We start from the raw sequence: 72089 nt of genomic DNA, 5'->3' as shown, positions 1-72089 counted from the left end.
ACCGTTGTAATTTATCATCAACATACGAAAACATCTAGCTGTAATTAATAAAACTATTCGTTCAATGTCTCTACAATGTACGTTCAGCAATACAATTTCATATTTCATAACTACACAATATTTTTAAAAAGCATGAGTAAACATTAATATAAATGTGCAAATACACACACAGTCACACACATTTATATATATATATATATATATATATATATATATATATATATATATATATATATATATATATATATATATATATATATATATTGGTGTATGTATAACTATGTATATATATATATATATATATATATACCAATATATATATATATATATATATTGGTGTATGTATAACTATGTATATATATATATATATATATATATATATATATATATATATATATATATATATATATATATATATATTTGTGTATGTATAACTATACATATTTAATATTGAAATTACTTAAAGAATGTGATGATATAGTGACTGTATCTTGTTTGTATCAGATTGTCTCTCTCTCTGCCAGTCTAATTTCAAATCCCTCCGGCCCTACAGTGAGACCAAAGACACCTGTCAGTGTTGGTAGATGGGGTGGGTCAGCTGGGAGCAGGCGGAACCTGGTGAGGATGAGACAACCATGAAAGTCAAACAATTATCATCAGCGAAGTCGAGCTGTGTTAACAACTTTAACTTGGGTGATGGAACAGAAATATAGTGAAAGTCTTAGCTATGTGTTCAATTACACAACTCACAATATAAATGCATACACACATGCAAACAAAGTAACACACGCACACACACACCTAAATTATTATTTTTTGTTAAAAAATATGAATGTATGTATTTATAGATTTCATGATATTTTGATGATAATTAAAAAGAATTTCTCACCCCTTCCCAGCTCTCAATCAACCATAAAAAAAACAATTAATGTATTAGTTAAATTTTTTAGGTTTTAGGAATTCAATATTTTGTGTATTAACTATAATTGACGACACTATTGAGCAGTGAAAACTGACTAACACAAAATACCATCATTCAGCAACTACCTTTGATGGTTTAATTTGCATATAAATCAAAAAAAATTAAAAGCGTTAGTAGCTTCAATAGTAGATATTAAAATCTTCTAACCTTTGAAACAAAGCAGACAGAAAGAGAAACAACTCCGTCTTAGCTAGCGACTCTCCCAAACAAACCCGACGACCTATAGAAAAGGGCATTAGTTCTTCACGGGAGATGACGTCACCGTGGTCATCAAGAAATCTCTCGGGTCTAAAGTTCCCCGGGTCTCCCCAGACTTGCTGGTCGTTGTGTACAAAATCCAAGTTGGGCAGGACTTGTGTCCCTTTAGGGATGGTGTAACCGCCAACGGTCGTGTCTTGTGAACATTCGTGAATCAGAGCTAGTGGAAATATAGTCGTTATTCTTTGGACTTCCATAGTAAATGCGTTTAAGTATTTTAGATTCGGCTTGTCATAAATTGTAGGTGATCGATTAGTTCCAACACTGTCAACTATTTCCTGATATATTTTCTCCTGTGTTTCTGGGTAATGTAAAGCGTACAGCATGGCCCACATTATCGTTGTACTAGTAGTCTCAGTCCCAGCTGCTAACAAATCTTCAACTAAGACGCCAAGTTTCTCTTCGTCTAAAAGCGTGTGACTACGACCTTCCTGTTTTGTTTTTATCTCATTCACAAAACAAAGGATAAAGTTATCGTCACAATCTGGGTCGTGTTCTTCCAGGCATTTGTTTACAAGTTCACGAGTGTAGAGTTTAATATTTGTGACAATACGTGCAACGTATTTTGTGTTCAATGGGTCAAAAGGAATGTACTTCAGAAAAGGGAAAATGTTGAGCAGTGATGTTGAGGATAGCGTAGAGGCTAGCGTTTCATTGAGATGTAAGAGTTGGTTGAATGTGGGGTCGGACATCTTGAATTTTTTCCCGAAGATAATTGAACAGATGACGTTAGCGACGCAAGCGTTGGTTAAATTCCTGACATTTGTTGCTCTACCGTTCAGGTGAGATAGCTCCTGCAGGTAAACTTCAACCACATCAGATATTTTGTCCGCAAGTATATTTTTACCCATTCCTAAATATCTCATAATTGTCATCGATGCTGTTCGTATTTCTTTCCATAGCGGTCCGGACGAAAGAGCAATTCCATTTGTTCGTTCAGGAAATTGTGAAGAAAAGAAATCTATGGTTGATCTGTTAGAAAAGTTGTCTCCCTGCTTAACAAGCGCCTCATGGATCAGCTCGTATTTGTTCAACACTACAAACGGTGCTGTCCCCATCTTTAAGCTGAAAGCCCCTCCTAATGTCCGTGCCCATTGTCTGAAGTTTTTTCTTGGATCTTTCTCCATCAAATAGAGATGACCAATCAGAGGCAGGGACAGACCAGGAGAAGGCGGGTAGTTTGGTGGTGCTGGCTTGTGGTTGTACCACCACACCAGAGATATGAGGACAACCACAAGCCACGCCCATGTGGGTAATGTGGAGAGTAGCTCTTCTAGCATAGTTATTATTGAGTTCTGTAACACAAACAAAAAGATTAATTATATTAACAGGAAAGCAAACCATACACCTGTCATAATCTGGATTTAAGAACGCAATGATTTAGTTGTTTATATATATAGACCGACAGACAGACGGACAGACAGACAGACGGACGGACGGACAGACGGACGGACGGACAGACGGACAGACGGACAGACGGACAGACGGACAGACGGACAGACGGACAGACGGACAGACGGACAGACGGACAGACGGACAGACAGACAGACAGACAGACAGACAGACAGACAGACAGACAGACAGACAGACAGACAGACAGACAGACAGACAGACAGACAGACAGACAGACATATATTGTATATTGTATATTATATATATATATATATATATATATATATATATATATATATATATATATATATATATATATATATATATATATATATATATATATATATATATATATATATATATATATATATATATATATCGAAGCCTGGTTCAATTCAGTAGATCGTTCCTGAGTCCACCCATCTCAGGAAAGAAATTGGATTAATATGCCGAGGTCACATAAACAGGCTGAACTCAGTTTTACTGGCGGCTTGCTCCATAGACTATCAGGTTTAAAAACGGAACTTTTACACTTTACTTCGTATTCACACCCCATGCGTATTGTCTCAACGACAAAAACGTTGAGTTTCTCTCCAACAGTGTTGATGAGAATAAGACCCTTCCATTCGTTCTCAAATGAGACTGTCGTAGAGAATTAATAAAAAACTCTTAACTCCGAAGACTCTATATTTTATGGTTAAAAAAAAGAAACGAAACGAGAAATGTAGCTGAAGATTCCAGCCATTTTGTTTTGACGAGAGCTAGTCCAGATCTAGATCTCTAGATCCTCTAGATCTAGATCTACTTGATCAACGATTTACACTGATGTATAACCTACGTAAATCTGCAAGATCTAGATTTAAATTTAGATCTAGAATCTAGAAATCTACATTATTGACTAGAGAGAAAAGTTAAAAGTATGCCTAGTGCCTCGTAAGTAAATGATAGATCTAGATAATAGATATCTAGCTAGATTTCTAGATCTAGATCTAGATCTAGATCTAGATTCTAGAATCTAGATCTAGTAATTTTTCAGTAGCACTAGAGATCTAGATCTAATAGATTCTAGATCTAGAATAGAAAGATAATCATTTCCGTGGCATAGCTGTCCTTTTGGATCTATTCAATTTTAAATCTCTTCTATTTCAAATTGTTTGTAGATCTAGATCTGTATGTACAAGCTTAGGCTTAGGTCTAAAAATTACTAAAGCTACACATTAGGCCTATACATTATTCCTAAACTCAATGGACCATGGCTAAAATTCACTGAGCATTGTTGCACTTGGCGCTTAAGACTTAAACGTAAGGCCTAAATACTAATACTAAATAAAATTATTACGTCTACGTTAGCTTAAGTAAGACCTAGATTCTCTAATTTTCGTGACAGCTTTTTTTTCTTTTTTTGCCCTGCTTTATTTAAGTCACCTTTATGTGCTGGTAGCTTAAAATAAAACTTGTTCAGGAAGTTAATTTCTTTCTCCCTTTCATAATGCTGCAAATATGAGTAAGACGCATATTATTAAAATTAAATAGCTGCGATGAATAATCATTTGCATCTTTTGGGGGGTATTTCTTTTCCATGAACTGTGAAAGCCACAGAATATGGTATCTCAAATTTTGCTTGTAACTCAAAGCGATTACTCACTCAACTGCGCATATTTTAAAAATCTCGTATGTCGAGGCACTAGAATGTTGAGGTACCACAGGATCTACTATGTATTGAAAGAAAACATAAATTAATTATAGAATAATAGGCCTATAATATAGGCCAATATAGTAATAAAGGATAGCTTAGATTTTATTCAGCCTACTAATAAATAATTAAATAGGCCTAAAGTAGTACTAGATATTAGATAAATCACTAGTTCAGACTGAGAATCATGAGCAATGAACAAAAATGTCATGTGTGTATTGTATAGGCTTATTTTTATAAAAAAAAACAGATCATATCTTATACATTAAGGGCTCAATAAAATAAAAATAATTTATTTAGGACCTAGGCCAGTTATGTATTGGAGATCTAAAATTCTAAATGAAAAATAAATTATTAATTAGACCAACAATAGGCAGAGTAGTATGATAGTAGGCTAAATCTATTTTAGTATTTAAATTTAAGGCTCAGCCATCTACTAAAAATATTATAATTGTCATAAGTTAAAACTAGACCAAGCCTATTTTATTAGTAGAAATAGTATTAGCCATTAGAGTTAAGATGTTATAGCCTTATGTAAATTAATGTAATCAGTGTTCGATATTATGATATTGAGAGCATATATTATATAATATCGGATAGGGGCCTGCACTCTCTTAGTCATTAGTCTATTAGGTCTTACAAGTAGTTTAGCTTATTTATATATTATATAGGCCTAGGCTAAGTTATTAAATTAGGCCAAAGGCTTATTAGGAAAAGGCTTAATAGGCTTTAGTTTTTAATTAGGCAACAAGGCAGAGGCTTAATGTTGCGTATAGATTTAATTTTAAATTATGATTATATGCTACTCTGCGGTTATCACTATAGAGTATATTATAGCCTAGGCCTATCTAAATAAAATAATTCAACTCACTTAGCTTACCATAATTTTTAAAAGTGTTTTGTTAAGTATTCAGCTCTCTATGTCAGCTAAGGCCCATAATTGTAATTATCCTACGGTTAGATCTATTAATTATTTAATAATTAGTAGGCCTAATTATAGGAATTAGGTCTGATACATTGCCCTATACATTGGTCGTAGAGTAATACTATTGGGCTAGTAATTATATACAATATCTATACAAGCCTACTTATCGTTAATTTGGAAGTCTTTGCATTGACCTTAGTTTTCAGATGTAGCAGCCTAATAACTTTATATAAAGGTATCTTGAATTTCAACTGGAGGTAGTTCTGATAACTATTAGTATTCTGAACATTAAAATAGGTAGACTTAACATAAATTTGTTCTGAAACATATTTAGAAATTGGTTTTAAAAAATGAGGTTAGGATTGGGGTGATAACTAGTTGAGGATTAGATATGAAATTCATTGTTTTTATCCATGTTGTAATTTCTCTTTTACAGGTTCACCCAAAAAGGGAAGATTTCATTTTTACCAGTAATAAGACTACAGCATACTAAATGACACAAGATGTTTATTCTCTATTACCTCTTACATTTGACATAAAAGCAGGAAAAGGTATGACAATTATTAATAAGCTGCTTTAAATTTTATAATTTGTTTTTTTTATAACTTAATTCTACCACTTTTATTTCCAATGATGATAAATATAATTTAGTGTCATTTATTTTTTAAATATTTATATTATACTTATACTAGATATAATTTACTTCTATAATATTACTATCCAGGTTTAACAGTCTATGCCTACAACATGGATCTCCAGGACTAAAACTGAAAAAATTTGCAATCAGTATATCACAAGTGTTACAATACAATCATCTAATCTGCTTCAGTGGCCAGAACTGGGTGAATCCTCTCAAACTTGAAACAGGTAAGTTATCACAAGTTTACTTTGGTTTATTTTGAACATGACAGTTGATTGAGATAGATTTTTATTTGTATAAATATTGTATTTAAAAAATATTTTACCTAGTAAGACCAAGTCATTTGTGATGATTGATACAATATGTATTTTTATAAATAATTCTATATCTTTTTAAATATTTTTTTTGCAAAATATGCTGATTTGCAAGCAGGATATATATATATATATATATATATATATATATATATATATATATATATATATATATATATATATATATATATATATCTTACATTATCATTTAGTGGTTTGTCTTACAAATTTGAATTATTTACTTAATTTGTCTTAACTGCTCAACAGGAACTAGGCATACCTAATGAGCGTCAAGCTGATACAGTAGATGTACAGAAGAGTTTATACACAAGGTAAATATTGATACATTTTAAGTTTTCCTTTTTTTAGGGATACATGTAGTGTTTTGGGAGAAAGGAATTAAATTATTTAAATTAGGCCAAATAGTTTATTTCTCTAGCTTATGTTTCACTTAAAAGACCTTAAATTTTTACCCCTTTATCACTAAAGCAAAACTTTATAGATATCTATGCCATGATTTATCCCATTCAATCACTTTTTTCTTGTTTTGTTTTTATGTATTAAACTAAAGATTTTTTTTTTGCTAATGTTATTATTTCAGATGGATTTTTAAGAAAATCATTTTGTTTTGTTTCAGGAAGTGAAAAGTGATGTGAAAGGCAACTAATACTTCCATCTACCATAGTTAAACAAGAATCTGCAAATGGCGTTAATTGCAATAATCCTGATATATTCATTTTTGGCTTTATATGCATAAATAAATTATTTAGCAAAATTTGATGTATTTGGTTTTCTTACTGTGTACAAGATGCGAGTGATTGAAAGCTGAAAAGTGTAGTATGTAGTTATAGTATTCCCAGCACAATTTGACATTAAAACAGTTGAAGCCCTTTAAAAAAAAACAAAAAATAAATAAAAATAAAACAATCTAGGAAAGCTGTTTCTATTAGCTGAGCACATATTTGGAAAATAACTTAATTGTTTACCAGAGAATACTGTGACCCAGTTTGTACTCCAGGCAAAAAGTGCCTATGTTTATTATTATTAAGTCAAAGAAAAGTATCAAACAAACAGGATAATATTAATAATAAAGACCTCCACACTAGAGAAGTATGGAATGAGTGTTGCATGGAATCCAAATCAACTTTGATGTTGCTAATTGCTACACTGGCCATAATTGGCCTACATTGACTTTTGCTGAGGTAGGCAACTGTTTTTGTTTAACTTTAGATGTCGACTAAATAAAGAAGAAAACTGACACGCCAATACCAAAATCAAGAACTTGTAAAGTTTGTGGTTGCTAAACCGAGAAGTCCTGAGTTCAATCTCCCGTGTAGATGAGGCTCTATAGTTGGGGATAGCAACCTATCTTGGGGATACAACACTTGTTCTTGGATTGACAAAAGATAAGAAAAGAAATCCAGAAAGAAAAGCAACTGAACGAAGAAGAAAAAGGCTGGATATATTCGGTATCAACTGTACAATTTTAACAGACACACATTTCAAACTACACATGCATTTCAATGACAAAGTTCAGTGAAGCCATAATGTTGAGTTTGACTGAATGAAGAACGATATTGTTATTTCAAGCAAAGTTAAGGTTTATTGTCTTAAAGACATTGTCGTTGATTGATTTAGATTAAGGCTTCCCTGTTAAATAAGCCGACAACGATGGCTATTCTTATTTCTCGTCTTTGATGTTGCTTTCAAGAACTTGTATGAGATTAGATTACCTATACATAAGGCTACAAAGTTTGGAATCTTGGCTTTCTAATAGTGGACCTGGCTACATGACATTACCCCCACCCCGTCAATTACCCCCCTCCCGTATTTACCCCCCGGGGCAATTACCCCTTGTCAATAACCCCCCTGGAGAATCCCCCCCCCCCCCCCGGCCTCAAGTTATGATCCTAACTCAAACTCTATACCTATGTATTTCCTTATTCCTAATCGATAAAAAAATTACCAAACCCTAAGCATTCACCTCAGCCTAAAACTCAACACATAACCAAAACCAACTCTAGACTTAGGTCTCAGCCTAACCTTGACATAACACTAACCCTAATCCTAGCCTTAATCCTAACCCTGACCATAACACTAACTCTAATTCTGAACCTAACCCTAACCTTAGCCCGAACGCTAACCCTAACCTTAGCCCGAACGCTAACCCTAACTCTAACCATAACCCTAACCTTAGCACGAACGCTAGCCCTAGCCCAAACTCTAACTCTAGCCCTAACTCTAACCCTAGCCTTAACGCTAACCCTAGCCGTAACCCTAACCATAATCCTAATCTTGGCCAGAACGCTAACCCTAACTCTAACCCTAGCCCTAACGCTAACCCTAACCCTAGCCGTAACCCTAACCATAACCCTATTCCTAACCCCAGCTGTACCTTAAGAGGTGTGTCCGTGAGGGGGGGGGGGGATGTCCTCCTTGGCGGGGGGTAAATGACAGGGGATAATTGCTTCAGGGGGGGGGGAGAACTAATAATCTGTAAGTCCTACTATTCAATACATTTGGTTTAACGAAATGTCGTCACACATGTAAAACAAAATAAGCAGTGTTTTTATTATTTGTATCCTTAAAAAATGCAAAATAAATGCTACGCCATTAACTCAACCCTCTTTTTTCTCGTTACATATCGTCACATAAAGCCACAGCCCAAAATGATGGTGACGTCAATATACAATCATAAAGTGGTCACCCATTAACGACGACTCACTCTTCAGACGATTTTGCACCCAACCCCCCTTCTCTAATTGTAACACATTTTCACAAAAAGCCAGATCTTCGCTCCCCCCCCCCCCCCCACCACCACTCTCTTTAAAAACACCACACCTCAACACATAACCCCCTCCGCCGTTCCCCTGAAACTGCATTTTTACTTTCTCGTATATACGAAGTATAGAGAAAGTCTTGTAATCGTGCAAAAAAAATCGAGATTTTTTTTTTACAAATCTCGACGTTTTACACCTCACTGATACAGAAAAACATAATTTTGCAATCTTGTCCGTATGTCTGTGTGTCTGTGTGTGTGTGTGTGTGTAAACACGATTACTTGAGTACCGTTACAGCTAGGTTGATGAAATTTCATATATAAGTATTTTATCAAAATCGTAGATCCGTATAAACTTTTGAGCGATTTCCGATAACCGAAAGTGGTACTTTTTCTACTTTGAATTTTTCAAAAGCCTATAACTTGAGTACTATTTCAGATATATAAATGAAATTTCACATGTAAGTAAAAGATCTAATTCTCTGCCTTCTGTCAAATTTTGAGTAATTTCCGTTGACAGGAAGTACTAATTTACGCTATTTCCGATTTCTCAAAAAACGCACGTAAGTTTATAAAGTACTAATAATGTTGCGCACTATTATGCACATCTTTATTTGGCGTTCACTTGTTCTACTTTTCAGTAATTCATAATTTGTGAATTCGACAGTAACAATGCTGCCACTGAAAATATTTGCTTTAAAACACTATCAGTAGCTCGTTAAGGACGATAACATCCCCCTCCCCACCCTCCTTTCCCACAAAACCTACACCCCCCCCCCAATGAAAGCAGCCCCCTCTGAGTTACCTCCACTAAGTTTAAAATCGTTTCAAACTAAATTATCTGCCCCAAATAGCTGTCACTAAACCCGGCTCTACGATTGTAAATATTTAGCTTGAACCACAGCTCACCAGACCATGTAGGGATCGGGGTGGTAGGGATAGAGAGAAAGAGAGGGGGCTGCTAGGGGCGCTTACCGCTTGGTGTTTTCTATGGTATCCATGAAGAGAATTATTTATTTAGAAGAAATTTATATTAAACCAGCGTACCCGTCCCGCGCGTTGCTGCGGTCTCAGAAGACAGACTGACGCAATATTTTAAGAGGATTCCATAATTACATTAGCAATCACGTATTTTTTTACGCTTGACATTGATTTCTAAATCTAAATAATTTAAATGTAATCAAAGCCGGTGTTATATTGCTTTCATCATAGTTGTTGAGGCGCAAATTCTACCGCACACAGTAGCCCATTGTATCCATAATGTATCGCACTCTTTAAAACGAACGTATGCGCAATACTGTTTATGAGGGACCCACACAGATGCGCTAGACCACACGCCAGTGGTGCAGTAGACAAAAGGGCGCTCTTTTAAAACTCATAGTGTTCCTCCCGAAGCCAGGGGTGCACCGGGTCAAACGAATTGTCATCGAATGTCGTGTGCCACAGAGTCAATATTGTAGAGTGCTCTTTAACACAACCTTAGGATATCCCAGGGCGCCAAATCGCATCCTGCCGGGGCGCCGGCAGACGCGCCTGATTCCATATAGTCAACAATTATTGTTGATCATCGTGTCTTTAGTGTTTACATTAAAAAAAAAACGAACGTAGGCGTCATAGTGTTCACATGGTAGCACGGGGCGCTTCGGGTTACGTAATATCCGGGGCGCCGGCGGCTGCGCCTGTTGTTGCTTTTTTACCTTAGCCCCCATGCAGAAGGCTCAAGTTTTAATATCGCCGCACTGGATTTTCGGGCGCCAAGCCGTTTCTTAACAAAAATCGCACCCTCCAGGGAAACGCCCATAACAAATTTTAATTTTTGTTTTCGCAGAAACCTTCTCGTGAGTGTTTTCATTAACTCTCGAAAGTTTAACGGCACTCAGATGAACGATGTCAAACAGCATCCGTTTTGTTTTTTACAAACTGTGTAGAGAAAAATTGCACCCTCCAGGAGCGCCGCCCTGTTAAAATAAAAAAAAAGAATTTCTTACTGAAACCTCCCCTGAAGTTTTATGGCGAGCGGATAAACGGGATTAAACCGCAATCTACTTTTTCGTATATATACCCTATATAGGGAAGAATCTATTCGCGCACTGCTGGGGCACCGTGCTTGCAGAGTTTCTTCCAGGCATCTCTTCGGGGGGGCGAAGCCCCCCCGAAAAATTTTTACCGCCCCCCCCCCCCGAACGAAATGAAATTTATATAATTTATATAGAAAATATATACTTTTAACAGTGTCCGCCCCCCCGAAGAAAGTTTACCGCCCCCCCCGAAGATTTCAAGTGCCCCCCCGGAGAAAAAAGTCTGGAAGAAACACTGCGTGCTTGTGAAATATATCCAGTGGTATTCTTAACTTAAGTTGCATGGCCATAGGATGAAAGATGTAGTGCTGCATAGAGGACATAAACAAACCCACAAACAAACAAGCAAAACTTCATTATATATATACATAGAGAGAAATATATATATATGATTCTACATATGCATATATATATATATATATATATATATATATATATATATATATATATATATATATATATATATATATATATATATATATATATAGCTACATTTGGTGACTTCCCATTTTCCCCAATGGCGTCAAATTTTGCACTTAATCCACCTATTAATTCATGTGAAAAAAAGCATCGTTTTCATCATAAATTATTAGATTTTGGTATCAGCCTCTCTCCGGTCGTCGCTTAGCAAATCTGTTATCCAAAAATTCAACAAGCATGTATTCACCTGTACATTTTGCCGTTTGTGTCATCTCCCCTCACCCCCCCCCCCCTGGGTGATAGTTTTTAAACGTGCACAGTTAATTGTATATTTTTTTTAATCTGCAGTCAGTTATTAGTACAGTTAACTCTCATTAGTCATTTATTGAACTGTCAAAATGCATACTTCTTCTATATATTTTGCTATTTTTCGCCATGGTGTCACCCCCGAAATTTTGCCACCTTGCGCAGTCCTCAGCCCCGCCCTACCTTGTGACTCCTCTGGTTAGGGGTACTACCTGAGTACAGTAAATATGTATATATATATATATATATATATATATATATATATATATATATATATATATATATATATATATAAATCGGGGGGTATAGCCCCTTGGCACACCTTGTACCAACGCCACTACATAATCATGTTCTTAAGATTATATAGCACATTCTATGTATAAATTCGATAAAAATAGCTATTACGTATTCTACAATTTTATATTTGTAATAACATATTGTAAACGAAATGAGTCTTAAATTCGATTACAAAATGGGCCTTTATATTATGTATTTTTTCTATTTTGCAATCATATCATGTATTACTTGTTGTATAGCCTAGATTCTATAATAATATACTAATATATTCTATATTACATAATCCTATATTATATCATTTAGTAATCTCTACCCTAATGTTTTCTATACCGAATAATCAATATTCTGTAATTCTAATTGTGTATAAATTAATCATATAATCTCTAAAATTAATCATAACTATGATCACAATTAAATTCAGCAATCCACTGTATTAATTTATATTGCTAAAAATAATTTAATTTTCAATTTTAAAGACAGAAGATGCATTTTTATAATATTAATTATTATTAGCTCTGTAAAATGAATGGTTGTTTAATTTTTCTTATATTAAATATTTTAAGCGATTAATTAATCGAAATGGTTTTATTCCGTTAGCTAGTTTTTACAGTTTATAACTATAATTAGAGTCTCAACGACAGAATCAAATGAGAAAAAATCTATAGCGTTATTATATACCGACACTGTTGATAAGCCACTCAACGACAGTGTCGTTGAGAATAGTGTATGATCGGCTGGTATTCAGCTGTGTTCATAACGCAACAGTGTTGTCATAATCCACATAATAATCTAACGATGGAGACAATTGAAAATTTCACATTTCCTAATGCCAAAAATAAGGCCAACACTTACCAATTCACCTCGTTCCTTGATGTAAATGTTAAGTAGTTCTAGATTGCGCTGCCTTTGGGACTAACTACACATTCAAAGGCTCTGACTGACACAGAATGGAAGTAAACAGCGTGCTAGAAAATATAGGTCACGGTATAAACATTTCCTAGTGCAGCGGTTCAAACTCTGTGATGAGCTACCCCGTCGGTTAAAGGTGGGGCCAAAGGGAGGGGGGGGGGGGGAGTTTTGATCCATTGGTGTATATGTCCATAAGAACTTGAATGTGTGATTAAAAAAACAAAAAAAAGATTTATATAAAAGTTCCTTAGTAAAACAAAACAACAAAAAGCATTAAATTCGCTCGAAGCAAAATAAGAAATAACGTAGTTTGTTCTTGGAAGGACAAAGGCTTTGGAAATAAATCCAAAAACAAAAGCATGCTGAAGAAATTGTCATGAAGAAATCTCTTGGGGGTCAATAGTTCTCCTGCTCTTACCACACAAAATCAAACTTTGGTAAAAACGTGTTATTTTCTGAACTTAAACTATGTATATATTGGCGCCCTGGGCCTTCCCGCGTGCGCTATGGCACCTACGTTCGGTTTAGTGAGTTCAATAGAATATGGATAAAATGGGCTGTTATAGTCGTTTACTAAAATCAGGCGGTTCCGGCGGCGCTTGGCAGGGTGCGATTTGTCCCCGAGCTATACTTTGAGCATTATGCGTTTATATTTGCATTTAAGTTTGTGTTTGTTGTGCATTATTGTTTGCGTTTGTGTTTGTGTTGGCGTTTGTGTTTGCGTTTGTGTTTGCCGTGTATATGCTGTTTACTAAACACACAAGTCAAGGTCCTTTACAGATTTTTTCACAGAGGCCAGTGCAGGGTCTGGTTGGTACGGCTAGTTTATTTTAAATTTCGCTTTGTTTTTTTGTTGTTTTTGTTGTTTTTTTTTTAAATTGCTTCACTTCACTGGTCTTTACCTTTTACGTCACGCTTTACTCACATTTACGTGCAGGCCATTTAAAACAAAATTTGAAAAGGAAGTTTTTATTTCTCCCTTTCAGAAGTTGCGGAAATGCGTTAGACGAGTTTCATTCAAAACAACTGCTGCCTTGTAGTTTGTTCTTGGTTTGACGAAGGCTGTGGAAGCAAATCCAAAAACCAAAAGCAGGCTGGAATCCAGAGGCGTAGCGAGGGGGGGGGGGCCGGGGGGACATATGTCCCCGGGCGCCGACCTTAGGGGGGGGCGCCAAATTGAAAGTTTGAGGGGGGGGTGCAAATGAAAAGTTCGAGGGGGAGTGCAAATCGAAAATTTGCTCCCAAAGGGGGGGCGCCAAATTGAAAGTATGTCCCCGGGCGCCGGGAAGGGTCGCCACGCCTCTGCTGGAATCTGAGTCAACGGCCTATATGGCGCTTAACAAGTTAGCACGTAATACTTAATTGTGTTGGGGAAGACCTCCTAAAGATTAAAATTAAGAACGAAGAAGAAGAAAATAAGCTGCGATATACTATCAGTTGCAAAGCTTTAGAGATGTTTCATTCTTTAAAAACCTGCAACCCCCGCGGATCTAGTTCCTGGTACCTCACATGTTGCTCGAAACCCATAACAAGAAATAGCCGCTCGACTGCTTGAATCTCAAAGACATAGATGTCTACAGTGTTTCTTTCAGATTTTTTAAAATCGCGAATGGAGGGGGGGGTGCGAATTGAAACTTTTTGCTGCGGACTAAATTTTCCGGGGGGGGGGGGGGTGTGGTGCGGACACAGGTAAAAGTATATATTTTCTGTATAACTTCCATTTTGTTCAAAGGGGGTGTCGTAGACGTTTTTCGAGTGGGGTAGGGGGGGGGGGCTCTACCCAGTGGCGGAACTAGAAATCAAAGGCTCCCCCGCAAAGAAAAATCTAGGGCCCCCTATATATATAATAAATATATATATATACATATATATATATATATATATATATATATATATATATATATATATATATATATATATATATCCTAACTGAGTAATTTAGACTACTTCATTGCAATATATAACCATTCTGAGCGAACAAAACATAAAAGAATTTAGTCCAAACTCATTGTAATCTAAACTCATCGGCTTAAATATGCTGGTCAAAAATATATAAAGACGTTAGCTTAATTCGTGAATGGTTTCTCGCGTTATGTTTATTTTTTTCATTTTTGGCTTTTATAATATCAATTTTGAAAACATTGATTTTTATAGCTATACTATTGTATAGTACGTCTTATTTAAGTAACAATTCAGAGAAACAATAGCTTTTTAATATACATAGTACAAAACTATTTAAATTAGCTTTGTGGGCATCCCTATTTTAATTAAAGAAGGGCAGTAAGTCATGGAAGTTGTGTGAATGTTTACCTACCTTTCAAACTATAGCTCTTGTAGATTTTAAAATATTTTTCTACGCAACAATCTCTGCTATAGTAGACCTGTTTTTTTTTTTTTTTTTTTTTCGTTTTTTACAAAACCACGTTTAAGATGCATGAAAAACATAATTTTTGAAAAAAAAAATGCATTGTTTTTTGGTCGGAACTGGGCCCCTAAACGTCCTGGGCCCCCCCCGCATTGCGGGGTCTGGCGGTAAGGTAGTTCCGCCCCTGGCTCTACCTGGAGGAAATGCTGCTCGTATAGTTGGGCCACTCGAGCTACCAGTGTATTTCTATTTTACAATATTCGTAACACTACACGAACATCGATTTACAGACAGCGACACCCTTTGAGTACAAAACTACAACAACCTATTGTCAACCGTATGTTTATTCAACACGTTAGCCTGAGTGCTACGGCTACTCTCCGACATTGTAACAGCGACAAAATGAAGGAGTGTGGACGAAGGTCAGGATGACCTTTTCGTTGCTGGACTTGGGGTAGAGCGGGTTGTACACCAGGGCAGAAAATATTTCGTCGACCATCACACAACGGCAGCCAAGGAAGCAGTTCTCCGCTGCCCTGTTTTAAATGTTAACAATTACATTAACCATGTTATTAACTATATTATTAACCATATTATTAACCATATTATTAACCATATTATTAACCATATTATTAACCATATTATTAACCATATTATTAACCATATTATTAATTATATTATTAATTATATTATTAACCATATTATTAACCATATTATCAACCCCATATTATTAAACATTTTATCAACCATATTACTAACCATATTAATAACCATGATATTAACCATATTATTAACCATATCATTAACAATATCATTAACCATATTATTAACCATATTATTAACCATGTTATTAACCATATTATTAAACATTTTATTAACCATTTTATTAACCATATTATTAACCATATTATTAACCATATTATTAACCATATTATTAACCATATTATTAACCATATTATTAACCATATTATTAATTATATTATTAACCATATTATTAACCATATTATTAACCCCATATTATTAAAAATTTTATCAACCATATTACTAACCATATTATTAACCATGATATTAACCATATTATTAACCATATCATTAACAATATCATTAACCATATTATTAACCATATTATTAACCATGTTATTAACCATATTATTAAACATTTTATTAACCATATTATTAACCATATTATTAACCATATTATTGACCATATTATTAACCATATTATTAACCATATTATTAACCATATTATTAACCATATTATTAACCGTGTTATTAACAATATTATTAACCATATTATTAACCATATCATTAACCATATCATTAACAATAGCATTAACCATATTATTAACTATATCATTAACCATATCAGTTACTATATTATTAACCATATTCTCAACCATATTATTAGTCATATTATTAACCAATTTTGAAATCATATAAACCATATAATTAACCATATTGTTAAATTATATTATTAGCCATATTATTAACCATAATATTAACCATACGACTAACCATATGATTAACCATGTGATTAACCAATTTTTTAACCATATTATTAACATATTATTAATTATTTAATCAACTATATAATTAACCATTTTTTTCAAATCATATTTACCATATTATTAACCATATTATTAACAATATAATCAACTATATTATTAACCATTGTTTATAATCATAGTAACCGTATTATTAACCATATTATTAAATTATATTATTAACCATATTATTAATCATATTATTAACCTGTTTCTGTGTTCTATGTATATGAAGGGCTATTGTGGTTAGAACTATGCCCAGCCACTTTTTACTTTCCCTAATATGAGTCTAGTACTCTCCAACAGTGGCGTCGCTAGGTCGGGTGTCACCCGGTGCGACACTTCGTGTTGTCACCCCCCTCCCCCAAGAAATAAAGTATATATATATATATATATATATATATATATATATATATATATATATATATATATAGTGTTAATAATGCAGTTGGATGTAGAATTGCTTTCTTTTAAGTTAGCACGTTTACGACATGTCACCTGTCACCCCACCCACTTGCAATAATTGTCGATTATCACTTAAAAGACTCTTTAACTTTAATTAATCATTAATGGAGCTGGTAAAAAGCATTTTTCTTCTGTAAATTTTGCTTATTTTTACCATGGTGACACCCCCATAAATTGTGTCACCCGATGCGGTCCGCACCCCCCGCGCCGCCCTTGCTACGCCTCTGCCCTCCAAAGCTGGGTGGACTCGGAGACATACAACGGACTTGAGTATTTGATCCGAACTCAATACTCACGGTTTAGGAGTCCTGCGCTATACTCTCCAACCACGAAATCCCATAAGAATAATCATCATCTTTTCCCCCTTGTGCCCAAGACACACGGGGCAGATGAAGTAGAGTTTATCTGTTTCAAAGACCGCGGAATACAAGGGAATAATGTGGTCAGCACTATGCCCAGCCGTCTTTGTTTCCTTAACTTGAGTTAGGTACCCAACAGAGCTGCGTGGACTCAGGGACGTTCATCTTATTTAAACACGGGTTCGAACTCGAGACGTTCGATTTAGCAGTCTAGCTCGCTCCCGCGCCGTCTCTTCCCATAATAATAATAAAATTAAAAGCGTATATTTTCTCTGTTGACGATTGGCTTTATTTAAATAAACGACGCAATGTTGGAACGCAATGGTAAAACGAAATGTGAAAATAAAGGGAACATAATACTTTTAATTAGAGTAAACGTAGTAGTGAATCCTCTTTAGACCTAGCATTGGGCAGGTGAAGTAGAGTCCATGTTTCTTGACCTCGGAATATGTAGGGTGTGGTCAGCACTTTGCACAGCCGCCTTTACTTTCTCTAACGTGAGTTAGGTATCCATCAGAACCCTCCGTACAAATTGACGCTATACTGATTTGAGGAACACGGATTCGAACTCGAGACTTTCGTGTTAGTAGCCTCATGCTCTACCGCTTAGGCCACGCTGTCCAAAATTACTACTAACCAATACTTTAAAAAAATATGATACGCTAAACACATCGAATCTCACCGGCAAGTTTCTTTAGTAAAATACTGTTTCCTGTTGGATAAGCTGACCAGGGTGACATTCTGACCTAGCATGTTCGGGAGGGTCTCGTAGGTTACTAGGTTGGAGGTACTGTAAGTGGTAGCATTTCAAGAAGGTTTAGGGTTAGTATTTAAACAAGAAGGTTTAGGGTTACTAGCATTGAGGTACTGAAAGTGGTAGCATTTCAAGAATGTTTATGGTTAGTATTTAAACAAGAGGGTTTAGCGTTACTAGGTTGGAGGTACTGAAAGTGTTAACATTTCAAGAAGGTTTAGGGTTAGTATGTAAACAAGAAGGTTTAGGGTTAATAGCATCGAGGTATTGAAAATGTTAACTTTTCAAGGTTTATGGTTAGTATGTAAACAAGAAGGTTTAGGGTTAATAGCATCGAGGTATTGAAAATGTTAAAATTTCAAGGTTTATGGTTAGTATTTAAACAAGAAGGTTTAGGGTTACTAGCATCGAGGTATTGAAAGTGTTAACATTTCAAGGTTTATGGTTAGTATTTAAACAAGAAGGTTTAGGATTACTATCATGGAGGTACTGAAAGTGTTAGCAATTCAAAAAGGGTTTAGGGTTAGTATGTAAACAAAAGGGTTTAGGGTTTAGTTTGTAAACATAAATGTTTAGGGTTGATATGTAAACTAGAAGGTTTACGGTTAGTATGTAAACTAGAAGGTTTAGGGTTAGTATGTAAACAGGAAGTTTAGGGTTAGTATGTAATCAGGAAGGTTTATGGTTAGTATGTAATCAGGAAGGTTTAGGGTTAGTATGTAATCAGGAAGGTTTATGGTTAGTATGTAATCAGGAAGGTTTAATGTTTAGTATGTAAACAAGAAGGTTTAGGGTTATTTTGTAAAATAAAAGAAAGTTTAGTATGTATAGTCAAGGAGATAATCAAAGCGTTAGCGTTTCAATAAAGTATAGGATTAGTATTTAAAGTATAGTCAGCAAAAAAAAATTTTTTTGACAGAATATCAACAGGACAGATGAAACAGAGTTGACCTGTTTTTTTACCACGAAAGATGGTGGTAGAATGGGACAATTTTTACGGCTATAAAACTCGAGACTGGGATATGAAAGTAAAACATTTGGGTTATCATTCGTGTACTCTACTTTCCATTCACGACGCCTTATACGTATTTAATTTTAGTGAAATAGCCTTAACATATCCCCAACAATTGATCTACCTATAAGATATAGTAGCCTTTATTTTCCCCAACAGCTGTGCTACCTACTAGTTATAGTAGCCTTTACTTTCCCCAACAATTGATCTACCTATAAGATATAGTAGCCTTTACTTTCCCCAACAATTGATCTACCTACTAGATCTGGTAGCTGTTACTTTCCCCAACAACTGTGCTACCAACTAGATCTGGTAGCCTTTACTTTCCCAAACAGCTGTGCTACCTACTAGTTATAGTAGCCTTTACTTTCCCAAACAGCTGTGCTACCTACTAGTTATAGTAGCCTTTACTTTCCCCAACAACTGTGCTACCTGCTAGATCTGGTAGCCTTCACTTTCCCCAACAACTGTGCTACCTACTAGTAGCCTTTAACAGTTTAGCCCATTTGGACCTGTCACGGTTAGGCTGTACGTCATGGTTTTAGCTCAGACAAATAACTTTAAATCTACTTACGATTCACAGCATCCATGATAAGATACTCTCGAATTAGATTTTGTTTCGCTTGAACTTGAACCAATCCCGCGAAAAAAGTGCTGCGTAAAAATAATGCGTTCCTAGAATTGTAAGACGATATAGCCTTATAGTGTCAATTATTTAATTTGGTTACATTTAATGTGTAAATTATTTAATGTGGCTAAAGTGTGTATGTGAATTATTTAATTTGGCCTCAGTTCATATGTGAAATATTTAATTTGGCCACAGTTCATGTGTGAAATATTTAATTTGGCCACAGTTCGATTGTAAAATATTGAATTTGGCCACAGTTCGTGTGTGGAATATTTAATTTGGCCACAGTTCATGTGTGAATTATTTAATTTGGCTACAGTTCATCTGTGAATTATTTAATTTGGCTACAATTCATGTGTGAATTATCTAATTTGGCTACAATTCATGTGTGAAATATTTAATTTGGCTACAATGCATGTGTGAATTATTTAATTTGGCTACATTGCATGTGTGAATTATTGAATTGGGCTATGGCTAATGCGTGAATTATTTATTTTGGCTACAGCTAGTGTGTGAATTATTTAATTTGGCTACTGTTAATTAAAGTGTGAATTATTTGATATTGTTACAGTTCATGTGTGAATTATTTAATTTGGCTACAGCTAATGTGTGAATTATTTAATTTGGCTACTGTTAATTAAAGTGTGAATTATTTGATATTGTTACAGTTCATGTGTGAATTATTGAATTTGGCTACAGTTCATGTGTGAATTATTTAATTATGCTAAAGTTTAAGTTTGAATTATTTGATCCGATCACAGTTCAATTGGCCATAGTTTTAAGTTTCAACTTTTCAAATTGCTCACTAATGGACTGGGTATACATTTAAGCACGGACAATCTCTGGGGCCTCACACTCAATAGATGATGGCCTTAGCTTACCTTCTTCTTCTTTTTCTTCGTTCTTAATTTTTAGTGTTGGAAGGGATCGAGCCTCATCTGCCAGAGGGTTTAAACTCGAGACTTTTTTCGAATTTAACAACCATGAGCTTTGCCGACTCGAGCATGCTTCCATCATAATTAAGGATACGTGTCAACTGGTTATGCGCCATTCATTGACTCCGATTTCAGCCTGCTTTTCTTTTTGGATTTGCTTCCATAGCCTTTGTCCAACCAAGAACAAACTACAAGGCAGCAGTTGTTTGATTTTGGAGTTGTCTCTCCTAGAAGAGTGGCTGTCCCCAGATAACGAGCCTTAGCAAACCAAACTCACCAGTTTCTCCTTTACTTTCCCATCGTCGATTTCCTCTGGTGTTTTGAATAAGTTCCAGTATTCTTTTTTGATGTCTGTTTCAGCTAACGCCGATAAACTGTACTCCACATAAAATATGACAAAAGTTAGAGAAGGCTTTGCTAAACAAGCATTAGGGGGTCGTCCATAAATGATGTCACACTCGTAAGGGGGAGGGGGGTCCGTAATTTTGCAATATTAGAAAACGAATTTTAGATGCTATTTCGCGTTTTAGAAAACTGTTTTAATATATTGTAATAGGAATTGATTAAAATACTCTATTTTGAAAGAGTTCAGACAAGATTTTAGAAAAATATCGATTTAAAAAAAACATTCAATTGCAATTTTGAGGAGGGTTGTAGCGTAAGGTGTGACGTCATTTTAGGGGTGGGGTCTGGCTTTTTGTGACGACGTGTGACGGAGGGGAGGGAATTAAAAATCGTCCAAAAAAGCGTGACGTCATTTATGGGTGACCCCTAGGCCCTTTTTTTAATTTTCTTTTTTTTAAATCTGTGAGATCAGTATAATGCAGTTTAGTGCCCAGTTTATAGAATATTTAAGAGATTTTCAAAATATTATTCTTTACAGGAAATCTAAACAAAATTTGAGAAACTGAAAATATGTTGTTTTTTTTAAGTAATTAAAAATATTGATTTGATCAGATATTTAAGTACATCCTTAGAACCAACATTCTATTTTATGTTTCGTTATTTACATTTAATATGAATGTATAAATGGTGCCCCTTATATTACTTACTTCTGTTGTAAACTTTTTTGAAGTAAACTTTGCAATAGTATAATCAAAGCAAAGCGAAACATCTATTGAAAAAAAATTTAACATTTTGAAAAGTGGCATTGTAAAACGAAGGCGTAGCGAAATGACATATTGCTAATTCGAAGATTGTTGCATTACACACCAATGCAATTTAGTATAGTCAAGTAACACTTGTACAAACTAACGTTATATAATTACAATGTTCAAGTATCACCTCTTACCAATTTTAAATAATATTTGTTGAATTTCGTTTAGAAGTATATGTTACAGGGCAAATGATCCAATAAGAAATTAGTCAATTTATAGAATTTAAAGAAAAACAAAAATAAATGGTGTTGGGTTGTTTTTTGTTGTTTTTTTTTGTACATACAATTGCAAAAAACAACGACGCATATGTTAAAGGCGAACGATCCAATAAGAAATTAGTCAAATTATATATTTTAAAAAATTGTGTGTGTTGGGTTTTCGTAAATAAATTTTGAATAAAACAACGACAGTAATAAAAAAAAACTATGAAAGCTGAAATTGAAATCGGGTGTTACCTTTTCGTGGAAGTGCTAACTCAGGCTTAAGTTGTTGATGATTTCCCTTAACACGCTCTTCTTGTTTACAATCGACAGGCAATAAACATCGAGCTGACCAGCTGGTGAACACAGTGTGACGTCACACTTTGGCTTTTTTAAAAAAGTATTTTTAGAAACTGTATTTTAATGATCAATTAACAATTAAGTTAGCGAAAATGAATCAATAGATAGTTAATTTTTAAATTAAGTCTTGAATTTTTTATTTAAAATTTACTTGATAAAATCCGCACTTGGCCGTATATTATTAACAACTACGGCTAAAACATAAGAAAGATCTAACAGTTTTAGTAGCATTTAGTTTCGATAATTACTTTGTTGTTTAACATTGTGTAAGTAAGTAAGGTTTCCCTTTCAAACCTGACGGGCAAGTGAAGTAGAGTTGACTTGTTTCTGTGACCTCGGCATATGAAGAGATATTGTGGTCAGCACTATGCCCAGACGCCTTTACTTTCCTTAACAGGAGTTAGGTACCCATCAGAGTTGGGTGGACTCAGGGACGGTCTACTGACTTGGACCAGGATTCGAACTCGAGACTTACGGGTTAGCAGTCCAGCTCTCTACCGCTAGACCACTCCGTCCCACATAACATTGTGTGTAAGATCTTTATTTCCTCAAATTGTTTCATTATAGGTTCTCATTGACTTTTTTGGAGGTACCGACCCTCATCAGTTTCATATGCTCATCCACCGAACCAATCTTAATTTATCGTCCACACTGACAAAAATCCGATCGTGAATCACATGAGTCGGGTGTGTGTCTTGACCTCCGCCGAACCCCTAAGAATGACCTACCAAACCCCACGGGGTTCGGTCGAACCCAGGTTAAGAACCACTGTGTTAAATAGTATTCTTATAGAATAGGTGCATCACTTGTTGAAATACTGTACACTGTTCAAATGTATTTAAAACTACCCTGAGAAAATATACCTATTATTTGATGAATTAAAATACAATGTTCAAAAGGATTTAAAGCTACCCATCATTACGAACAAGTCTCAATCAAACATGTTTGTCAACAGAAGTTCTTGTGACCAAAATGATCAGCAATTCTACCAGAATGTAGTTTGGCTTAGGTTAACGACATACGTATCGGTCGTTATGTATGGAAAACGCTGAAACAAAAGTTGGTATGATGGTGTTGATAAAAAAATACGATAGGGCGCAGTCAAAAGGTTAACTAGAAAAAAAATACTGTTTTGATAAATGTTCAGTTAAATATTCTTGACTTCATTACCTTATCTTAAATTGTTAAATGATTTTTTAAAAGCTGTCAAATTAGGTCCTAAGAGTACGTTGTAGTAATATATAACATCTAAATGCTATAGTAATAACTGCCATATAAACGATGTAGTAATATCTAACATCTAAATTCATGATCGTATGTTATAATGAATATACATTTGGCTACGTTTTCGAATTGCTAATAAGATTATTTAGTAATATAACACGGACATTTCCAGTTCAAGTTTTCCAATCTACTTTGTATGTATGCATTCACTTCACAAATTCCTATGTGGCCCACAGTGGCGTAGCGAGGTCGGGTGTCACCCGGTGCGGCACTTAATGGTGTCACCCCCCCCCCCCCCCCCCCAGAGGCGTTGCGACCCTTCCCGGGGAAAGCTTCCAAGTTTTCGATTTGCCACCCCCTCCCCCTCAAACTTTCGATTTGCACCACCCCCCCCTCAAGTTTTTCTCTATATATTTTACTATTTTTTGCCTTGGTGTCACCCCCCTAAATGGTGTCACCCGGTGCGGTCCGCACCCCCCGTCCCCCCTCGCTACGCCCCTGGTGGCCCATGAAGAACAAAGGGCTGCAACCACACCTCTCCATCGGAATCGACTTTGAGCGGCTCTCTTTATTTGCGCCCATGTTAGCCAGGTAGCCCTTACCTCATCTTCTACTTTCCTTCTCCAGGATTTCCTTGGCCAGACTACTTCCCTCTTTCCCCGCCAATTCAAGTCTAATGTTTTCCTCGCGATGTCCTCTCCCCTTTTAGCCTTAGTAATATCACATAGGCATCATGCTGTAATTATTTTTAGCTCAGCTTTGCAATCTAGTTTGCATGTATGCATGTCTGTCTGTCTGCCTGTGTGTCTCTCTATCCCTCTATCCCTCTCTCACTCTGTCTCTCTCACTGTCTCTCTCTCTCACTCTGTCTCTCTCACTGTCTCTCTTTCTCTCTCTCTCCATCTCTCTCTCTCTCTCTCTTTCTGTAATATAGATACACACGATAACGTTTTTCACTTAAGTGGACGAAACCTCAAAAATAAGTACTAGATGCTATAAGTAGGTTTCTGTTAGCTTTTGAGCAATTTCTGGTAAAAATAAAAAAAAAGCCAATGAACTCAGTCCCGCTTTTTCCATTTCTTTGATAATAATTTTTATTAGTGCCAAAGAGAAATTTTAAATGGAAAGTATTCAAATCATACCTTATCATTTTAGTGTTCTAAAACTGTTCTTAACTATGTAGGGCCTATAGTTTTTTACAGTTTTAAATCATTCTGAAAGATCATCAAAGATGTATATTATTGTCCGTCTCTGTTCGCTTTATTATCAAACTTATGGAAATTTCCGATATATTTTTACTTCGACTCAGTTTTACACCATGCGTGAACAACTAATTTATTATTGTGTTTATTTTTATTTCATTTGAGTGAAACCATTTCTCAGTTATTTAACTTTCATCTAAAGATAAAATATTTAAATTTTGCTACTCTACCTAAATTAATAATTAATTAAATCTAATACTAGATAGATTTAGATCTAAATTCAAAAAGTAAAAATCCTGCAAAATAAAAGGAAGAACAATTATGTGCCTTTGTGAGTATTTAATATTATACCTTGAAATCTAGACATCTAGATCTAGACTCTAGATCTAGAATCTAGATCTAGATCTAGATCTAGATCTAGAATCTAGAATCTAGATCTAGATCTAGATCTAGATCTAGAATCTAGAATCTAGATCTAGATCTAGAATCTAGATCTTTTTACTATGGGGTCATCCATAAACGACGTCACGCTTTTTTTGACGATTTTTACCTCCCCCCTCCCCTCCGTCACACTTCGTCACAAAAAGCCAGACCCCCCCTAAAATGACGTCACACCTCAACCTACAACCCCCCTCAAAATTGCAGTTGAATTTTTTTAAAACATTGATATTTTTCCAAAATCTTGTCTAAACTATTACAATTTATTAAAACAGTTATCTAAAACGCGAAATAACGTCTAAAATTCGTTTTCTAACATTGCTTTTTTATAATGCAAAAATGTGACGTCGCAACATCTGACCCCCCCTCCCCCTCATCACACATCGTCACAAAATTACGGACCCCCCCTCCCCCCCTACGAGTGTGACGTCATGTATGGATGACCCCTGTGACATATGTCCCCGGGCGCCGACCTTAGGGGGCGCCAAAATGGGTTGGAAAAATAAATTGAAAGGTTGAGGGGGGGGGAGCAAAATGAAAGTTTGAGGGGGGGGGGGGTGGTGCAAATCGAAATCTTGAGGGGGGGAGGGGGGTGCAAATCGAAAAGTTTGTCCCCGGGCGCCGGGAAGGGTCGCTACGCCTCTGCACCTCTCTAGCCTATCACCTATGACCTATGACCTGTCACTTCTAATTTGTTAGATCTGACCTATCAGTTCTCACCTGTATCTATACATCTCACCCCTGTCGCCTGTTACCTCTCTCCTTACCTGTATCGCCTCACCTATCGGCTTTCACCTCTCACTTCTAACCTTCCACCTCTCAATTCTAACCTTTCACCTTTCACCTCTCACTTCTAACCTTTCACCTCTCACTTCTAACCTTTCACCTCTCACTTCTAACCTTTCACTTCTCGCTTCTAACCTTTCACTTCTCACTTCTAACCTTTCACCTCTCACTTCTAACCTTTCACTTCTCACTTCTAACCTTTCACCCCTCACTTCTAACCTTTCACCTCTCACTTCTAACCTTTCACTTCTCACTTCTAACCTTTCACCTCTCACTTCTAACCTTTCACCTCTCAACTGTCACGTGTAAACTGTCACGTGTCACTCATCACTTGTCACTTTCACCAATGGCTATAACGTAACGTAACTTTACCCATAGCTTACATTACAGAAACTAAACATAGCCTACCTTTTATAAACACGATAGACTGACCAAATATACAAATTATAAAACCAGAAAGACTGACCAAATCTACAAATTAATAGACCTAAAAATTGATAGACCGACCTAATCTACTCTTTATAAAACCAATAGACCGACCTAACCTTACCTTTATAAAAAGTGATAGGCCGACCTAAACTACCCTTTATAAAATCTGATAGACCGACCAAACCTACTTTTTATAAAACCAGAAAGACCGGCCTAACCTACCCTTTATAAAACCAAAAGACCGACCTAACCTACCATATATAAAACCAAAAGACTGACCTAACCTTCCCTTTATAAACCCAAAAGACCGACCTAACCTACCCTTTACAGAGAGACGAGTGCCAGTGTTGGCCGTAAGATGTGAAGACCGGAAGTTCCAGCATGACGTTTGGTTCTTTCCTCCAGAAGTTCGTCTGCGGCATCATAGGCGGCGTCGGCTTCGTTCTGCTGGGAGGGGCTTACTTCTTGTTCAACTTCACCTCGTACTTCCCAAAAAAATTTAAATGCGTGAGTCTTGGTTGTTGTGTACGTGATGTTGATATTGGTTACAGGGGCGTAGCGAGGGAGGGGGGCGGGGCTTACTTCTTGTTCAACTTCACCTCGTACTTTCCGAAAAAATTTAAATGCGTGAGTATTGGTTGTTACGTAGGTGATGTTGATATTGGTTACAGGGGCGTAGCGAGGGAGGGGGGCGGGGCTTACTTCTTGTTCAACTTCACCTCGTACTTTCCGAAAAAATTTAAATGCGTGAGTATTGGTTGTTACGTAGGTGATGTTGATATTGGTTACAGGGGCGTAGCGAGGGAGGGGGGCGGGGCTTACTTCTTGTTCAACTTCACCTCGTACTTTCCGAAAAAATTTAAATGCGTGAGTATTGGTTGTTACGTAGGTGATGTTGATATTGGTTACAGGGGCGTAGCGAGGGAGGGGGCGGGGCTTACTTCTTGTTCAACTTCACCTCGTACTTCCCAAAAAAATTTAAATGCGTGAGTCTTGGTTGTTGTGTACGTGATGTTGATATTGGGTACAGGGGCGTAGCGAGGGAGGGGGGCGGGGCTTACTTCTTGTTCAACTTCACCTCGTACTTTCCGAAAAAATTTAAATGCGTGAGTCTTGGTTGTTGTTTAGGTGATGTTGATATTGGGTACAGAGGCGTAGCGAGGGAGGGGGGCGGGGCTTACTTCTTGTTCAACTTCACCTCGTACTTCCCAAAAAAATTTAAATGCGTGAGTCTTGGTTGTTGTGTAGGTGATGTTGATATTGGGTACAGAGGCGTAGCGAGGGGGGGGGGTACATATGGCTCCGGGCGCCGACCCTATGGGACGCCAAAAAAAAAATTAAAAGCTCAATTTAGCAGTTTTGCATTATAAATATAAAAAATATATGGAGGGGGGGGGGGCGCCAAATTGAAAAATTGTCCGGGGGGGGGGGCGCAAAATTGAAAGTTTGTCCCCGAGTGCCGGGAAGGGTCGCTACGCCTCTGATTGGGTATGTTCTGTTTTTGTTCTTGTAATACCCGACTAGATTTTGTATTGCACATCTAGGGTACCACTTGCATCAACTGTATTCCAAAGGTAGGCGCCAGTGCTATCTCGTTTTTCAGTATCCCACAGGCAAATACCACTGATATTACCTTATCCCGCAGGTAAATACCTGGTTCAACCTGTATCCCACAGGTAAATACCACGTGTTTCACATGTATCCCAAAGGTATATACCACTTTTATCACCGGTATCTCACAGGTAAATACCACTGGTATCACCTGTATCCTACATGCGAACACCTCTGGTTTTACCTGTATGCCACAAGTAAATACCACTGGTAGCATCTGTATCCAACACAAAGGCGAAGCGACCTTTCCCGGCGCCCGGTGACAAACTTTTCGATTTGCACCCCCCCCCCCCTCAAACTTTCGATTTGCACCCCCTCAACCTTTCAATTTATTTTTCCAAACCATTTTGGCGCCCCATAAGGTCGGCGCCCGGGGACATATGTACCCCCGCCCCCCCCCCCCCCCCACGCTACTGATCCAACATGTATATACCACTGGTATCACCTGATGCTACAGGTAGATACTACTGGTATCTCCTGTATCCCACAGTTAAATACCACTGGTAGCACCTGTATCCTTCATACAAATACCACCAGAATCACCTTTATCCTAAATATAAATACCTGTATCCAGTAGGTAAATACTACAGGTACCCCCTGTATCCCACAGGTAAATACTACAGGTACCCCCTGTATCCCACAGGTAAATTCCACTGGTACCACCTATATCCTACTATATACCACTGATATTACCTGTATCCCACAGGTAAATACTACAGGCACCACCTGTATCCCACCTGACTAAAGTCTGTGTCTCCACAGGTAGGCACCGTGTCTGAGGTCTGGTGCTACCCCGTGACCGGATGCCAGGGTTTGAGCTCTGAGACAGGACAGTGTATGACCTCTGGTCTTGCTATCATGGGTGTAAGGGACAGGAGTTTTTTTATTGGCGTCAATAAAGGTACGTTTTTAATTTCTCGTATATACGAAGTATAGGGAAAGTCTTGTAATCGTGCAAAAAAAAATCGAGATTTTTAGAAATCTCGACGTTTTACATCTCACTGATACGGAAAAACATAATTTTGCTATCTTGTCCGTATGTCTGTGTGTGTGTCTGTGTCTGTGTGTGTGTGTAAACACGATAACTTGAGTACCGTTACAGCTAGGTTGATGAAATTTCATACATAAGTATTTTATCAAAATCGTAGATCGGTATCAACTTTTTAGCGAGTTCCGATAACCGGAAGTGGTACTTTTTTTACTTTGAATTTTTTAAAAGACTATAACTTGAGTACTATTTCAGATAGATAAATAAAATTTCACATGTAAAAAAATGATCTAATTTTCTACCGTCTATCAAATTTTGAGTAATTTCCGTTGTCCGGAAGTAGTAATTTACGCTATTTCGAATTTCTTAAAAAGCGCATGTAAATTTATAAAGTACTAATAATATTGCGCTCTATTATGCACATCTTTATTTGGCGTTCACTTGGTGTGCAATTCTTTTTCCACGAGATTTTATTCTATTTTAAAAAGTTTAAGTATTTAAAATGGATTAAAAATCATGTCTATATCCCGAGTTCCCATCCCCTGCTGTTTTATATAAGAATATTCGAGAAAGTTTAGGGGAGATCACTCCCGGTTTATTTTATTTTGAGTAATTTTTAGCGGTGTATGTAATAATAAAGGTAGTTTTTCCTGTGGATTTATAAGGGAGTATATAATAATAATGGTAGTTTGTATTGTGGATTTATTAGCGGTGTTTCTAATAATAAAGATATTTTTTTCCTGTGGATTTATCAGAGGTTTATGTAATAATAAAGGTAGTTTTTTAGCGATTATTGGTGGTGTTTATAACAATAAAGGTAGTTTTTGTGGATTTATTAGTGGTAATTCTACTAATAAAGGTAGTTTTTCCTGTGGATTTATAAAGGTGTATGTAATAATAAAGGTAGTTTTTCTTGTGTGCTTATTGGAGGTATTTGTGACAATAATAAAGGTAGTTTTTTTGTGGATTTATTGGAGAGGTAGGCAATTGTAATAAAGAATGTATTTTTCCTTTGTATATATTAGAGGTGTAAGAAAAAATAAAAAAACAAATGGTAGCTGCAGTGAGGTTAATGTAATTAGTAATAAAACAGATAGTATTAGTTACCTCACAAGTTAAAGACAGTTACAAGTACTATGGACGTTTCGACCCAAGGTCTTCGTCAGCACACAACAGTGTGATTACGTCCATAGTACTTGTAACTGTCTTTAACTTGTGAGGTAACTAATGCTATCTGTTTTATTACTAATTAAGTAAAAATAAAGGTAGTTACTGTTGTGGGATAATTAGGCCAAACCAGTATAAATCACTATGTAACGAGTCAATGTAACTAGTCCATGGGCAACTTTCAATGATTAGTTCTTATTTTCTATAAAGCCCAATGCATTTTAAATTTATTTGACAATTTTTTTGTGTGTTTTTTGTGTCGGCCACAACCGGAATGACCAATACATATATTAATCAAAATGTAACTAGTCCGTGGACAAATTTGATGACTGGTACTTACTCTCAATAACACCCGACGCATTTTAAAATTATTTGACGATTTTTTTAAATTTTTTTTTTGTCGCCCACGACAGGTATGAATGAAGCGGTGCTGTACGTCTCTCCTAACTTGAAACAAATACAAGCTTTGACTGACGGCCGGAATTTAACCCTATCGTTTCCAGAGAAACCAGAAATTAAGTAAGTTATTGTTGTGTAGGAATATAAGGGTTAATCTAATGTGCTAGCGTCTTGCCATTATATTAAGTTATTGTTGTGTAGGAATATAAGGGTTAATCTAATGTGCTAGCAGACCTGCCCTAAAATTAAGTAAGTTATTGTCAGTTATTGTTGTTTAGGAATACCATGATAATCTAGCGCTAATGGTTTTCCCTGAAATATAAGTAAGTTATTGTTGTGTAGAAACGCAAGGGTTAATCTAAACTTGTGATTTTTTTTCCCGTTTGTGATTGTCCCAGGATTTGTAAAGTGTGGTGTGTCTATGTCCATGTGTTCGTAAAGTGAAGTGTAGTTTTGTCCCATGATTCGTACAGTGCGGTATAGTTATGTCCAAAGATTCGTACAGTGCGGTATAGTTGTGTCCAATGATTCGTACAGTGCGGTATAGTTGTGTCCAATGATTAGTACAGTGCGGTATAGTTATGTCCAAAGATTCGTACAGTGCGGTATAGTTGTGTCCAACGATTCGTACAGTGCGGTATAGTTGTGTCCAAGGATTCATACAGCGAGGTGTGGTTTTGTCGCATATTTGCCAATGCTCGGGTGTGTTCTTTGTTCCATGCATTGAACGGTGTATCGACAAAATATCTTCGTCAGTAAATTACTAATGCTAGCCACAGGTCTGGCTATTAATTACTCAGTTGTTCATCTTACAATTCGGCTTAATAATAGAATAGGTTGGAATATTTATAGGTTTATATATATATATATATATATATATATATATATATATATATATATATATATATATATATATATATATATATATATAAAGTCTGCTAAACCTATATTTTAAAGATATACTCTACGTCGACCATCGCTGGCCCCTGCACTAGTACAGTACACCATGAGTTACATGGGAGCATCTATAGCAGTGGACGCTTGTAGTAAGTTTTAATGTTTTTTTGTTTTTTTTTTCAATGGATGATGAAAATATTGTCGAATAGATTTTATCTTTAATCTAGCGTATATATATATATATATATATATATATATATATATATATATATATATATATATATATATATATATATATATATATATATATATATATATATATATATATATATATATATATATATATATATATATATATATACATATACATATATATATATATATATATATATATATATATATATATATATATATATATATATATGTGTGTGTGTGTGTGTGTGTTACGGTCAAAACCCGAAGTCGGCCAAAGCGCGTATTGGCCAAAATTGCCACCCATTGACCGGTCGAAGTCCGAAACTTTACTTGATTTCGGCCTTTAGTCTGAAATGGCTCTTGATTTCGGCCTTTGGCCGGCCAATCCTCGGACTGGCCATGGTGGACCGGCCAGGTCCAAATTAGAAGATTATCTGGTAGGGACGACCGGCCAAAGTCCAAATTAGAAGATCATGAGCAGATTTTGGTTTTTTAATACAGTAAGGATCATGAAATTAAGTCTTTATTGATTACTAGGCATACTGCCTAGCTTCGCTTAGGTTTTCAAAAAAGTTGAGAAATTGAATGATTATTTAATATGTGATTGGCTGTTAGGTTAAATGCTTAGGGCCTAAATTTATACGGTGGGGTATTATTTCGTACCCAAATATTGATGGAATATTCGCAAACTTATTACTCGCAAGGTTATTAGAACTGAAAGGGCTTTCAAAAAAATGATCAATCAAATATTATATAAAATTACTTTTGCAATTAATTTTACAATTTCAATACAATACAAAACTTAATTTATAACAAAATATCCATTTACAACAATGCTACACTTTATGATTTTTGTTTTTTCTTAAAAAGAGTATGCAAAATATTAAAAATTGTTACATTAAAAAGTTACCTCCCCTGCTCATAGACCAAATCACCGAATCTCGTATAATGAGAATTTCAATCGCATTCATTTTTAGCCCTCTTCGAGGGCTTTGATGCTGACCAACAGTTTTTTCATACGGCCCAGTCATCTATAGAGGTGTATGCAAAACATTAGCCAGTTATACGAAGAGTAAGTACCCTACAATTTGTGTAGAAATTACCCTGTTTTCCCCATAAAATGCAAAGATTATATAGGGAAATACGACTGGTCAGTTTTGACCCATTTCCCGATTTTTCCCGGACATGGCGAGTTTTTTGTGACACCCCAAGGCATTCTCCTACCACCTCACAAAATTTCAAGGGGGGTCGTCGGAGGAATTTTTTTTTCGTAATAGAGCTCATATAAAGAGAATTTCACTCGCGGTCACATTTTAGCCCTCGTCGAGGGCTTTGAGTGAAACCGACAGTTTTCCCTAAAGGTCACGCCATTGTCCTAAGAGTATGCAAACAATTAGCCAGATATACTGAGTTTAAGTACCCTAAAGTCTGCGTTGAAATGACCCTCTGTTTTTCCCATAAAATACAAAGATTATATAGGTAAATACAACTGGTCAGTTTTGACCCCTTTACGAAGTTTTCCCAGATATGCCGAGTTTTTTGTGACACCCCTAGGCGTTCTTCTACCACCTCACAAAATTTTAAGGGGGGTCGTCGGAGGAATTTTTTTTTCGTAATAGAGCTCATATAAAGAGAATTTCACTCGCGGTCACTTTTTAGCCCTCTTCGAGGGCTTGAGTGAAACCGACAGTTTTCCCTAAAGGTCAAGCCATTTTCCAAAGAGTATGCAAAAACTTAGCCAGATGTAAAGAGGGTAAAAGTCCTAAAATTCGTTTTGATTTGACCCTCTGTTTTCCCCATAAAATACAAAGATAATATAGGGAAATACGACTGGTCAGTTTTGACCCATTTCCCGATTTTTCCCAGACATGGTGAGTTTTTTGTGACACCCCAAGACGTTCTACTACCACCTCACAAAATTTCAAGGGGGGTCGTCGGAGGAAATTTTTTTTCGTAATAAAGCTCATATGAAGAGAATTTCACTCGCGGGCACTTTTTAGCTCTCGTCGAGGGCTTTGAGTGAAACTGACAGGTTAGCCGTACGGCCAAGCCATTTACCTATAAACATGCCGAAAATTAGCCAGATGTAAAGAGGGTAAGTGCCCTAAAATCCGTTTTGAAATCACCCTCTGTTTTTCTCATAAAATACAAAGATTATATAGGGAAATACGACTGGTCAGTTTTGACCACTTTACGAAGTTTTCCCGGACATGGCGAGTTTTTTGTGACACCCCAAGGCTTTCTCCTACCACCTCACAAAATATCAAGGGGGGTCGTCGGAGGAAATTTTTTTTCGTAATATAGCCCATATAAGGCGCCGGTCAGTCGAGGTCAGTTTTGACCCCCTCTCCGTCGACTTTTCGGCCAACCGTCACCGGCCCTCGTGTTCTATTGCCCCAAGGCACCATCGTGCCAAATTTGACGCGCCTGCGGCGGCGGGAAATGCCCTATGGGGCACTTGACAACTTTGCTTTATATATATACTAGGCATACTGCCTAGCTTCGCTTAGGTTTTCAAAAAAATGGAGGAATTGAATGATTAATTAATAGGTGATTGGCTGCTATGTTAAATCCTTAGGGCCTAAATTTATACAGTTGAGTAATTACATGTAACACAAATATTGATGGAATATTCGCAAACGTATTGCTCGCACGGTAATTAGAACTGCAAAGGGTTTCTTAATAGTATCAATCAAATATTATAATAAATTACTTTCGCAATTAATTTTTACAATTTCAGTACAATGCAAAACTTAATTTATAACAAAATATTTATTTAAAACAATGCTATACTTTATGATTTTTGTTTCTTTTCTTGAAAAAATATACAAAATATTTAAGTTATTACATTAAAACGTTACCTCCCCTGTTCATAGACCAAGTGACCAAATCTCGTATAGTGAGAATTTCCTTCGCAGTTATTTTTAGCCCTCTTAGAGGGCTTTATGTCTGACCAACAGTTTTTCCATACGGCGTAGTCATCTATAGAGATGTATACAAAAAATTAGCCAGATGTTAAGACGGTAAGTGCCCTAAAATCCGTTTTGAAATCACCCTCTGTTTTTCCCATAAAATACAAAGATTATATAGGTAAATACGATTGGTCAGTTTTGACCCATTAAACGAATTTTCCCGGACATGGCAAGTTTTTTGTGACACCCCAAGGCGTTCTCCTACCACCTCACAAAATTTCAAGGGGGGTCGTCGGAGGAAATTTTTTTTCGTAATAGAGTTCATATAAAGAGAATTTCACTCGCGGTCACTTTTTAGCCCTCGTCAAGGGCTTTGAATGAAACCGACAGTTTTCCCTAAAGGTCAAGCCATTTACCTAAGAGCATGCAAAAAATTAGCCAGATGTAAAGTGGGTAAGTGCCCTAAAATCCGTTTTGTAATCAACCTCTGTTTTTCCCATAAAATACAAAGATTATATAGGGAAATACGACTGGTCAGTTTTGACCCATTTAACGAATTTTCCCGGACATGGCGAGTTTTTTGTGACACCCCAAGGCGTTCTCCTACCACCTCACAAAATTTCAAGGGGGGTCGTCGGAGGAATTTTTTTTTCGTAATAGAGCTCATATAAAGAGAATTTCACTCGCGGTCACTTTTTAGCCCTCGTCGAGGGCTTTAAGTAAAACCGACAGTTTTCCCCAAAGGTCAAGCCATTTACCTAAGAGCATGCAAAACTTTAGCCAGATGTAGAGTGGGTAAGTGCCCTAAAATCCGTTTTGAAATCACCCTCTGTTTTTCCCATAAAATACAAAGATTATATAGGGAAATACGACTTGTCAGTTTTGACCCATTTAACGAATTTTCCCGAACATGGCGAGTTTTTTGTGACACCCCAAGGCGTTCTCCTACCACCTCACAAAATTTCAAGGGGGGTCGTCGGAGGAAATTTTTTTTCGTAATAGAGCTCATATAAAGAGAATTTCACTCGCGGTCACTTTTTAGCCCTCGTCGAGGGCTTTGAGTGAAACCGACAGATTTCCCTAAAGGTCAAGCCATTTACCTAAGAGCATGCAAAAAATTAGCCAGATGTAAAGTGGGTAAGTGCCCTAAAATCCGTTTTGAAATCACCCTCTGTTTTTCCCATAAAATACAAAGATTATATAGGGAAATACGACTGGTCAGTTTTGACCCATTTAACGAATTTTCCCGGACATGGCGAGTTTTTTGTGACACCCCAAAGCGTTCTCCTACCACCTCACAAAATTTCAAGGGGGGTCGTCGGTGGAAATTTTTTTTCGTAATAGAGCTCATATAAAGAGAATTTCACTCGCGGTTACTTTTTAGCCCTCGTCGAGGGCTTTGAGTGAAACCGACAGTTTTCCCTAAAGGTCAAGCCATTTACCTAAGAGCATGCAAAAAATTAGCCAGATGTAAAGTGGGTAAGTGCCCTAAAATCCGTTTTGAAATCACCCTCTGTTTTTCCCATAAAATACAAAGATTATATTGGGAAATACGACTGGTCAGTTTTGACCCATTTAAAGAATTTTCCCGGACATGGCGAGTTTTTTGTGACACCCAAAGGCGTTCTCCTACCACCTCACAAAATTTCAAGGGGGGTCGTCAGAAGAAAATTTTTTTCGTAATAGAGCTCATATAAAGAGAATTTCACTCGCGGTCACATTTTAGCCCTCGTCGAGGGCTTTGAGTGAAACCGACAGTTTTACCTAAAGGTCAAGCCATTTACCTAAGAGCATGCAAAAAATTAGCCAGATGTAAAATGGGTAAGTGCCCTAAAATCCGTTTTGAAATCACCCTCTGTTTTTCCCATAAAATACAAAGATTATATAGGGAAATACGACTGGTCAGTTTTGACCCATTTAACGAATTTTCCCGGACATGGCGAGTTTTTTGTGACACCCAAAGGCGTTCTCCTACCACCTCACAAAATTTCAAGGGGGGTCGTCGTCGGAAATTTATTTTCGTAATAGAGCTCATATTAAGAGAATTTCACTCGCGGTCACTTTTTAGCCCTCGTCGAGGGCTTTGAGTGAAGCCGACAGATTTCCCTAAAGGTCAAGCCATTTACCTAAGAGCATGCAAAAAATTAGCCAGATGTAAAGTGGGTAAGTGCCCTAAAATCCGTTTTGAAATCACCCTCTGTTTTTCCCATAAAATACAAAGATTATATAGGGAAATACGACTTGTCAGTTTTGACCCATTTAACGAATTTTCCCGGACATGGCGAGTTTTTTGTGACACCCAAAGGCGTTCTCCTACCACCTCACAAAATTTCAAGGGGGGTCGTCGGAGGAAATTTATTTTCGTAATAGAGCTCATATTAAGAGAATTTCACTCGCGGTCACTTTTTAGCCCTCGTCGAGGGCTTTGAGTGAAACCGACAGATTTCCCTAAAGGTCAAGCCATTTACCTAAGAGCATGCAAAAAATTAGCCAGATGTAAAGTGGGTAAGTGCCCTAAAATCCGTTTTGAAATCACCCTCTGTTTTTCCCATAAAATACAAAGATTATATAGGGAAATACGATTGGTCAGTTTTGACCCATTAAACGAATTTTCCCGGACATGGCGAGTTTTTTGTGACACCCCAAGGCGTTCTCCTACCACCTCACAAAATTTCAAGGGGGGTCGTCGGAGGAAATTTTTTTTCGTAATAGAGCTCATATAAAGAGAATTTCACTCGCGGTCACTTTTTAGCCCTCGTCAAGGGCTTTGAATGAAACCGACAGTTTTCCCTAAAGGTCAAGCCATTTACCTAAGAGCATGCAAAAAATTAGCCAGATGTAAAGTGGGTAAGTGCCCTAAAATCCGTTTTGTAATCACCCTCTGTTTTTCCCATAAAATACAAAGATTATATAGGGAAATACGACTGGTCAGTTTTGACCCATTTAACGAATTTTCCCGGACATGGCGAGTTTTTTGTGACACCCCAAGGCGTTCTCCTACCACCTCACAAAATTTCAAGGGGGGTCGTCGGAGGAATTTTTTTTTTCGTAATAGAGCTCATATAAAGAGAATTTCACTCGCGGTCACTTTTTAGCCCTCGTCGAGGGCTTTAAGTGAAACCGACAGTTTTCACCAAAGGTCAAGCCATTTACCTAAGAGCATGCAAAACTTTAGCCAGATGTAGAGTGGGTAAGTGCCCTAAAATCCGTTTTGAAATCACCCTCTGTTTTTCCCATAAAATACAAAGATTATATAGGGAAATACGACTTGTCAGTTTTGACCCATTTAACGAATTTTCCCGAACATGGCGAGTTTTTTGTGACACCCCAAGGCGTTCTCCTACCACCTCACAAAATTTCAAGGGGGGTCGTCGGAGGAAATTTTTTTTCGTAATAGAGCTCATATAAAGAGAATTTCACTCGCGGTCACTTTTTAGCCCTCGTCGAGGGCTTTGAGTGAAACCGACAGATTTCCCTAAAGGTCAAGCCATTTACCTAAGAGCATGCAAAAAATTAGCCAGATGTAAAGTGTGTAAGTGCCCTAAAATCCGTTTTGAAATCACCCTCTGTTTTTCCCATAAAATACAAAGATTATATAGGGAAATACGACTGGTCAGTTTTGACCCATTTAACGAATTTTCCCGGACATGGCGAGTTTTTTGTGACACCCCAAAGCGTTCTCCTACCACCTCACAAAATTTCAAGGGGGGTCGTCGGTGGAAATTTTTTTTCGTAATAGAGCTCATATAAAGAGAATTTCACTCGCGGTCACTTTTTAGCCCTCGTCGAGGGCTTTGAGTGAAACCGACAGTTTTCCCTATAGGTCAAGCCATTTACCTAAGAGCATGCAAAAAATTAGCCAGATGTAAAGTGGGTAAGTGCCCTAAAATCCGTTTTGAAATCACCCTCTGTTTTTCCCATAAAATACAAAGATTATATTGGGAAATACGACTGGTCAGTTTTGACCCATTTAAAGAATTTTCCCGGACATGGCGAGTTTTTTGTGACACCCAAAGGCGTTCTCCTACCACCTCACAAAATTTCAAGGGGGGTCGTCAGAAGAAAATTTTTTTCGTAATAGAGCTCATATAAAGAGAATTTCACTCGCGGTCACATTTTAGCCCTCGTCGAGGGCTTTGAGTGAAACCGACAGTTTTACCTAAAGGTCAAGCCATTTACCTAAGAGCATGCAAAAAATTAGCCAGATGTAAAGTGGGTAAGTGCCCTAAAATCCGTTTTGAAATCACCCTCTGTTTTTCCCATAAAATACAAAGATTATATAGGGAAATACGACTGGTCAGTTTTGACCCATTTAACGAATTTTCCCGGACATGGCGAGTTTTTTGTGACACCCAAAGGCGTTCTCCTACCACCTCACAAAATTTCAAGGGGGGTCGTCGGAGGAAATTTATTTTCGTAATAGAGCTCATATTAAGAGAATTTCACTCGCGGTCACTTTTTAGCCCTCGTCGAGGGCTTTGAGTGAAACCGACAGATTTCCCTAAAGGTCAAGCCATTTACCTAAGAGCATGCAAAAAATTAGCCAGATGTAAAGTGGGTAAGTGCCCTAAAATCCGTTTTGAAATCACCCTCTGTTTTTCCCATAAAATACAAAGATTATATAGGGAAATACGACTTGTCAGTTTTGACCCATTTAACGAATTTTCCCGGACATGGCGAGTTTTTTGTGACACCCAAAGGCGTTCTCCTACCACCTCACAAATTTCAAGGGGGGTCGTCGGAGGAAATTTTTTATCGTAATATAGCTCATATAAGGCGCCGGTCAGTCGAGGTCAGTTTTGACCCCTTCTCCGTAGACTTTTCGGCCAACCGTCACCGGCCCTCGTGTTCTATCGCCCCAAGGCACCATCGTGCCAAATTCGACGCGCCTGCGGCGCCGGGAAGTGCCCTATCGGGCACCTGACCACTTTGCTTTATATATATAGATTAATTAAAGTAAATGGCAGAAACATTCAAATTATTTTACTGTACTATAGTCTCAATTAATATTATCATTTGTTACAATAAGTTGAACTTTTTTGGCATTTACAATTACATAGTAGCTTGTTATTTTTTACACATGCAGCGATTTGTTGTGCACTTGGTTGTGCAATTGCAGCGAGTGTAGCCTTGGCCGTCGGTCAGTGATTGTGAAGATGCGATGGTTCGTAGTGATTTTTTCTCAGTGCCACCCGGACTAGCATACAATTGTTTAAGAACACCATGTTGCGTTCCTAGCTTGTAGAAAGCGCCCTCGACGCTCATGACAACTGCTATGACGCATCGGGCATCACCGCGACCCTGTCAACATCTGATATACGGATGCGAACATTATCTCCCACTTCAGCTTGTTTAAAATGTGTATCTGATTTTGTTAGCATCTTAGCACATTGAGTTTGCAAGCCAGTATGAGCTGCTAAACTGGTGTCTATGATTTCTTGTTTATTGTGACATAATCTGCAAGTAATTTTCCCTCCGTTCGATTCGTCTGCTTCATTGGTTATTCAGCAAATTGCATGGACATCGTTGCCACAGGATCCACAAGAATGGGCTGCACTACAATATTTTTCACAAACTACACATAATCTGTTGGCCTTATTATTATAACGCAACCGGTCAGGACGTTCCGCCACGGCAGCATATGTGTTAGCTGAGGAAGTCGTTGCATTTCTTGTTCAAAGTTCTCAAGATCTTCCTAAGTAAATAAATTATCGAGAGCCTCTCTTGGTAGATTTGAAGAGTTAAGTGATGATGACATGGATGCAGACAAATGAATTAGCTAATTGGGCTGAGAGTCTCTCATCAAGGAATCCAACAACCGCCATACGAAGCCTTGTTTGGACACTTAACTCTTCCGTGACTATTTTAATTTCAGGCCACATTTCCTTTAGTTCAGAAATATTTTGGCAGCCATCTCGTATGTCTGTCTCATGGTCTGACGGTCCTTTGGTCCATGTCGCATTGCATATAGAATGCTATACAAACAAGAGCCGAACAATGCGTTACTCACAATGAAACCGCACCCAGAATAATGAAAATGCTATCACAACTAAGGCTAGATAGAACGTTGGCCAGGATATCCCGGCCAGTGCGCGCATTGGCCGGCCAACTTACGAAATACGTTTTCAAGTTTAAGCGCTTCAGACTTTGTCCAGTACGTCCCGGCCAGTGCGCGCATTGGCCGGACAATGTGCGAAATACAATCTCAGTGTTAAGCTCTTCGGGCTTTGGCCAAGTATATATATATATATATATATATATATATATATATATATATATATATATATATATATATATATATATATATATATATATATATATATATATATATATATATATATATATATATATATCAGAAAGACTCCAGCACTAAATGTGTGGGTCACTGATTCAACAGCTGGCGAGATCAACAAATGGCTGGACGATTGTTTGGAAGAGGAGGGTCTGACCTTCTTCACCACAAGCCAACGGCACAGTCACACAAATAAGAACTATCGGCATTCCGTCTACGTCTTCGCCACTGAGAGCTCCGTAGAATCCCTCAATGACCATGTGAGTCTAACCGGAAGTAGAATTGTTGCTTCCATGAATGATAGAGTTAATAATATTTGTTTTTCACTCAACTGGATTTGTTGTTAGAATCTTAAACTTGAAGTCGACTCAGAGGCGTTGCGAGGGCGGGGCGGGGGGTGCGGACTGCACCGGGTGACACCATTTAGGGGGATGAAACCATGGCGAAGAATTGCAAATTGTTAAGAAGAAAAATGCTTTTTGCCAGTTGCATTAGTGATTAATTATGCGGCATATATTTAAATTATAAGCCTATGTAGGTCGACACACACACACACACACACACACACATATATATATATATATATATATATATATATATATATATATATATATATATATATATATATATATATATATATATAAATATATACTTTGTTTCTTGGGGGGGTGATACCGCAAAGTGCCGCACCGGGTGATACCCGACCTAGCGACGCCACTGAGTCGGCTATATATAGATCATTAAAGTAATATTCCGATAGATTTCACCTAGAGATGATTTTAAATGTTTTAGTCAATGTTAATCATTTTCTATTAAACAGTTTCTAAATAATGTAAAATTCATAAAAATAAATTGCTTTTCTCCTTCTTCTTCGTTCATAATTTTAAATGTTGGAATGGATTTGTTTTTGGTTAGACAAAGGCTATGGAAGCAAATCCAAAAAGAAAAGCAGGCTGAAACCGGAGTCAATGGCCTCAATGGCGCAAAACCAGTTGACACGTAATCCTTAATTGTGATGAAAGCATGGTCGAGTCGGCAAAGCTCATGGTTGATAAATTCGAAAAAAGTCTCGAGCTCAAACCCTCTGGCAGATAAGGCTCGATCCTTCCCAATACTAAAAATTAAGAACGAAGAAGAAGAAGAAGAAAGACCACCATAACACAATTTTGTATAGAGGCTCGTGACGCATTAATTAATTTAAATTATTAATTATATTTTCTCCATTTTTACTTTCTCGTATATACGAAGTATAGAGAAAGTATTGTAATCGTGCAAAAAAAAAATCGAGATTTTTGCAAATCTCGACGTTTTACACCTCACTGATACGGAAAAAACATAATTTTGCAATCTTGTCCGTATGTCTGTGTGTGTGTGTGTCTGTGTGTCTGTCCGTGTGTAAACACGATAACTTGAGTACCGTTACAGCTAGGTGGATGAAATTTCATATATAAGTATTTTATCAAAATCGTAGATCCGTATCAACTTTTGAGCGATTTCCGATAACCGGAAGTGGTACTTTTCCTACTTTGAATTTTTCAAAAGCCTATAACTTGAGTACTATTTCAGATAGATAAATGAAATTTCACATGTAAGTAAAAGATCTAATTCTCTACCTTCTGTTAAATTTTGAGTAATTTCCGTTCACTGGAAGTAGTACTTTACGCTACTTTCGATTTCTCAAAAAACTAATGTAAATTTTAAAAGTACTAATAATATTGCGCACTATTATGCGCTTTTTTATTTGGCGTTCACTTGGTGTGCAATTAATTTGTCTTCGAGATTTTATTCTATTTTTAAAACTTTAAGTATTTAAAATGGATTAAAAATCATGTCTATAGCCCGAGTTCCCATCCCCTGTTATTTTATATAAGAATATTCGAGAAAGTTTAGGGGAGATCACTCCCGGTTTATTTTTTATATTTAAACTATTGAGTTTCTTGACAAGTTAATAATCAATTCTCTTTTTTTTCTATATGAACGTCACTTATGTAAAATTTCAGTTCAAATTCACCACACCGGTGTCGATGGAATTTTTCCGCCCCAACATTGTCATCGCTAATAGTGAACCACTGGACGAAGGCCAATGGGAAAACATTCGCATAGGCGACGCTGTTTTCTCGGTGCTTTCACCTGATGCACGGTAATTAGTCTAACGTCTTTCTAAGCGCTGTTTTTCGGTACTTTATGGAGATCGAACAACTTTGTTACTGGGATAGTGTTTACTAGTGGGGGGGGGGGGGGGGGGAATGGGACAAGATAATTGGCTAGTTTTTTTTCTGATTGTGATGCTATGGTGGTGGGGGGAAGGGTTGCTGAAATTTAAATATCATAACAAACCTGAAAAACAGACTTGAATGTAAGTCAATCAAATGTTGGGCAAGATGCAAAAACTGTATAGGTATCCGAATACTCATACATATTATTGTCTTTATATATATATATATATATATATATATATATATATATATATATATATATATATATATATATATATATATATATATAAAGAGACCAAGGCCTTAATTCCTATTCTACGTCTGATGAGGTGTAACTACTGAGATGCGTAGGGTTGCCAGATACATTTTCCGAAAATACTGGACACCTTTCCATCCTTCCCTTCTCAGGTATGCCGCAAAGCAGAAGAAGGGGGGTAAAACATACTTGTCCAGTATTTATATTTATTTTCTCCTGGACAGTCTGCGCAAATACTGGACTGTTTAGTTTAAAACTGGACACCTGGCAACCCTAGAGATGCGCCTTTGCACACAACGAACAGCCCTACTTAAACATGTGCCTAGAATAACTTGCCACTTAATCAGTGTTTCTTTAAGACTTTTTTCTCCGGGGGGTGGGGGGGCACTTGATATTTTTCGGGGGGGGGGGGCAGACTTTTTTCGGGGTGGCCGACGCTGTTAAAAGTATATATTTTCTATATAAATTATATAAATTTCATTTCTTTCGGGGGGGGCGGAAGAATTTTTTTCCGGGAGGGGGGGGGGATTAAGCCTTCCGAAGAGATGCCTGGAAGAAACTCTGCACTTAATGTATCATTACATGCCCACCTGTCATCTAAAACATCCTTCTACTTTCTAGCTTCATCCAACAAAATTTTGACTTATCTTTCTACTTTCTAGCTTCATCCAACAAAATTTTGACTTATCTTTCTACTTTCTAGCTTCATCCAACAAAATTTTGACTTATCTTTCTACTTTCTAGCTTCATCCAACAAAATTTTGACTTATCTTTCTACTTTCTAGCTTCATCCAACAAACTTTTGACTTATCCTTCTACTTTCTAGCTTCATCCAACAAAATGTTGACTTATTTTTCTACTTTCTAGCTTCATCCAACAAAATTTTGACTTATCTTTCTACTTTCTAGCTTCATCCAACAAACTTTTGACTTATCCTTCTACTTTCTAGCTTCATCCAACAAAATTTTGACGTGGTCAACCAAGACTGGAGGTACCAGGTTGAGTACTTCAAGCCTCTGGGTCAGCTGATCACCCTGCCGGCTTCATGCTACAATGCCAGTTACGGCGTGTTGGCCAAGGTCATTCAGGAGGGTGACATCAATGTGGGTGACCCGGTCTATGTGACATACAGGCTTTAGGAAGTAGATTTTATCAGGTGTATGTGACATACAGGCTTTAGGAAGTAGATTTTATCTGGTGTATGTGACATACAGGCTGTAGGAAGTAGATTTTATCAGGTGTATGTGACATACAGGCTTTATCAGGTGTATGTGACATACAGGCTGTAGGAAGTAGATTGTATCAGGTCAATGTGACATACAGGCTATATCAGGTGTATGTGACATACAGGCTTTAGGAAGTAGATTTTATCAGGTGTATGTGACATATAGGCTTTAGGAAGTAGATTTTATCTGGTGTATGTGACATACAGGCTTTAGGAAGTAGATTTTATCAGGTGTATGTGACATACAGGCTTTAGGAAGTAGATTTTATCAGGTGTATGTGACATACAGGCTTTAGGAAGTAGATTTTATCTGGTGTATGTGACATACAGGCTTTAGGAAGTATATTTTATCAGGTGTATGTGACATACAGGCTATATCAAGTCTATGTGACATACAGGCTATATCACGTCTATGTGACATACAGGCTTTAGGAAGTAGATTTTATCAGGTGTATGTGACATACAGGCTATAGGAAGTAGATTTTATCAGGTGTATGTGACATACAGGCTTTAGGAAGTAGATTTTATCTGGTGTATGTGACATACATGCTATAGGAAGTAGATTTTATCAGGTGTATGTGACATACAGGTTATATCTGGTGTATGTGACATACAGGCTTTAGGAAGTAGATTTTATCAGGTGTATGTGACATGCAGGCTTTAGGAAGTAGATTTTATCAGGTGTATGTGACATACAGGCTGTAGGAAGTAGATTTGTATCTGGTGTATGTGACATACAGGCTTTAGGAAGTAGATTTTATCAGGTCAATGTGACATACAGGCTTTAGGAAGTAGATTTTATCAGGTCAATGTGACATACAGGCTTTAGGAAGTAGATTTTATCAGGTGTATGTGACATACAGGCTTTAGAAAGTAGATTTTATCAGGTGTATGTGACATACAGGCTGTAGGAAGTAGATTTTATCAGGTCAGTGTGACATACAAGCTATATCAGGTCAATGTGACATACAGGCTTTAGGAAGTAGATTTTATCAGGTGTATGTGACATACAGGCTTTAGAAAGTAGATTTTATCAGGTGTATGTGACATACAGGCTGTAGGAAGTAGATTTTATCAGGTCAATGTGACATACAAGCTATATCAGGTCAATGTGACATACAGGTTTTAGGAAGTAGATTTTATCAGCTGGATTTCGTTTGACTAGGTCTATGTTACACGATGGGCCTACACACTTTAGGAAATAGATCTGTTCAAGGGTGATTACTTTTGAATATATCCATGTTAGATAGGAATACAAGAAATTAGATCTTATTAGAGGGATTCCGTTTGACAAGGTCTATGCAGCATCGGACTACACACTTCAGGAATTAGATCTTACCGGGTTTATTCTATAGGTCATGATATAACCCATAAAATCAATCTTGATCAAATTGCATCAACGCATTTATCTTATTGGGACTGATTCAATTGCAAAACATGGAAGATATCTAAATTTTTGAAGGTATTGTTGAGTCTATTAGAAAACGTGCAACAGTTTACGTATGTATTTGTATTGAGATGTACACATTTAAACTGAATATAATTAAAATTCACATAACATATGGTACGTGTGTCTCATTTGAATGGTTGTGTAGTGCTAGTCAAACATTTCTTTTTTAGCATTGAAACTGATTAACTTAATTAGAAAAATTAGAAAAGTTAATGACGTGACCAGTATCACAAAATGGGGCCGGGTGTAGGCTACAAACCCTAGCCAATGAAGTCCCTACCTTGAATGTGAGTGAGCAAAAGAAAATTGTAAAACAAGAATAAAATTACCAAAGCTAAATTCACAAGGTCATACTAGGTGACAGAGGACAGGGGCTACTAAGACAGTTCGAATATACAATAATATAAAAACAGCTATAGTCGCATATATATTTACATATATATATATACATCTATATTGTGTATATAGGTATATTCCATGAGAGTGATTTGTAATTTCTATTACCGTAGCAAAGCTAGTACATATATATTTGCATATGCTATTTACACATATAGCCTATTTATTTATATATTTATATTTATGGTACACATACAAACAAATATTTACATATAGGCTATATAAACAAATACATAATTATATATATATATATATATATATATATATATATATATATATATATATATATATATATATATATATATATATATACATATATATATAAGAGTGTGTGTGTGTTTAAGCATGAATGTGCACTTGTGTATATGTCTGTGTGTTTAAATGTAAACAGTAGCTGCTGTGACAACCTTAGTTGATGCTGTGGGTTTCACCCTGCCTATTTTCATATCTGCATTCCTTTTCCTATCTAACACGTCTTGTACCGCAGTATGTGCTAGGGTGGCTAGGTTGACCGGAAAAAAAAAGAGCAAACAAAACTAAAGATTTATACAATTCAATTCTTCCCAATTAGCAAAATATGCCATGACAATTTTAAGCCACATGAAAGGGTTAAGCTTCAGGGAACAAACAAGGGTTATGTTTACTGTAAAGTGACCTCCTAGCAACGCCTGTAGGTTTACATCTTATATGAATAAGTAAACAAGTTCAAAACAGTTATTATGACTCACTTTTGAGAAATAAACTTTTAGTGCAAAAAAATTATTAACAATAATTTCTCTTGATCATAATCAATTATAATTATAAAAATGAAACATATAGCAATACAAATACAAATATAAATTTTGTTCATTCAGTTTATTCAAACATCAACATAAAAACATATTTTAAATAATTTGAGAATTAAAATAATGCACCGATATTCAGAGAATTTTAAAAGCAGGAATAATACTTAATTCAATATTAAGGTCTAATTTGCTAACATCTGTTTGTTGGCCTGTGGGGGTGGGGGGTGAAGGGGTCAGTGTGCACAACAAAACCACAATGGGTTAGTGGTTGAACATTCAACTACATATGTCAGAAAGTACGTCTATATGAAGTCCTACAAAGTCTACCAGCTTTTTTTCCTTTGCTCTACAAAAAAATGGTGGTTCAATTTTAAAATTTACTACTAAATAAAAGAAGGAACTAGTATTATTTTTCTCTCGTTTTAGCTACAACTAGTTTTAAAATTTTTAATCACTTGCGTATCTTAGTGAGAAAAACTGCACTTCTTTTTTTTTTAACCACTTAATTATAGAAAAACAAAAAAAATTGTTTGTTGTCAGCTTCATGAGAATCATAACAGCCAAAACACAACAAACTTTCATTAGATTAATATTTTAACAGTTAAATCAAAGCATGAACATAAATAACAATAGTTGTACAAACTGCAACAATGCTTTCAAATTTTATAATAATTTAAGTCATAAGCTTGCTATTTTCAGTGTTTTAATTTTATTACTTTAGTTGTGTTACATGTAGAGTTTGATGGTTCTCAAAATATTTAAACAGATTTTTATCAAGTTTATTAAAATAGAAGGTATTTTGTATTACATATTGAATAGGCCTATAGAATTGAATTATTTTATGCTTTTATTTATATTTCTTCTCAAAAGACTGTGAAAATGAATTTGGCTTCTAGGAAATAATTAGAACTGAACCATTTCTACTAATGACCTTGAACCTAGGTCATATTGTGACCTTAATCTTGGCTCAGCTTTTAGGAGAAGTGTACCACCACAGTATTCTATTCATTCATCTAATGTTAGCTTAGAGCCTTGTTAAGTTAAAAGTAAATTTAGAGTATTACAGAAATAAATTCAGCACATATTAGCCTACTTTTAAAACATAATATAAATCAATAAAAGATTATTATCCTTCTTACAATTCCAGACTAGAAACCAACATCCAAAATGTAAAACTTATGACACAAAGTTTAGATTCTAAAACTTCCGAGCATTGTTCCACTGTAAGTAAAGTATAAAAATGTTCTGCATAAAACATGTATGTACAAAATAATATTCTGATCTGACTAGGCTAGGCTGTAATTTTAGGTGTGAAACCAATGTATTCATCCCATCCCTTGAGGCAAGTTTTTATTATCCAGTTGTGCTCATCCTCATCTGGAAAACAAAAATTAATTTAATCATAATTTTTTTTTTTTATGGGATGGCATGGTCTAGCAGTAGAAAGTTAGTCTGTTAAACCAAAAGTCTCAAGTTCAAATCCAGATTCAAGTCTTAGAACATCCCTGAGTCCACCCAGCTTTGATGGGCAACTATCTCAGGGAAAACAAACAAGGCTGGGACCACACTATCCTTTCAACTGCCGAGGTCTCTGAAACAGATGAGCTCTTCTTCATCTGCGCTGTGTTTTGGGAATGAACAGGAAAAGATGATGATGATACATTTTATTTAGAAACTGTAAATACTTTGTAATAAAACTTAATAGCCAATCGTTGTTTGATTGTAGCTTTTTTTTTAAATGTAGATAACAAAAAAGTTCAATACAACTTAATATCCTGTTATTACTCAAGTTTAAAATACAGTTTTTGTTTAAAGGATGTAAATAAGTTTCTAGAAAAATACAACTATGTATCCTATGCATTAAGCATTATTATTAGCCACAAAAATTATAATGTATATGTAATGTATCAAAAATAAAATAATGAGAAGATATGTTTACAAATTTAAAATCTAACAATATCTCTAGAAAAACAAAAGTATGAAGAATACATTTTGTTTATATTTAATAAAAAGAACTCTATTAGAGACAGTGTTTCTTCCAGAATTTTTTCTCTGGGAGGGGTGGGGGAACTTGAAATTTTCGGGGGGCGGACTAAAATTTCTGTTAAAAGTATAATTTTTTTTTCTACATGAATTCCATTTTGTTCGGGGGTGGTAGACTCTCTTTAGGAGGGCTCTGCCCCCTGGAAGAAACTCTGATTAGAGAAGGTGGAAGAAAAAGAATCGGATAGATCAAATTGTATTCCCTATCATGGTTGATATCAACATCAGCAGGTCTATGCTGTGGCTAGTTTAGTGATGAGGTGAACCAGACATATGCATATCATCCATTCACTAAATGTTTTGAAAGTATTGAAATAGAACACATGCGTATGGTCTAAACCATTTTAAGATTTTACATGCATAGTGTCTGGGTACAGGTTTCAATCAAATGACAGATTCAATATGTATTAGCCAACAGATGATACCTATATAGCCAGATGTCTTATTTGAGTAAGTGAATTGCATGGTGTTTAATATACACTATAAAGGACATGCTTTTCTAATAGTTGTCAATGCTACATATTTATTCAAGTTATTTGTTCCATTGCCAGATAGGACAGCTTTTTGAAAACATTAATAGATAGGATAATTTAGTATTTCTATCAATGATGGCACAAGGTATCAAAGTTATATTTTGTGTGATCAAACTATAGCCCTGACCCTAATCCTACCCCACGCCTGCAGAAATACTGCAATACAAGTAACACTGTATAGTCTTAACAGTGGTGGTTGAAAAACTAAAATTTTTATAAAACTCACCTGCATTTCGCAAAAATTTAAGATTGTAATCAACGACAACTCTGGTTTTAGGATTGTAGAAGCCATCCCCACAATCATAATGTCCTTCAGGGATTACGTGCCTGGGTTCGTTATTGACTAATGACTCATGACCTGAGGAGAATTGTATCAGTAAGTGATGCCGTGCTTACATTAACAAACACAGCTAGCATTTGTTGCGATTATGTTTATATATCATCTCTTACAGTTTCTGATAGTAGAAGTTCATATAGAGTACACACATAATACACACAACATAATGTATAACTTAATACAATCAATAAAATTTACTCTTGACATGAATTCAACATAACCATGCACAATAACAAGGCTAACTGGGTTAAATCGACAACTACTACAACTACATTAATCAATTATTAAGTCTCAAGTTCGAATCTGGGTTTGTTATGGAACTTCCCTGAGATAGTCCAGCTCTGATGGGTACCTAACATGTGTTAGGAAAAGTAAAGGCAGCTGGGTATAGTTTTTCCCACACTATCCATTCATATCCAGAGTTAAGTTGTCTATCTTGAGAACTACTACAACTAAATTATATCAATTATTATTGGCTTTTTTCCTAATTATATAATTACGAAGCCATAATCTATTTGGGAAATAAACAAACAATACATAAAGTAACACTTATTAAACAACATTTGCTAAGCTAATAACCTCACAACACCATAACAGATTTGTATACAAGTAATACAAGTGTTCAAATGCTCTAGCAATGTTTCAGGTTGCTGTTGAAGGCCTTAAACTGCTCAGCCAGAATACAAATTTCTAGCATCAATATAACAGCTCACTAAAGAAGATTTTACCAAAACCTACCAAAAAAATTTAAACCCATCATACAAGACAAAATGAGTACACTATCAACACAACAGCTCATTGCTAAAGGTTAAAGTAAAACCTACCAGCAGGTCTGAGGTTTCCAGTAATTTCTGTGTAAAACCTCCTGTCATAGCCATCACAATACTTCCAGTCCTCTTCCTCATACATAAGCCCATCAGCAAAGGTGTATTTACCCTTTGATAACAAAGTAAATACATTTTGAAAGCCACAAAGCATTTTACTTGATTATTATTAAAATATATTTCCTTCTTCAATTTATAGTAATTATTGTTTTTAGTCTATACTTTGATAAATAATGGTTTACTGTCGAATAGGTGTCCTTTAATGCATGAGCTAACTTAACTTACAAATGTTTTTACTTCAAAAATGTATGGTGGTATATTTATGAATAAGCTAAACAAAACTATAAATATAGGATAAATATCAAGATGTAGGATAAACTATTACACATGAAAGCTACAAAACTGTTGGGCTAGCCAAAATATTCTGCAGAACATGTCTAAAATTCGATCATTTTCCAGGACGATACAAGATTTGCGAGACCTACCTCTTTGGCAACTCCATTTTCCCAGATAGCTTCATAACGACTTCCATTAGGGAAGAAAAGTGAGCCTTTCCCATGAAACATGCCATCTTTCATCTCCCCCTCATACCTGGTGTCAGTGGGGAAACCATATCTCCCTTTCCCTTCCATCCTTAAATGACATAAAAAAATTTTAAATGTAATGAAGTACAAAATAAAATATTTTATATATTAAATATTTTGTTTTAAGTTAGAATCTAGAATCTAAATAATATAACATACAGCATTAGAATCTAGTCATTGGTTAATTTTGTAAATTTTTGCCTTTGCTTTATAAGATTACATATAATAAGCCTGTAGTTAAATATATGTATCTTTAATATAAATGGGGACAGTGTGTGCCCTTGGTGTGATCTTATGTCAGTTATCGGTATAGTAACTTTGTCTTTGCTGTTATGGTGATGTGGAGTGAGCATATTTCATGAATGGGTAAATATTTATATATACATATTTATATATATATATATATATATATATATATATATATATATATATATATATATATATATATATATATATATATATATATATATATATATATATATGTGTGTGTGTGTGTGTGTGTGTGTGTGTATATATATATATACATATATATGGGGTGTGTTCTTAGACATGTGTCAGATTGCAGGACGATAAGTGGTAAGTGGCACACTTATCACACATTAGTTTATACCCCACCTCAATGCTCTGGACCCACTTTTATTGACTGAAGTAGCCTATGACTCCCAGCCTGTTAACCCAGCCAGTAAAAGGTCAACAGAATACAATCTTTTTTACTGTGAGTGGCTGCCCTTGAGCTCTGCTATCCATAAATGACAGCATTTCCCTTCACCCTAAGTTTCACTGTGTATAGGTGGTGGGGGTCGTGATGATGGCTATTTGCCTTTTGCAATTTAGTGAATGAATGGTTTATTAAGGATGGTGCCAATCTGGACTTGATGGAGATTGATGTCTGCCTGATGTTTTAGGGGAGGAAGGGGATTTTTTTCTATAGTTTTGAACTTGATAGTCCAAAGGGCAAGTGACAAGTGAAGTAGATAGCACGGTCAGCATTATGACCAGCCACCATTAGTTTCCATAACGTTAGTTAGGTACCCATCAGAGCTGGATGGACTCAGCTGTATAGCATGGCCTAGTGGTGGAGCGCTAGACTGCTAAACCAAAAGTTGTGAGTTTAAATCCGGTTTCATGTCAGTAGAGCGTACGTGAGTACAGCCTGAGTCCACCCAGCTAGTTTTGGGAGAAGAGAAATGATTGAAAGAATTTGGTAGACGGCAGGATATATTGATGGGATGAGTGTGGGGTGTAAGTTTGTTTGTGTGAGTGTATGGATGGTGAGAGATTGTGTAGCAAGAGTTGGGCAGGGGGAGGGTGGAGGAAACTGGATACTGAATAATGTATTAATGAATAAGATGAGGCAGAATGGACACAAGCGAGAAAAGTCTCAAAGGTATTTGAGAGGTGCATAAATTAATTTAAAAATCTTGCACGGCCTAGTTACAATTAATATGGTTATAAAATCCTGTCTGTCTGGTTTTTTTCGGACTTTACTAAAGATTGGACGTAATTGATGTTTTTAATATTTTCGGTAACTAAATAAAAATTAAAAAAAAAAGCAAAAACCATTTGGTTTTCACGTGTAATGGCGACATAAACAATGGCATCCTGCTATTGGATAGGCCGACACAAATTTTATTGTACACATTGTAAGCTAAAAATAGAAAACTAGGTCATGGGGTTTTAAATTTGCATTGTTATTTAAAAACTTGATCTGCAAAGTTTTGTAAACAAATAGTTATCGATCACTAAGTTACTGTACAGCCAATCAATATTAGTCTTACGAAAGCAAAACATCCGGTTATAACTTAGGCTTGATGAAAATAAATAGAGATGTAGCCTTAAACTCAACAAATTATTTTCAAGTTCTCTGGATTTGCAACTTTTATAGCATTTATTCTAAAAATATAAAATTTCTAAATTAATTTTAGGCTTAAGTTTTTATTTTTTATTTTTTTTATGGTCTAAATCTAAAAAGCACGTTTTTATTCCATGTCAACAACACTATTGAAGGAATCTCGTCAACTTGCTTGTCTCCATTATTGGAATTTCAATCAATTTACATTTAGTAATTTTAAATTTTGGTTAGATACCACTAGAGATAGATCATCAGCTCACAACCTCGTATTTATTTATTTACTAAACAAGCACAAAAGAATAATATGACTTTTAATAATTTTTTAACTTAAAGAACTAGATCTATATCTATTTGTTTACCTTCCATTAGTATAATCACCATTGTAGCTGCTACCTGTGTATTCCAGTATGTCGTCCATCTTGAGGATTTACGCTCAATTGCCTAGCAACTGTCAGGAGAGACAACTCGAAAATACTTTTAAATGAATCGCATTTGTCTATTTATAATTTATTAAATTTTATATTTTTTCTTCATTTATTTTTTCTCGATAAATTTATTTTGAAAAGTAATTATTTTAAAACAAAATGTATAAATAATAGAATTTCAAAACAGAAACAATGTAAAAGTTGCAAATCCGGAGGGTTTTTTTTAGTTTAAGGCTACGTTTCTATTTATTCTCATAATCTACTAGGGCGGATCTAGATCTAGCTTAAGATATAACATGAATATGAAGTTTCACTATCGTAAGACAAACTTTCTTTGGCTGTACAGAAACTCAGTGGTCGATATCCTGAAAACCCCACTTTATAAAAACACATAGATCTAGCATTTATTTTTTTACTTAGAACTTTGCCGATATATTTTTTTTTAAATCATCCATGATTGTTGTCAGTTGATAAAATATGGAACACAACAAAATTGTTTTTTTCCTTTTTAAAATAAACCGGTAGTGATCTCCCCTAAACTTTCTCGAATATTCTTATATAAAACAACAGGGGATGGTAACTGGGGATATAGTTATGATTTTTAATCCATTTTAAATACTTAAACTTTTAAAAATAGAATAGAATCTCATAAAAAAAACATTGCGCACCAAGCAAACGCCGAATAAAAACGCGTATAATAGTGCGCAATATTATTAGTACTTTAAAAATTTACATTAGTTTTTTGAGAAATCGGGAGTAGCGTAAATTACTACTTCCAGTCAACGGAAATTACTCAAAATTTAACAGAAGGTAGAGAATTAGATCTTTTACTTACATGTGAAATTTCATTTATCTATCTGAAATAGTACTCAAGTTATAGGCTTTTGAAAAATTCAAAGTAGGAAAAGTACCACTTCCGGTTATCGGAAATCGCTCAAAAGTTGATACGGATCTACGATTTTGATAAAATACTTATATATGAAATTTCATCAACCTAGCTGTAACGGTACTCAAGTTATCGTGTTTACACACGGACAGACAGACAGACACACACACACACAGACATACGGACAAGATTGCAAAATTATGTTTTTCCGTATCAGTGAGGTGTAAAACGTCGAGATTTGTAAAAATCTCGATTTTTTTTTTTTGCACGATTACAATACTTTCTCTATACTACGTATATACGAGAAAGTAAAAAAGTGTTTAGTTCACAAAAATACTAAAATACATCAAATTTTAAGTAGGCGTATAATTCCGTCAAAATTCAAACAGTCAGGTTTTTATTGTCATATTTAATATTGATTTTTTAAACATCGCACCAGATTTTTTAAATATTGTATACACCATTTCCAGACTATTTATTTCATATTTGGTAGTTTCAAGATTATGTTCACACAGTGCCGGCGCTACCTATTAGGCGAACTAGGCGGTCGCATAGGGCGCCATCCCTAGAGGGGAGGGGGGGGGGGGGGCGGGGGGGACGCAAAAGGTTTTATCGCTATTATCAAAAAGTACCTAATAATTAATAATTTTGACTATCATTTATAAACTATAGATGGTGATATACAAAGGATTAGCGATCTATTTCGGCACCCAGGACGAACTATCAATTTTGAACCCCCCTCCCCACCCCGAAAATTAGGCCTATAAAGGCCTATATTTATTCGCGATGGTGAGAATACAACCCCACCTCCCTTATTTGGAAAGTTCGGGGCGCTTTTTACCAGTCACTTTGCCTTTTAGTTTGGCGTCACATAGTTCTTGTAGAAAACGATTAAATAAGTTCGTAATTTAAATTTAAATTTCGAATATTTCAAACGGTTATCTAATTTTAATGTTGATTTAGTGATCGCTCCAGCGCATGACAGGTGTTCCAAAACACGTGCAATTTTGTTTTTAATAGGGTTGTAAGTCTCGTTTTCTCTGACTTTGAATTAGAAATCTGATCTGGTATAGTTTTGTAATGACGGGGTGTTCAAAGCAGTGGCGTAGCGAGGTCGGGTGTCACCCGGTGCGGCACTTAATGGTGTCACCCCCCCCCCCCCCCCCCCCCAGAGGCGTTGCGACCCTTCCCGGGGACAAACTTTCAAGTTTTTGATTTGCACCACCCCCCTCAAACTTTCGATTTGCACCCCCCCCCCCTTAGAATTTTCTCTATATATTTTGCTATTTTTTGCCTTGGTGTCACCCCCCTAAATGGTGTCACCCGGTGCGGTCCGCACCCCCCGCCCCCCCCCCCCCCCTAGCTACGCCCCTGGTTCAAAGTATTGTGCTTGTTTGGTAAGTTTGGATAAATCCTTTAGATTTGGGAGTAACGACGGTAGGCTGTTGCTGATATGGTTTCGTAAGTAAAAAGTATCAAAGTGTTAATTTCATTTGGCTGTTGTGTAGTTGAAAGTCAAGTAGAATCTGATTGGTAATAGAGAAATGAGAATGTAGGTGATGAGGTATCGTAGTTATGGAGTTCAGGACTATCGAGTCTTGTGGTATTAAAGTATCGAATTGTGTCGACTGTTAACGTATAGTAATAGGCCCTGTTAAATCGTTGTTGATTGGGAGTATCGTTTGTAGAGCTTGGCGAAGTTAGTTGAGGTGGTGTCTTAATTCTGGAGTATCGAGTCTAATTATGTTTATGCATCAAAGTTTGATATGTGTTGTGAATGTAGTAGAGTATATCAAGTAGTCTAGTTTATCGTAAGTTAGATGATTTCAATTCAGGACGGTACACACTACAAAGAAACGAAGGCGTTCTCTAGCTGAAAAATATCTTATAACTAACCGTAAGCTTAGTTTTTTTTTTCAAATTATAAGTTGATTTTTTTTATTTAGGTAATCAATTATTATAGCAATGTCATTTACCCGTAATAGATTTTACGAATGGCGTCCCTATATTTAGGGGATCCCAAATTTGGTATAATAAATGCGAATGCAGGTGTGAAGAACAAATACTACGAAATGTATGTCATCAAAATTGATTAGAAGTATGTTATAATAAAGCTACCATGTTTAGACTTTCAAACAAGACCTACAGTTAAGTAGTCAATGAGTAAAATATATTCTTTTGACACGATTACATAGCTAACATAAAAGATTTCTTATAACTATTATCTAATGAAATTTAGAGCGTTTTACTGTGTTTTTCAAGCATGTCTTAGTTACACTTAGTTAATTTAGCTTTTCTTGAGAAAGTTGTTTCCCTTGAATAAAAATTCTGGTATTTGGATTTCCAAATAGGAGATAATTCGTTGCTTAACTTTACATTCATTTCAAATTTATGCACCTTAGGTTGACCGCTTACTTATAAATACAACTTATTTGTTATTCGCTATTGTAAAAAAAATATATAAAGCAGAAGTTCTAAACAAAATAGTTTGGTAGTTTTTAGCATTATCACGTTGATTCAAATACTTAATGTTAGTAGACATACAATATGAGATAGTGTAACTAATGCGTCTAAAATCGTCTTAGTCGCATATGAATCATCTAATTAGTTTAGTGGGGTTTTTTTCATATTTTTCACCCTCGCCTAAAAGATTCATATATAACAATTGTAGGCTGGAATCTATAACATTTATAACCTTTTATTATTCAAAAACAAAAAAAATCATTACATAATCGCACAATATAGACATTTTATAACTAAAGACGGCCAAGCTTAAAATGTGACCCTTTCTGTAACTTACCTTAGAAGAGACGAGGGCGGAGCTCCCCCGAAGAAAGTCTACCGCCCCCCCCCCCAACCCCCCACCCCCCCACCCCCACCCCAAACGAAATTGAATTTATATAGAACATATATAAACAATGCCCCCCCCCCTGGAAATTTTAGGCCGCCCACCCCCGCCAAAATGGGTTTGAAAAAAAAATTCATTTTAGCTGCAGTTTTATATTATAAATATAAAAAAGATAGGGTGGCGCCAAATTAAAAGTTTGTCCCCGGAAAGGGCTGTTACGCCTCTGTTCGGTATAGCTCATTGATTTAAGCAGTGTTTTCAGACTTTTTTCTCCGGGGGAGGGGGGAGCCACTTGATATTTTCGGGGTGGGAGAGGGACTAAACTTACCTGGGGGCGGATATATATAATATATAAAGCTCAATTCTGTAACGCATATGTTTGTCGTTGGCATTTCTACGGATTTTAGTGTTAGATCAATTATCGTGCGCGTTTGTCTAAATTTATGAGTTAAAAAATTACTATTAAAAGTGTTGGGAAATCATTTTCATTTTTCAAATTATAGTAATAATTGTCGGCATGTTCATTAAACACAAGTTTTTTAAAAAATATCATCTTTTACAAAAATTCTAATTATGTCTTTATTTAGTCCTATAGCACTTACTTCCCTTTGATAAATTAGGAAAAACACAATTACTTCCCTTTATAAAAAACCATTGCATTCCGTGAAAATAATTTACTTTTTAATTACTTTGTTTTGGTGTTGGGAAAAAAAAAATTACATAATTAGCGGGGATTGATCAAGTGCAAATGTTGTAGGTATTTTACGGATAAGCTTGGAGTATTAAAATTGTTTATTAAATTGAAACAGGCGCGTTCGTTTAAGTGAGTGCAAAAGACTGTGAATAAGTTGGGGTACTATAGTCGTTCATTAAGCTAAAACAGGTGATTCCGCCCCGGGCGTTTATGTTCGCGTTAGTGTTTTCTTTGTGTTTAGGTGGGTTTGCGTTAGTGGTTGCGTTTTAATTTGGTTCGTTTTTGTTCTTTCTTTTTTCGTTTTTGTTTGTGTTTTTTTTGTTTGGGTTTGTATTTGTGTTTTTGGTTGGTTTTGCGTTTGGATTTGGTTTGTTTTCGTTTGCTTTTTTCGTTGATTTTTTTTTGCTGGTATTGGTGTTTGTGGTTGGGTTTGTTGTTAGGTTTTTGTTTTCGTTTGCTTTTTTGTTTGTTTTTTCTTTGTGTTTGTATTGGTGTTTGTGGGTGTGGTTGTGTTTGTTGTTAAGTTTTTGTTTTCGTTTGTATTTGTAATTGTGTTAGCGTTATGTTTGCGTTTTGTTGTTTTGGTTTTGGTTGGTTGTGGTTTGGGTGGGCAATGCCGGGTTTATGATGATTACTAAACACACAGGTAATGGTCTTTAACAGAAAGGTTTTTCACAGAAGCCAGAGCAGGGCCTGGCCGGGACGGCTAGTGTACATTATGGCTGAAAATAGATAAACTCCAACAACAATCCTTTTCATTCGGGACGTTGTTAGGAATCTTGATGCGGCAAAAGGAAAAACGACAGCTATCATTCTCTCTACAGCTATAACTGTGGCCATCTGAACACTTATACAAACGCTGAATTGATTCCAGCCTAACATGTAAACAGCGTAAAAAGTATTTATATAACAGGCTGTTTCCAAATCTAAATAAAACACGATCTGCGCAACTTGTTCCCAGAGCTGTGATGCTGAGAATAGGAGGTCTGAAACTGCTAATCCTGTTAAAATAATATTGGTTGTCTCCCTGTAGCCGTTGTAGATTAGGATAACAATGGTGAGGATGTTACCCACCACACCGATAACGCAGATGACAGGGATGATAACGGCGTTTAAACTCAGGAGAATGTTATCTTTGATTTCGTCAGACACATCAAGCAGCGGTTTTAAATTTGTTTTTAAGTTGGTGTTATTTTTCTCATCCATGTTACGTTTTGCGGTGAGATGAATTAAATTCTTTTAACAGGATCAAACTGATAATTTATTCAGCTCAGTTAGTTAAAATTTGATTTTTGAATACGTAAAATAAGCAAATATTTTTAAACACAAAATTATAGACGGATGCCTAAACTATAAGTGTATTTGTTTTTTAGATAAAGAATTCAAGAACATTGGAATCGATAAATATTCCAAATATCCTAAATGGCTAAATGTTGAACCACAATTTGAATCACGCTACTACATGAGTGCTATCTTGTAGTGCAGTTTTATAACATTATCTTTTTAAAATCATGCTTCGATTTCTTTGTATAAGCTGTTTAAAATCATACAATGCAGTTCTATTAGGTATTTTAAATCACACGACCAACAAAAGAGAATATTGTTCTGTCTTTTTAAAACTGCTCATAAAGAATATTTTCCTAACTCCAGGTTCTACAACTCAGGTATAAATTTACAACGACAAAGCCGATGTTTATATACAATATTCTAAAACTTCAAAGCCACACAAATAACAACAATATTGTTATATTTAATTTAATCATAATCATGACATAATTATACTTTTGTTGTTTTCAAGAGATTGTTAGTAGTAGCTTGTAATTTCCTTGAGAATGTATGTATCAATAATTAGTGAGTTAATTTAATTTGTCTAAGATTTCTGCCTTGATATTGTTAGTTTTTCCCCGGCAGTTAAAGAAAGCCTAATTGATAGAAGTTATACAAGACTCGACTAATAATAAAGCTGTTGCTTTTTTAAAGTAGACTTTTACATTTATTATAGACTATTAGACTGTTATTAGACCTACACAACTGAAATCGATGCTCATGAAACGATAAATAATCAGAAATTAGTAACCTTTTTCTTTATATAAAAAAAAATCTATACTCACAATTTACCCAGACATTTCCTGAAGTCTAGAAGTTACAAAGTTTTAACACTTGTTATTATTGGACCTTGTCTTTCTCTCAACATTTTTAGCGCAATTTCCATTCTGGAGAATTGCGTTTATTAACTCGTCATTTCTGAGAATGTATGGATGGATGAATGTATGGATGTATGAATGTGTGTCCGGGCTTTAAGTCGTATCTCCTCCTCAACGAAGCAATATCGATGACTAGTTCCAAAAGCAATTATGTTAAGCAAGTTACGAGGATGAACATAGGCTATAAAAATTCAGGGTTTCTTTCATGGATTTCCCGAAAAAGCCAAAAAACCTCGAAAAAATGCAGTTTTTTGCCCATATCTCGGCAACCAGACCACTTAGCGACTTGAAACATGTACCAATCGATTCCTGCCATAATTTAGAACAATATTGCCGAAGAAAGTTTTCAAAAATATCCTTTCGTTCGGTCACAAATTTTTTTTTCAATTAATTAAAATTTGGGCCGAATTAGTAGGCATGTTTTTCCAACCACACCACACGCGTCATCACGTTCAATAGCTGCGCCATCACGTTCAATGGCTGCGACATCACGTTCGGTAGCTAGGCGCGCAATGGTCTTTAGTCATGTTACTCTATTGTAAATAAAACATGTAAAATACTGAAAAAATTTTTTAATAAAAAACGTTTTAATAACTAACCAATGGTTTTACTAACCCTGCTCTTGATTTACGCTACGACAGAGCTATTTTTAGATAACATAAGGAAATTGCGCTAAAATTGTCACTAGACTTTTTTTAATTACTTGTTTACTTATAACTGGACTAAAACAAAAACTGTATTATTTATGTCTTCTTCTTCTTCGTTCTTAATTTTTAGTTTTGGGAGGAATCGAGCCTTATCTACCAGAGGGTTTGAACTCGAGACTTTTTTTCGAATTTATCAACCATGAGCTTTGCCGACTCGACCATGCTTCCATCACAATTAAGGATTACGTGTCAACTGGTCATGCGCCATTGAGGCCATTGACTCTGATTTCAGCCTGCTTTTCTTTTTGGATTTGTTTCCATAGCCTTTTGTCCAACCAAGAACAAACTACAAGGTAGCAGTTGTTTGATTTCGGTTTAGCAACTATGAGCTTTACCGACTCGACCACGCCGACCCCATTATTATTTATGTAATAATCGTGTTTTATATCAAAAGGTGTTATAATATATTATATACAATCTATTTCAACGATACCAAGTTTAGGCCTACTATATAAGCCCTATACATCTATTGTGAAAACACATTTCTTAGAGGTCATCCATAAATGACGTCACGCTTTTTTTGACGCTTTTACTCCCCCCCTCCCCTCCGTCACACGTCGTCACAAAAAGCCAGACACCCCCGCCCTAAAATGACGTCACACCTCAGCCTACAATCCCCCCCCCCTCAAAATTGCAGTTGAATTTTTTTTTTAAACATCTATATTTTTTTTCAAAATCTTGTCTGAAATCTGTCAAAATAGAGTATTTTAATCAATTCCTATTACAATTTATTAAAACAGTTTTCTAAAACGTGAAATAACGTCTAAAATTCGTTTTCTAACATTGTTTTTTTATAATACAAAAGTGTGACGTCGCACCATCTGAACCCTCCCCCCCTCCCCCTCATCACACATCGTCACAAAATTACCGACCCTTACGAGTGTGACGTCATTTATGGAAGACCCCTTACAGGCCTAACTCTGGCTAACACTAACAGTATGTAGCCTACATATTGTTTTCTTTTTAATGGCTTGGGGGATTTCATTTTTAAATACTTTTGGTTACTATACTACTATTATAGTTACAAAGCGAGCAAACGCGTCAGGCTACATCGGAACTATTTGAGTTCCTTTTAAAAATTAATAATTACACTGTAATTTACTGTGATTCCTTTAGTTGGTAAGACGGGACCAGAGGCGTAGCGACCCTTCCCGGCGCCCGGGGACAAACTTTCAATTTGGCGCCCCCTCGGGGTCAACCATTCAATTTACCCAATTTTCGATTTGCACCCCCCCCCCCTCGAACTTTCGATTTGCACCCCCTCCTCATATATTTTTTTTATATTTATAAAGCAAAAATGCAGCTAAAATGAGATATTAATTTGTTTTTCCAACCCATTTTGGCACCCCCTAAGGTCGGCGCCTGGGGACATATGTACCCCCCCCCTGCCCCCCCCCTTCGCTACGCCTCTGGACGGGACGTGCACATGCTAGGGGAGCTAAAATCTAGCGGTTAAATTAGACTTTTCATCATATGGATTTGTAATCGCGTATTTCTATTTATTGTAATAAAATTATTTTTCACGCAGTTATCTCCCTGTTATGATTCAATTAATATGCGCTGCTCATAAATGCAAGGGAGACAAAGAGGAAACATATCAGCATTTTTGGTGTTAACATTATGGTCCACCGCCACCCTCCCTCCCCTTGGTATAACCAAAAGCATTACTTGGGCGGAGCTAGACTGGAGCTTAAGTGTTGTGTAAGGGGCTTAAGTGGAGTTGTATATAATATAATAGTATTGCTTACATCTAAAGTCAATAGAATTTTCTTTTCAAGCATGGGTTGACTGGGTTTCAGTAGTCAAGATTTATGGAAAAACTGTTGTTTATAATTGTAAGTAAGGTATCTTATATAAAATTAACAATACATGATGCAAAGACTTAATACCAAAACTACACTTGTGTGGTAGTATTTTTCTCAATTAATTTACCCCACACCAGGTTCCAATTTAAATTAAACCCAGTTACTTAACATTTTTTTACCATATTGAACCCATTTGAACTAATTGAACCCAAAACATTATGTTTATCATGGGAAAAATAAAATGTAAGTCCCATAATACCACTAAACAGTCTGGAGTTTAAAACTAAAGTTTACATTTGTGTGTTGAATTTGTTTTTCATCAGCAGGATGTGATCTACTGCGCAACTACAGGTACTGTTTATGTGCAGTTACAACTACAGGTACTGTATATGTGCAGTTACAACTAGAGGTACTGTTTATGTGCAGTTATAACTAGAGGTACTGTTTATGTGCAGTTACAACTACAGGAACTGTTTATGTGCAGTTACAACTACAGGTACTGTTTATGTGCAGTTACAACTGGAGGTACTGTTTATGTGCAGTTACAACTAGAGGTACTGTTTATGTGCAGTTACAACTAGAGGTACTGTTTATGTGCAGTTACAACTACAGGTACTGTTTATGTGCAGTTACAACTACAGGTACTGTTTATGTGCAGTTACTCGGCTAACACAGCTGGGTTTTTTTTATAATGTTGACAATAAATCAGGGCAGCAGAGGGCCCAGATGGATGGCAGATAAGGTCAACTGCGCAATGACCCCAATAAGGGTTAAGGGATAATGATAATAAATAACTAGTTCCAGGGAAATCAAGGTGAAAGACCATGCAGAAGGCTGCATCAGTGGAGCTGCAGGTTGGAAACCAGAGTTGGTAATCCAAAGAGGCTCCACTCTTGTTTGATTTTGGAGATTTCTCTCTTCTGTAAAGTTCCCTTTCAAACCTGACGGTCTATATGGCAAGTGAAGCAGTTCACTTGTTTCTGTGACCTCTGCATATGAAGAGATAGTGTGGTCAGCACTATGCCCAGCAGCCTTTACTTTCCCTAATGTGAGTTAGGTACCCATCCGAGTTGGGTGGACTCAGGGACGGTCTACTGACATAAAGCTGAATTAGAACTCTTCACTTGCTGGGTTAGCAGTCCAGCTGTCTACTGCTAGACCACTTCGTCCCGTTTTCTCTTTTAGATTGGTTGTTACCCCCAGCTACCAGTAGCCTTGCATGGCCATTCGTTTGAACATAGGAATTGCAGGTTAGAAACTATCAGCCTTCTAATCTAACCATACCCTCACCACACAAAGCATATAAAAAAAAATGCCAAATGCTCAGCAAGCTACAGAAATTTAAACAAAGAAATTCATGTATAAATAACAAAGGTTTATTGTTTTGTAATGGAGATAAACATAAAGCATCATGATGTAACACAGTTCAAGCAGTTTAACACCAAGAGTACAACTATATTTAGAATGCTCTTCCTCTCTCAACCAAGGCATCAATAAAAAAAACTTGTGCTGACTAATTGTAAAACTATCATTCATAATGAAATTCAGTGTTATTTTCATATACACACTCTCTCTTATCTTACAGTAGATTCCTAGGACTGCATGTACCCTCTGAAAATTACAAAAATAAAAATTAATTGTTGATGCAATATAAATGAACCAGAGTTAAGTAGGTTACTTGGTAGTTAGGTTGCATATTATTAGGTTATTGATATGTATAATTTTAAAAATTATTAATTATACCAAAGAGACAAAAGTTTTCATTTAAAGAGGTAAAGATATTTAGAAATATACAAATAAAGTAGATTTAAATGAGACTAAAAGTAAACATTAGAGCACATACACATATGAAGAAAAATGTTTTTAAATTTTATTATTACAGATAATTTTGAAGGTTAGGTTAGAATAGTTCACAACACTGGTTTGGGAGTTGTGAATTGAGTTAAACCCAGTGTGTTTATGTATTTTTAACATCAAATGGGGTTATGAAAGTTGTGTGGATGACAGTAAATGGGAAATTGTTGATCGTTAGGTTATTTTAGCTAGACAGCTTGAAGGGAATCTGCTGTGAAGCTTGTACAGAAAGATAACCATGAAGGACAAAAAAAAAGTTTTTTGTTGAATTAAAAGTAGATTTTAACAATAGATAATTATAAATAACAATTTTACAGTTGATTCTTCAAATGATTAAGGAGGGAAAAATTGTTTGTAAACATAGGAAAAGTAATACTACCAATATCTTAGAGAAACTGTTGTTGGGTTCAAGCCTGCAGTAAGGGTCAGATGTTACAGAGCCCCACTTTAAAGTAGCTTAAAACCTAACCCTATCGTGGATATTAGCATCATGATACTATTACTGAGCCTAAGTTAAATATTTCCTTGAACAACTTACGGTAATTTTATTCTCATAAAAACTCTGCATGTGAAGAATGTGATGACCACAATGCCAGCGCCAAATCCAATCAGCAGCAAGCGATTCAGTTTCGGCATCAGGGGCTTGTTGGTTTGGTCAAGGATAACAAACCCTAACCCACCAAGTGTAAATAGAAAACTGGACGCCAGACCTTCCATAATGTACTGGCCATTCACTCTGTATGGCATAAAGGCTACCTGTACAAACAAACAAAATTTGTTGAAAAAATGTGGTGTGGGGAAATTGAGTGCTACAGACACTTAAAGCTACATCAGGCTGGAAATTTAGAATTAAAAAATTTAAATTTAAAACTTGTAAATAAATCTTTAAAAAGAACCTTACAATAAAAATAATTTAATTTTTTTACAATAGCTAGTATTAAAAACAGCTATTTAAAATTAATACTATAGTTTAAAAGGATATTATTCTCAAATATAATAAATGAATCAAGTTTGGGCTGGATAGTATATTAAAAATGAAAATTTAACTATTTTAAAAAAATTTGAACTACATAATTTACCAAAACTGGGAGACTAATGTTCACATTCACAACAATTTAAGATCACATACAACAAACATTTGTGACAAAATTTCAGGTCACTGAGTGACAATACTAATAGTGGCATTTTTTATATGAGAGAAACAAGAAAAGCACACACAAAAATATGTGCCTGATGTGATGATTAGTTACTCTAAGACTTACAGGTTTAGAATTACCACGCTCATCTGTGGTGGACCCAATGCTGGGAGGCTCAACAATCACATCATAGATTATACCTTTAAAAAAAGAATACAAATTACAAACAAGCGTTAGAATTGCTAAGTGTTAAAACAGCATGGATAAATGATATTGATATAGGGCCTAATCAGTTCAAATACACATTTTTTCCCTAAAATCATCACATTATTCAAGCTAACATTACTCTCTACAATATGTAGGCCTATTAGTAGTATTAGGCAAATCTATAATAATAGTTTCGCTGTCTGTCTATCTATGTATCTATCTATCTATCTATCTGACAAGAACGCTCTAGAGAAAACACAAGCAAATTAAAAACTTTCACAGTAAAGCGGAAGCGAAATATGACATCATAATATTCAGCATATAGTAGAAAAAAGTCGACAGCCGGGAGAGTGCACAAAATAATATGACGTCATTGATTCTCGAGTAAACATTGAATAAAAAGGAAATTTTGTCTAATCTAAGTGGTTTGCGTGAAGAGTTTCATTCATACAATTCTTCGGGTAGGGGCAAAGCCCCACCCTCGCGAAAGAACGTCTAGGCCCCCCCCCCCTCCCAACTCAAAAGAAATGTCTTCATCGATACTCTATAATAAAGATACCACCTAATTAATTTGTCTAATCTAAAAAAGGGTTTGCTTGCAGTTCCTTTCATGCAATTCTTCGGGTAATGGCTAAGCGCGACACCAGTGTTTCTTTCAGACTTTTTGCTCCCCGGAGGGGGGGGGCTTTTTCTAATCTAAAAAGTGTTTAGCGTGCACAGTTTTTTCATGCATCTCTTCCCCACCCAGGTTCTTCCTTTAGTTTGTATGATCTCCAAATGCGACCAGTGTTTCTTTCAGACTTTTTCCTCCCCGGCGAGGGGTGGGAGTACTTGAATTTTTTGGGGGGCGGGGGTAGAATTTTCTGGGAGGGGGCGGACACTGGAAAAAGTATATAATTATATTTTGTTGAATGGGATGGTAGACATGTTTTGGGGTGTGTGTCGGGGAGGGGGGGGGGCAGAGCCCCCTCCTCCCAAGTAGAGTTGCCTGAAAGAAACTCTAAATGCGACTTTTGTCATGAATGAGATTAGGTGCATGGTTTAGGGATATGCCTATGACTATATTTTGTAGAAATTAAAGTACCAATTCTGGATAAAAATCTGTTTTCAATGTCATTTTTTGTTTCCGGTCAAATTGAATTAAGATGGTTATTTTTTTTTATTTTAGTTTAGAGAAAATAGACAGCACTATCAACCTAGCGCCCGTTGTATCCTTCCTCAACAGGCCATTTTTCTCGTAGATTTATATTCAGATATCTCAAATGGACAGGTAGAATATTTTGGAATATATTGGAAAGAAATACACATGGTTTTATTATCTTTTAGGTTAAGGCGGAGGAACTGGCTGTCGATGAGGTTATGTTTTTGAACTCCTAGTTTAGGAGTGCGCTAAACAAAACTTCATCTCAGATTTACGTAGGTATCGCAAAATCTCAAGTATGAATTCCCATTTCCTATTCTTAGTTAGATTGCTTTTCACACAATTCAGAAATTCTTACTTTCTTCATTCGTATTTTTATAGGCCTAATTTTAATCAGTCAAATGTAGATTATTAATAATTTTTATTTTTGAACAGGCCTTACAAATTGTTACTTGTAATTATTTTTGTAAGTAGATCTAGAATCTAACTCTAAGACCTAAGTTTAGCCTAGAATCTAGAATGGCCTAGCTAGCTAGATTCTAGATCTAGAATAAATCTAGATCTAGATCAAGTGAAGTACTATCACTGTATCAGTATCACAATCAACAGAGTAACAGTATTCAACAGTAACAGTACTGGTGAGATCTAGATATCTAAAAACCTAGTCTAGAGACTAAACTACATACTAGATAGATCTATACACATGCAGAACTAAAACTAGAATCTACATGAAAGTAAAACGGGGTGGGGGGAGGGGGGTAAAGCCGGCTCAGAAATCGTCAAATGACAAATGATGAGAGAACGACAGCAGAAATGTCTGAAATGAGAATGAATTACATGATGTAACAAATACATTTATTATCTAGATCTACCTCCTGTCACAAGAAAATAAGAAGTTAGGACCAATCCAAATACAACCATAGCAGAAGGCTGCTTCACCCATGTTGGCTTCTTTAATTTCAAATTGGGACATTCAAGTAAAGAATACGGTGCACTGTAAACTGCCTCCATGTTGATGTGGCATTAACACTGAAATTACCCGGAAATATAAAAGAGCTACACAATTTACTTCGGCTGTTGTATACGTGTCAATAGATAGTGTCATTAGTGCTAATCTTTAGTCTAAATCCCTTTACTCATTTCGTGTCGAATCGACTCATAAGTAAGACAAACTATAATCCAGCTCTAAAAGATTATTCAAATTCAGTCACTTTATATATCTCACCACTTTATCATTTTCAAGAGCCTTGTTTAAATCCAATTATTTTGGTTGTAATATATAAAACTATATTATTTACAATAAATTATGTTTTTGAAATACTTTACAATTAAAACGCTCAACAGTCAGTAAATTTTTGGATGAATATTTGTTGTGACTTATAGTGCAAAAATCATTTTAAATACGGTCCATATAGCTTAATCTTAACACAATAACTATAGTTAAAATTAAAATATAGAAGAATTTTTAAAATAACGAATAACGCAAACCCAAACAGTTTAAGACAAAAGAAAGTAGATCCAACTCAAATTACGATGCTTAAATTTACTTTGATCTAGAAGAAATAACTAAACTGTATTTAAAACACTTTTATGTTTTTGGAAAAAAGAAAATTGATAAATCTAGTTTAATTTTTAAAAGGGATATAACCTCTTAAGGCAACACTTTTATTTGTTTATTGAATTATCTACCCGATTTTTGTAGGAATATTGTCAAAAAATGAAATGACATCTTATTTTGACCATAGGGGGTTTGACCATAGGGGGTTTGACCATAGGGGGTTTGACCACAGCGGGGCTTTGACCACAGGGGGGGAGCATAATTTATAGATTTCAAAATAGAAATAATTAACTGCTATTTTAATTTATGATACAATTAATACCATTTTTACATGTTTCCTGAAAGTCCATTTATTGAAATTAACATGTACTAAAATAGTCAAGAACGATATTTTAGTCTTAACATAAAGGCTGGTGCTAGACCTCATAGATTTATTTTAAATATAAATGGAACACAAATAATGCCACATATAACACGTTTGACAAATAAATAATGTAGATGTACTTGAAAATACAAAGCATTTATAAAGGATAATAAACCGGTAGTGATCTCCCCTAAACTTTCTCGAATATTCTTATATAAAACAACAGGGGATGGTAACTGGGGATATAGTTATGATTTTTAATCCATTTTAAATACTTAAACTTTTAAAAATAGAATAGAATCTCATAAAAAAAACATTGCGCACCAAGCAAACGCCGAATAAAAACGCGTATAATAGTGCGCAATATTATTAGTACTTTAAAAATTTACATTAGTTTTTTGAGAAATCGGAAGTAGCGTAAATTACTACTTCCAGTCAACGGAAATTACTCAAAATTTAACAGAAGGTAGAGAATTAGATCTTTTACTTACATGTGAAATTTCATTTATCTATCTGAAATAGTACTCAAGTTATAGGCTTTTGAAAAATTCAAAGTAGGAAAAGTACCACTTCCGGTTATCGGAAATCGCTCAAAAGTTGATACGGATCTACGATTTTGATAAAATACTTATATATGAAATTTCATCAACCTAGCTGTAACGGTACTCAAGTTATCGTGTTTACACACAGACACACACACGGACAGACACACACACACACAGACATACGGACAAGATTGCAAAATTATGTTTTTCCGTATCAGTGAGGTGTAAAACGTCGAGATTTGTAAAAATCTCGATTTTTTTTTTTTGCACGATTACAATACTTTCTCTATACTACGTATATACGAGAAAGTAAAAAAGGATAAAAAAAATTCCAACAGAATAGTCAAAGATGTAATACTTGTATGGTTAACTAAATGACAGATGAATTAACATACTATTACATCCTGCCGCAATTTAAAATATAATTACACAACTTTTAAAAGGACATATAAGCAGAGTTTCTTCCAGGCATATCTTCGAGGGGGGGGGCGAAGCCCCCGAAAATTTTTTACCGCCCCCCGAACGAAATGAAATTTATATAATTTATATAGAAAATATATACTTTTAACAGTGTCCGCCCCCCGAAGAAAGTTTACCGCACCCCCCCCCCCCGAAGATTTCAAGTGCCCCCCCCCCCCCCCCCCCCCGGAGAAAAAAGTCTGGAAGAAACACTGCATATAAGGACAAAGCGCTTGTTATCAAACGCCAGCATTGGACTAACCTCCTGTGATTAAAGACCCTATATTAACAAACCACCTGTGATCAAAGACTCTATATAGACAAAACACCTGAGTGATCAAAGACCCTAGATGGACAAAACACTTGTGATCAAAGCCGCACACAGCGCTTGTGATAAAACACCCGTTGACAAACCACCTGTGATCAAAGACCCTCTGCTGAGAAAACACCTGTGGTCAAACCTCCTATGGTCAAACCCCCTATGGTCAAAGCTCCGTTATGGTCAAATCCCCGCTGTGGTCAAAGCCCCTGCGGTCAAGGGTCCGCGCACCAAAATTTGATTTGTTATTTAAAATAAATAGCTTTTAAATATGAAATAATATTAATTCATATAAAAACATACACATGTTTCGCCAGAATAATAAAATTATTAATAAAATAATATACTATTCCAATCCACTTTAGAAGCTGTTAATTTGGTTCTGTCATTTGGTTCACATCAGGCTTTTATTTCACCCTACTTAACGCAGGACAAACTTGTATCCAATCGTCCATTGGAAATAAAATTATACAATTATTAATATTTCTTCACGGAGCTGGAAAGCAGCATCTTGACATCAAAGGACCAGGTTGCCGAACCCTGACTTGGATTATTGTCTATCTTATCCCGGAACGGGGATCCAAAATTTTAATAAACATTTCTAAATTAACGCGCATTACAAAGTTAGTGATCTTATGTATACCAATTAATAATACGTATTCTTATTGTCTTTTTGTTTATAATAGAGATAATAAAAAATAAAAAAATTTAATAAATAATAAATTTTTGTCAATATTTAAACTAAAAAATATTGTTAATTTTACAAAATTAATCAATATTTTAAATGATTTTAAAGCTCCAATTAAAAAATGTATTTGCACAGTTTGTGTATTTTTTTTTAATTTAAGTTATTTCCCTTTCCATGCGCTTTTTACTTTCTCGTATACGAAGTATAGAGGAAGTATTGTAATAGTGCAATAAATAAAACGGGAGTGATCTCCCCTAAACGTTCTCGAATATTCTTATATAAAACGAGAAAAATGGCCCGTTGAGGAAGGATACACCGGGCGCTAGCTTGATAGTGCTGTCTCTTTTCTCTAAACTAAAACCAACCCACCCCCCCCACACACACCACCCCCCACCCCACCCCACCCCACACACCACCCCCCCACCCCCACCCCCCA

At 35.8% G+C, this 72089-nt stretch overlaps 6 protein-coding genes and 1 long non-coding RNA gene across 8 annotated transcripts; 3 read left to right on the top strand and 4 right to left on the bottom strand.

Annotated features, from left to right (window-relative positions):
• Positions 1-408: 408 nt before the first annotated feature.
• LOC131942520 (cytochrome P450 2U1) lies at positions 409-2530 on the bottom strand. Its single transcript, XM_059302427.1, has 2 exons — positions 1130-2530; positions 409-615 (listed from the first exon to the last, which is right to left on the bottom strand). Exons 1-2 carry the CDS (start codon positions 2518-2520, stop codon positions 501-503), a joined length of 1506 nt encoding a protein of 501 aa, XP_059158410.1. The 5' UTR covers positions 2521-2530; the 3' UTR covers positions 409-500.
• Positions 2531-3250: 720 nt separating this feature from the next.
• Positions 3251-6973, top strand: LOC131942519 (uncharacterized). Its single transcript, XR_009386773.1, has 5 exons — positions 3251-3565; positions 5687-5801; positions 5975-6117; positions 6472-6536; positions 6842-6973. It is a non-coding gene; the product is annotated as an uncharacterized LOC131942519 (long non-coding RNA).
• Positions 6974-15686: 8713 nt separating this feature from the next.
• LOC131942512 (uncharacterized) lies at positions 15687-22773 on the bottom strand. 2 transcript variants are annotated; one of them, XM_059302416.1, is made up of 6 exons: positions 22668-22773; positions 22108-22169; positions 21333-21429; positions 20067-20167; positions 18409-18516; positions 15687-15894 (listed from the first exon to the last, which is right to left on the bottom strand). In XM_059302416.1, exons 2-6 carry the CDS (start codon positions 22167-22169, stop codon positions 15732-15734), a joined length of 531 nt encoding a protein of 176 aa, XP_059158399.1. In that variant the 5' UTR covers positions 22668-22773; the 3' UTR covers positions 15687-15731. The 2 variants fall into 2 exon arrangements, with proteins under 2 accessions (XP_059158399.1, XP_059158400.1); XM_059302417.1 differs by having other exon boundaries at positions 20067-20146.
• Positions 22774-28025: 5252 nt separating this feature from the next.
• On the top strand, positions 28026-41807 carry LOC131942496 (uncharacterized). Its single transcript, XM_059302399.1, has 6 exons — positions 28026-28077; positions 29225-29363; positions 31031-31136; positions 31974-32062; positions 41418-41572; positions 41799-41807. The coding sequence occupies exons 2-6, from the start codon at positions 29300-29302 to the stop codon at positions 41805-41807; spliced, it is 423 nt and encodes a 140-aa protein (XP_059158382.1). The 5' UTR covers positions 28026-28077; positions 29225-29299.
• A 1511-nt stretch (positions 41808-43318) lies between these two features.
• LOC131942492 (uncharacterized protein YcbX-like) lies at positions 43319-45016 on the top strand. The gene is made up of 2 exons (XM_059302396.1): positions 43319-43452; positions 44734-45016. Exons 1-2 carry the CDS (start codon positions 43337-43339, stop codon positions 44921-44923), a joined length of 306 nt encoding a protein of 101 aa, XP_059158379.1. The 5' UTR covers positions 43319-43336; the 3' UTR covers positions 44924-45016.
• A 2675-nt stretch (positions 45017-47691) lies between these two features.
• LOC131942524 (MORN repeat-containing protein 5) lies at positions 47692-54263 on the bottom strand. Its single transcript, XM_059302431.1, has 5 exons — positions 54173-54263; positions 51863-52010; positions 51378-51489; positions 50443-50574; positions 47692-49017 (listed from the first exon to the last, which is right to left on the bottom strand). The coding sequence occupies exons 1-5, from the start codon at positions 54229-54231 to the stop codon at positions 48932-48934; spliced, it is 537 nt and encodes a 178-aa protein (XP_059158414.1). The 5' UTR covers positions 54232-54263; the 3' UTR covers positions 47692-48931.
• Positions 54264-64742: 10479 nt separating this feature from the next.
• On the bottom strand, positions 64743-68770 carry LOC131942507 (oligosaccharyltransferase complex subunit OSTC). The gene is made up of 4 exons (XM_059302410.1): positions 68593-68770; positions 66499-66572; positions 65775-65992; positions 64743-64993 (listed from the first exon to the last, which is right to left on the bottom strand). The coding sequence occupies exons 1-4, from the start codon at positions 68729-68731 to the stop codon at positions 64975-64977; spliced, it is 450 nt and encodes a 149-aa protein (XP_059158393.1). The 5' UTR covers positions 68732-68770; the 3' UTR covers positions 64743-64974.
• Between the last annotated feature and the right edge of the window lie 3319 nt (positions 68771-72089).

The sequence above is a fragment of the Physella acuta genome, unplaced genomic scaffold (assembly GCF_028476545.2).
Source record: "Physella acuta isolate Inbredline_101_S28 unplaced genomic scaffold, ASM2847654v3 ptg000409l, whole genome shotgun sequence".
Classification (NCBI taxonomy): domain Eukaryota; kingdom Metazoa; phylum Mollusca; class Gastropoda; family Physidae; genus Physella; species Physella acuta.
This window is presented reverse-complemented; position numbering and strand designations above follow the sequence as displayed.

What these genes read in the sequence shown, in the direction of transcription:
- LOC131942507 (XM_059302410.1), bottom strand. Translation starts at nt 68,731, where the DNA reads ATGGAGGCAGTTTACAGTGCACCGTATTCTTTACTTGAATGTCCCAAT. An exon ending in TTATTTTCTTGTGACAGGAG is followed by an intron (nt 66,573 to 68,592) that starts GTAGATCTAGAT and finishes CTTTTTTTAAAG; the next exon opens with GTATAATCTATGATGTGATT. An exon ending in AGCGTGGTAATTCTAAACCT is followed by an intron (nt 65,993 to 66,498) that starts GTAAGTCTTAGA and finishes TTGTTTGTACAG; the next exon opens with GTAGCCTTTATGCCATACAG.
- LOC131942512 (XM_059302416.1), bottom strand. Translation starts at nt 22,169, where the DNA reads ATGTTTCGCTTTGCTTTGATTATACTATTGCAAAGTTTACTTCAAAAA. An exon ending in GGAAAGTAAAGGAGAAACTG is followed by an intron (nt 20,168 to 21,332) that starts GTGAGTTTGGTT and finishes TTACAATTCTAG; the next exon opens with GAACGCATTATTTTTACGCA. An exon ending in TTTACTAAAGAAACTTGCCG is followed by an intron (nt 15,895 to 18,408) that starts GTGAGATTCGAT and finishes CATTTAAAACAG; the next exon opens with GGCAGCGGAGAACTGCTTCC.
- LOC131942492 (XM_059302396.1), top strand. Translation starts at nt 43,337, where the DNA reads ATGGAATTTTTCCGCCCCAACATTGTCATCGCTAATAGTGAACCACTG. An exon ending in GTGCTTTCACCTGATGCACG is followed by an intron (nt 43,453 to 44,733) that starts GTAATTAGTCTA and finishes TCTACTTTCTAG; the next exon opens with CTTCATCCAACAAAATTTTG.
- LOC131942496 (XM_059302399.1), top strand. Translation starts at nt 29,300, where the DNA reads ATGACCTCTGGTCTTGCTATCATGGGTGTAAGGGACAGGAGTTTTTTT. An exon ending in TTTTATTGGCGTCAATAAAG is followed by an intron (nt 29,364 to 31,030) that starts GTACGTTTTTAA and finishes CGCCCACGACAG; the next exon opens with GTATGAATGAAGCGGTGCTG. An exon ending in CCAGAGAAACCAGAAATTAA is followed by an intron (nt 31,137 to 31,973) that starts GTAAGTTATTGT and finishes TATATTTTAAAG; the next exon opens with ATATACTCTACGTCGACCAT.
- LOC131942524 (XM_059302431.1), bottom strand. Translation starts at nt 54,231, where the DNA reads ATGGACGACATACTGGAATACACAGGTAGCAGCTACAATGGTGATTAT. An exon ending in GGTGATTATACTAATGGAAG is followed by an intron (nt 52,011 to 54,172) that starts GTAAACAAATAG and finishes ATGTCATTTAAG; the next exon opens with GATGGAAGGGAAAGGGAGAT. An exon ending in TAAATTTTTGCGAAATGCAG is followed by an intron (nt 49,018 to 50,442) that starts GTGAGTTTTATA and finishes TTTGTTTTCCAG; the next exon opens with ATGAGGATGAGCACAACTGG.
- LOC131942520 (XM_059302427.1), bottom strand. Translation starts at nt 2,520, where the DNA reads ATGCTAGAAGAGCTACTCTCCACATTACCCACATGGGCGTGGCTTGTG. An exon ending in CTGTCTGCTTTGTTTCAAAG is followed by an intron (nt 616 to 1,129) that starts GTTAGAAGATTT and finishes CATCCTCACCAG; the next exon opens with GTTCCGCCTGCTCCCAGCTG.